Source organism: Malania oleifera, chromosome 8 (genome assembly GCF_029873635.1).
Source record: "Malania oleifera isolate guangnan ecotype guangnan chromosome 8, ASM2987363v1, whole genome shotgun sequence".
NCBI classification, from domain to species: domain Eukaryota; kingdom Viridiplantae; phylum Streptophyta; class Magnoliopsida; order Santalales; family Ximeniaceae; genus Malania; species Malania oleifera.
The window spans coordinates 74789200-74856131 of NC_080424.1; the positions used below are offsets into that span (position 1 = coordinate 74789200).

Sequence of the window (66932 nt, forward strand, 5' to 3'; positions counted from 1 at the left end):
AATAAAATTGTTTGTGAAGACACCAAAGTCATCAAATCTATCTCCTACGATTCGTTGATCTTCAACTCTTAGAATAGTTCAAACTCATATGCCGGCAAATAAATAAAGCACAAGACCGTACCAATAAAGACTATCAATTTTAATTGCACATTTTAATTTATTCTTGACTATGTATTCATTATTATAAATGAGATTTTGTTGGACTGCCACGCAGTAGCAGCTAGTATTACTAATTAAACAGTATATAAGTGTCATTGTCATAATTTTTTTTAATAGCTTAATGAATTTATTTTTACATTAAAAAAAAAAAAAAAAGGACTCATCAAGGATTTTGGATGATAAAGGCTATGGACTTATTCATGAAGACTATGTACCACGTTATTAACTTTGAAATTAAAATTATCAAATGCCATACAGCCTATTATCGAATAGACAAAAATTATCTATTTAATTTTTTAAAAAAAAAGGAAGAAGAAAGAAAAGAGTTGCGTACATGTTCTATAATTAATGGGTTTTTATGTTTAGGGTACTCCTAATAGTTTGGTCCAACAGAAGATGGATGCTACTAATGATGATTGTTAAATATAAAGATGATTAGATTGGTTTGGGAATAATATTTATATGGTTAGAAGTTTAAATTTTGGATTTGAATTTATATATAAAAATTTTATTTAAATTTATACCACTCTAAATCAAACCTTCTGAATGCTTTTTTTTTTTTTTTTTTTTTGTGGGTGAGATTTGAATTTGACAGCTTATTATTTACCCTTTAAATTTAGACTTATATAAAATTTTTAAAAATATTATCTCAAATTATATTGAAATTGTGTTTTGATAGCCTAAATTTTAGGCCTTTTGATTAAGTTGTGTATGAATTTGTATAAAAACTCAATACAAATTCACTTTTGATATTCTAAAAAATATCATATCATCATCATTTTAATTATATTTATTTTTTTACCATATATGACAATTTTACCCTTTCTATTTTCACTTTATAAGTGAAAAGAAAAAAAAAAAAAAAAAAAAGAAAGACAGACAAATTTGTCATTTCATTATATAAGAAAAATGATAGTACTTATGTTATTTTTTAAGATTGGTGCTATAATTTTTTTTATTATTATTATTATTATTTCTAAATTAAAATCAAGAACTCAATTTTGGTTCGTTCGGAAGAATCAAAGCGTACAATAAATCATTGCTTATAAATCCTAATCAGCAAAAATCGAATCCACTTGTTAAATAAGTTCAATTTGATTTAAGTTTTATGCACCCTTAAACAAGTTCAGTTGGCAAATATTATATTTTATCCAATAAGTACCAGCTAATTTGTTAAAACCTAATGCTCAAATCAATAGATAATTCCATAAATCCAATATGCCAAAATCTACTTCCACATTCCCAACCTACACTCAAACACAAGCACAAATGTCAAATCATTATAATCAAAACAAAAGCTCTAATTTGAAAAATTATATATATATATATATATATATACATATATATAATTTTATTATTAGTTATTAAATTTTTAACAATTTACTAAATTATAATATCAATTATTATATCACAAAAATATATTTGTCCATTAAATGATTAAAAAAACATTTTATAATTAAAATGAAATAACGAATATTCACCATCCATCATAAATTATTCAACCCAAATTATTATAAATTTGCCACTTAATTGAATGGATATGAATCGTAACTTTTTCATTTGATAATCCACGTTATCCATCACAAATTATTTGATCCGCTTTGCAGAATCTACTATTATAGCAAGCGGAAGAAGACTTTTTTTATGCAAGAAATTTTTAAAATAATTTTAATTTTAAATTCACAAACATCTGAAAAATTTCCCTTTTTTAAAAGAAAATAATTAAATAAATTTAGTTCTTGGATTCAAAAATATTATCACTAACTTTTATTTTAAAAGAAAAAATATAATAAATTTGCGAGAGAGAAAGCCCACGCCAACTACGAGTATAAAATTTAAAATTAATTTTCAACATAGAAATGAGCCTTACCAAGAACCATCATAAAACTAAATTTGCACTACACTCTTGGTGATGATTGGAAAAAAAGAGTGAAAACAAATAAATAAAACTTCTGGATGATCAGAGCATCTCATGAGGAGGAGGGCAAGGTGGACTATGACAGATTCCCCACTTCACGCATTGCTTCAACCGGTCGATCCATCACCTGGAACACCACTTGCATTTCACCATAGCAATATCAAAATTGTATATATATATATATATATATATATATATATATAATGGCACGGAATTTAAAATGTATAAGTTCTAATTGTAATATTTCAATCCTAGTATTCCGTGCCAAATTTAAAACCCAAATTCCATTCTCCCAAATGGGGTAAGGTTTTTTCAACTTTGATGAAATCCTTAAACAGAAACCTAAACCTAAACTGCCATCATTTATGTAAAAGTACTTTTAAAAAGAGTGCTGATTCTAAAAAGTGCTGAGAAATATAATTATTTTTTTATTTTATTTAAAATTGGTATTTGGATATTTAGTTTTATTATAGAATATTATATAATTATTTTTAAACATATTTTAAATTATAAATATTAACATTTTTAATTAAAAATTTTATTAATATTTATTTCAATTATTAATAATTCAAATTCAAATATTTTCTATTAAAAATAATATAAAATTATTATTTTCAATTAATAATGATTCTCTTATTAATGGATATTTATAACATATTACTATCATATTAAATTATGATAAAAATAACATTATTACTTAAATATAAAATTTTAATTTATTTAATGTTAATTTAAATGAATAAATAATTCATGTTCAATCCAAAATTAAATCATATTAACTAACACGTATTTTTAAATGTAATATAATAAATATATTAATATTTTTAATAAATATAAATGTTAAAAATAATTATATTAACTTTCTATTAACTAAAATAATATAATATTACTTATTAACTAACAATAATCTTATTATTAATGTATATTTATAAGATATAATTATCACATTAATTAATATTAAAAAAAAAAGTATCAATAATTAAATTAAAATTTCAATTTATTTATTGTTAATTTAAATTTATAGATAGTTCTTTCTATTCATGCTAAAATTTAATCATATTTTATTAACAATTAATAAGTTAAAATAATATATAATTAACAATTTAATTAATAATTATGTTAACCTTTATTTTTAATTAATATTCAAATATTTTTATTAAGAAAATATAATATAATATTATTTTTTGATGAACAATAATCTTGTTCATTTATAATGTATGATTATCATATTAATTTATTTTAAAATGATACTATTAATTAAATTAGTATTTTTATTTTTAATATTGATTTAAATTAATAAATATTTTCTTATTCCAGAATCAAATTATGTTTCATTAATAATGAATACATTATAATATATAACAAAATAATATATACTTATCTTTTAATATATTTTTTTAAATATAAAATAGTCACTAAATTTTCTTATATTTATAAAATTAAACCCGCCACTTAACAATTTCATAAATGATCAAAAACTTATTTTTAATTACTTCTCAAAATTCACTTAAATAATTCTCAATATTTTGCAATAAGTGTTTGCTCTAATATAAGTCAAACCTCACTTTTTTGTAAAAGTATTTATTTTAAGTAATAAGTGCTTATAAGTATTTTTTTTAAGTGCTCCCGCACAGAAAAGTTGTTACAATTTAAATTTTAGGGAGTGGAAATTATACCTGGAGAAAACAATTGCATCAACAGAAGACGAAACAGCAACACCAATTGGACATAAAAACAATATGCATCAGCATCAGCAGACATTACTGATCAACTGAAAATAACTGAGACTTGAGAGCTATTGTAAAGGCATTGACAAGAATTCCATCACTTGAGCAGAAGGCGTGTCCTACCCGTTTAATCCAGTGGAGAGCGACCATTACTCAGCGCATCTTAATACACAAGACACTGCTGAAATATTCTGCCCATGACCTATTCCTGCATTCAGACACAAGGATTTGCGATGAATGCTTCCCAAAATTGGTTCATAGAATGTCACCCGACACACCAGACATGCAGATGCGAGAGAGAGAGAGAGAGAGAGAGAGAGAGAACACCACACACACAAAACACCCAACACAACACAAAGCATGAAGCAAATTAATGTCAACAAACTATTAACTAGTGAAACCATAATCAAAGAGTTTGGCAAACTGAAAAAAAATAAATAAATAAACTGTATAGTTATTTTATATGTTGAATTAATTTCAAACCTTGAACCTCCTTGAGCGCACTGTCTCAGGACTGAATCGAGAAACTCGAGGTTGATGCCTTGGAGTTTCACTTTCATATTGTCCAACTGACATTGCTGGCATTCGACTATTATTCTCTTGTGTATGATCCCTGGCATTCCGGAAAAAGCCATTCCTATCCCAAGTTACCTCATAATCAGCCTTCAAACGTGATCCTTGCTGTTCAAAGTTATCAACGCTAGTTACAAACCAACCACAATCAATAAATTTTAATATGAAGCTACTTGAACCAGCTAAAGGTCATAGGTGGTTGCATCAAAATGTAAATGCACGGAACCAACTGATTCATGAGAGGTTGGGTATACTAGCAAATTATGTGTTCGAAATTATGTGCATCCAACTTCATTTTTTAATTTTCATCAAGTATTTTAGGCTAGAAGGGGAAAAATAAATAAAAAAGGTACAATTGACCAAATCATTGCATGGCATTACAGCTTGCTAGAAGATGAAAAGTCACTCAAATAATCCACGACAGGCTCAATACAGCCAATAATTGATAGTGGACACTGTCCCAACGTCCTAATCAAAAAAAAATTTAGGAAGAATACTTGGGTGCTGGAGAACAAGATTTTCCCCCAGTCCACTGGAGCATTGCAAACCTAATTTCCTCCACTGTACAAATGGGCAAAGAAGTTCTCAAAGCAGCCTGGTAAGACCACAAAACATTGGCTTTGTTGCCTTCTAACTCTTCCATGAGCATTAATTAACTTCAAATATCTCAAAAAGGAGGAAAAAAAGATAGCAGAGGGTCCAGTTTTCTAACGCAGAATGAGGGACTGATTTATAATGTAGTGGATTTTTATTTTATTTTATTTTGGGTTGTGGGGTGGGGGGGAGGATTCTAGGAGTTCAAAATTGTACGTGTAAAAACATTTTGGATACACGATGGCATACAGTTTGTATGTTTTACTGAGAATCATCCAATGGAAAACATCAATGCATCATTGCATGTGAGATAAGATCAAAGCACAAACTCAACTAATGACAAAATTTGAATCTGCAGTGTCAGAACTCCATAAATCCTACATTTGGGAGCTTGGACTCCAATCTTGGATTTGAATTTGCATGGATTTTGATAAAATATGAAACAAAATTGGGTTAAGTTTCACTGAAACCTCACAAATTGAAATCCAATGTCCAAATTCCAAGCTCCCAAACATGGGAAAATGTTTTTCTTCTATAAATGTGGCTCAAAGGTGAAAGATGCAAAGCCAATCCCACACAGGAGAACATAAATTTAAACAAAAATCATTGATTTGTTTTATGATATTTGTCAGGTATCACCCAACAGATAGATTATTAAGATCTTCAAAATGTCAAAAAAGTGCCTCCGAAACCAATGGTACAAACTATCCCAATCATAGAAATGATAGACAACTACTAAGTCCTGAGTGAGGTCCTGTAGCAGTTCATCATCTTGCGCACACACATGGCCATATCTGGTAATACTGATAAGGAAATTGTGGAATATCATCTAGAATCAAATTACTACAATGTTAATTACTCCCCGTAATTCAAAACAGAGGCAAGCCATAATGACATAGTGAATAATTGAACAAAAATTGAAACAAAAATAAGGCAGAGAAATCAGCTGTACCTTTTGTAGCGAGCGACCACACAACACCTTCAGGGCATTATAGAAATCCCTGTATTTTTCAAACTGAACAACAACTTTGCACTGAAGACCTGAAACTATGTCCCCATCATCCTCATCATCATTCTTACCAAGAGCATCGTCCTCAGCAACATTAAGATTCCTAATAGGTAGGTTAAAAAAGCAACAAGGATTATGTGTTACGAGGTTATGTCATACGGAAGGCACTGAACCATGAGAAACACTAAAAAATAAAATCTTGACAACTTTTAAAATAATAATTACAATTAATGGATGACACATAAGCTTCCAAAACTTCCTGTGTTGTTCCTTGGTATTAAATGGCAAATGTGAGACAAAGTGGCTTAAGCATCACAAAGAAATTCAGCAATTCTCAGACTCGAGAACAAGGCATATTATTTAAACCACAAAGCATACTTCTGTTTCTACTACTATTTTTTTTTTTTTTATCAGCAAAGAGAAATTGTATAATACAAGGCATCAAGGGGATGCCACCCAAATACAAAGAAACAACGAGAAAGAAATACCCCTTATTGAAAATGTATCAAGAAAATCAAGAATTGCAAGGGGGTCCCTTTCAACTAGACCAGAATGCCAACTAGACATCATAGCAATCCAATGGTCCATGACAGCCTGAATGTGAGAGATAATTCCTTGAAAGGCTCTTCCATTCCTTTCTCTCCACACAGCCCAGAAAATAGCAAGGGGACTAAAGGAGAGAGATCTTCTCACTTCAATACTTCTCTTTCTACTTCTTGCGGACACTATAACTTTAAGCCATTCAATATATTTTGAGGAACAAGATCAGACACTACCAACAGTTCCATGTTTTATATATCCTTCCCAAATATGATAAATGTGATTCATAGTTTCATATGGTTGCCCCGTGTATTAATTTTGATGATTCCAAAACTTATCCTAATGCTGAATTTAGATTATTATCATTGAGAAATTTTTATTCCTTGAAATTTAAATTGATATGAACATGGAATTTTATTTCCATTTTTACCAAAAAAACTTATGATTAAAAATTATTGATGTGGTGACCATATCATATTTGAACTCAGTTTATACTTGGACAAAAGAAATGCACTGCACATTGTATTCTTATTGGCTAATTTTACTTAGCGACAAAGCCTTGACCATAGTTGTCAAATTGAGATTCGAATCGTGAATCAAAATTCCAATTTTGGGAATCGAGAAGAAAAATGGTAAAGTACATTTAAAATTTGAAAATAAAAAAGCCATATTTCCTATGTATACTTTCCCTAAGCAAATGAAAACTACGAGAAAGAGTCAACAAATATTAATAAAAAAAAAGAGCTTTATGCTGTTTAAGGGAAGGAATCAAGAAAAAATAATAAAAATTGAAATTTTGGTGTTTATCAACAATTTAAAAAAAAATTATTTCATGTATATTATTTCAAAGACTAAATAGAAAAAGATCATAATAACTTAAGAAACTACCACAAAAACTAACTCTTGAACCTTAACAACACAATGAAACATGAGTACCACCTCAGCCAGGGAGTGTTCTTTCCCTTCTTAATAGCAGAACAGTATACTCCTAGAGTAAAGAATGGTTTCGTGAAGGCAATATAAGATGTGAGGTTCTATTTCTTCTTTTTTTAGCACAAAAATAACATAGACAAGGAATGGAAGGCAATAGTGTAAAAACAAAAGCAAGAAAAAGGAAAGAAATGTTTTGGGGGTTTTAAACTAGTCAGGTTTGTTAGGATATGATATGCCTAGAATCGTGTGAATCAATAGATTCGAATTGATCCATTAGATTCACAAGGTGAATCGACAGATTTGACAATGATTCAGTAGGTTTTAGATTTTCTAGTAAGATTCAAATCGATTTGGTGTGAAGTTGATATGAAATTGAATCAAGAATCGTAAGATTCTAACAACTATGGCCTTGATCCAATGGTTAGAATGTTACATTGAAACCTGCAGGACACATGTTCAAATCATAAAACAGCATCTTTGAATGTGGAGACAAGGCTGCATTATTTATTCCCTCCCAAGAAACCCGATCCCACTTTTGCAAAAGAAGATGATTTCATTAGGTAAGAGCAGAATATACTAAAAAGGAAATAAGAAATTCTCCTAAAAAAATTAGAATATAAAATAAATGAGAAAAAACAAAAGGAAAAAAACAACAATCAGACCAACAAAGCAAACCCATCCCGTTGGATGTCGGAGAATCTCACTCCTTTAAAGCAACCAGCACAAGCACACCAAAGCGATAATAAATAATGAATCTTTTCCCATAACAAAGAAATGTTCAACTTTTCCCCCATAAATATACAAGCATTATATTCCAGCCACAATCCCCAAATAACTGCAAAAGCCATACATCTCCATTAAGCAACTGTATCTCTACTTTCACCAAAACCCTCTATACTATCGGCCAACAAATCCCCCACCTTAACCCAACAAACCCAACGATAAAACAAAAAGCTTATTCCACATCTTCCAAGCAAATTCACAGTGCAAAAATAGATGAGGAGCTACTCCGGAACTGTCAGAACATAATGAGCACACACAAGTAGAAAGTGCCCTTGAAGGTCCCCTACCCTGCAACTGATTGTTAGTGTTAACTGTATTAAGAGCAACCATAAAAGCCTTAATTTTTTAAGGAACTTGGGCCTTCCAAATTATGAGTGAAAATAGATATTAGCACTAGTCAAAAGATTAAAAAAATAGTTACAAGAATGAACCCCAAAGAGGAAAGACTATCTGCTCCAAGAGAAGGATGACATTTTTCCAACGTCATCAACAATGAAGAAAACTCCACCCCCCTATCATTTAGAGATCTACAAAAGTGGTAGCCCCTAGAAGGCATATGAACCAAAAAAGTAAAAATAACATCATTATGCCCCAAACTCATGAAATAAAGATGAGGAAAAGAAACAGAAAAAGCATTATTACCCACCCAAAATCTTCCCAAATACGAACTTGGAAACCATTACCCAAAATAAACATAGTATGAGGAAAGAAAAGGGGTAGAATATGAGAGATAGACCTCCACAGACTTTCTGAAGAACATCTAAATCCTAAATTAGCATCCCAACCTTTCACAACTCCCTTCTCTACCACCCCTACTCAAGATATCTACCACTAACACACACACACAAAAGTGACAGCATATCCCCTTGGCATACACCCCTCAACACACTAAACCAAGATTTAGGTTCACCATTCACTAATAAAGAAAAGAAAAACTTGACAAGCAACCCCTCATCCAAGAATGCCACCTCTCCCAACAAAAAAAGTGATCTCAAATGCAATCTGACAAGGATCCATAATAAACTCATCCTTCCCAAAATAAAAATCAATTCCTCTAGCTCATTGTTCAATGAAACTCGTTTAACCTCCTCACACTCTAATGGCTATCATCATCTTCTTTCCTATCTAGATAATCCAAATCACCCAAAATGCTAGCCTTTCTAAACCTAATATTTCCAAAAACCTCCCCAGTCTACTTCTTAGAGGTCTCCTTAAGACACCTAATCTTCGTCATAAACCTATACCCTTCCCCAACCCTCTCCAAATCCTCACTCCAAGAATCCCTAACCAAATATGAACAAAATCATGATTCAGCCACAAATTTCTAAAAAAGAAAGGAGAAAGTACCCAATTAACCTTGCTAGATTCCAACAAGGCAGGGAAGTGATTAGACATATGTTAAAATATCAACCCCGAATATCTTTGTAAATAAAATACAAATTAGGAAAGTGGGTAATTATGGGAGATTTGATATTATTCAATAGGAAATTGTTTCCTTGTTTAGAATAGGTAATTGTATTATATATTGGATTGTATGTAAGAACAAAATAATGAAGAAATATTTTTTTCCAATCGCTTCTTCTTTCATGGTATCAAAGCTAGGGTTTCTTAAACCCAGCTAAATGATGGCTGACAGCAGAGGCTCTACCTCCTTTGCAAACATCGCTGGCTATTCAGAGGTTACGTCCGGCGGGGGTATGAACGATAACACAGTCTTTCCACTCTCATTGGAAAAACTAAACGGAAAAAATTTCCGTGAATGGGCTCAGTCCATGAAATTGGTGATTGAGGGAAAAGGAAAGCTCAAATTACCTTACCGGTGAGCGAAGGAAACCAGATCCTTCCAACGCTGTAGCCTTGCAAAGAAGGAGGTCCGAAAAATCCATGGTCACGGCTTGGCTCGTCAATTCGATGCAACCATCAATCGGAAAAATTTATTTGTTTTTGCCGACAGCGAAGGAGGTCTGGGAAGCAGTACATGAGACGTACTCCGATGTCGAAAGTTACTCACAAATCTTTAACATCAAGACCCGATTGTGGCAGATGCGTCAAGGCGAGAGAGGTGTTACTGAGTATTTCATGGAAATGAGTCATCTCTGGCAGGAGCTTGATCTAAGCATCGACAAGGAGTGGGAGTGCTCCGGCGATAGCACGCGATACCGAAGGAGGCTCGAAAACGAGAGGGTCTTCGAGTTTCTTGCCGGCCTGAATCGAGAACTCGACGACGTAAGGGGACGGATCCTTGGCCGGCGACCTCTCCCTTCAACCCGGGAAGTCTTCGCAGAGGTCAGGAGGGGAAGAGAATAGGAGGCGGGTGATGTTACGGCCTCAAAATGGATCTGCTGGGCTGGACCCGGCTGTACCTGTATCCACCCAAAAATTAGATGGGCTACACGCTGGGCCGGATGCCTCAGCTATTGCATTAAAAGGCCCAGGAGGACCTAGTCAACGACCACAAAGAAGAAAAATATGGTGCGAACATTGCCGAAAAACAGGTCATTCAAAAAATACCTGCTAGGAGATTCATGGGAATATGGCAAACTGGAAAACGAGACAATACCAAAAAAATCGTGGGTACCAGGCCAGCACTGGCGGATCAACTGAAAGATCACAAGGAGAGAACAACGATACCCCGTCCAGTAGTGCATTCAGTCCTGAATAGTTGGATCAGTTATATAAGATGATTTCATCAATGCAAACATCGGGTTAGTCTTCCTCTGGTTCTCTAGCTCATCGAGGTAATCATCTGTCAGCTTTAAAAACCACATCTTGTTACAAATGTCCTTGGATAATTGACTCGGGTGTATCCGATCATATGACTGGGTCGTATCAATTTTTTTCATCCTAGTTACCATATGCCGGGAATTTGAGGGTAAAAATTGCAGATGGATCTCTCTCACCAGTTGCTGGAAAAGGAAGTATTCGCATATCTGATTCCTTAACTTTACAATCAATCTTACATGTCCCCAAGTTATCGTGCAATCTATTATCTATCAGTCAGTTAACAAAAGACTCGAATTGTTCTGCTAAATTTGTTTCCTCCCATTGTGTTTTTCAGGACATATCATCAGGGAAGACGATTGGCACTGCTAAAGCGTACGAGAGACTCTACTACTTTGAGGAGGCAAGTTTGAGTGAACTATGTAATACTGCAATTTGTGATTCTGCATCTACTTCTAAAAATAGTGAACTTTTGTTATGGCATTCACGGATGGGTCATCCCAGTTTTCAATATTTAAAACGTTTGTTTCCTTCTCTTTGTTCAACTAAAATGGCTTCTGAGTTTCAATGTGAAGTATGTGAGCTTGCTAAACATCGTCGTACTTCTTTTCCATCATCCATATACAAACCATCTCGCCCATTTGCTATGTTTCACAATGATGTATGGGGTCCCTCACGTTCCCTAAATCACACCAATACAAAATGGTTTGTGACCTTTATCGATGACCATACTCGTCTTTGTTGGGTCTACCTACTGAAAGACAAAATTGAAGTCCGCTCCACTTTCATCAATTTTCATACCATGATTCATACACAGCTTCAGACTTATATTCAAATCCTACGTACTGAAAATGGTACAGAATATTTCAATACCATCCTGGGAACTTATCTTCAAGATCATGGGATTGTTCATCAAAGTTCTTGCGTAGATACCCCTCAACAAAATGGGGTTGCTGAACGAAAAAATAGACATATACTTGAAGTAGCCCGGGCTTTAATGTTTACTACCCACATGAAACATTATTTTTGGGGCGATGCGATCTTAACAACCACACATCTCATTAATCGAATGCCAAGTCGAGCACTCTCATTTGTCACCGCTCTTCAGAAATTTCAGGAAAACTTTCCTACCTCTCGACTCCCTTCTAGTCTCCCACTGAAAATTTTTGGTTGTACTGCTTTTGTTCATATCCATGCACACCATCGTGATAAATTGGATCCTCGTGCCATTAAATGTGTCTTCATTGGTTATTCACCTACCCAAAAAGGCTACAAATGCTATGATCCGATCTCAAGACAACTGTTCATTAGTCTTAATGTCACTTTTTTTGAAACCACTCCTTATTTCCCAAAGCCCTCTCTTCAGGGGGAGAAATGGAGTGAAGATCGGTTTTTTGATCCTTTTACTACTGAATCTACGGTTACTCCAGTTACTTCATTCCCTGACCCATCTATTGAGTCTTCCATTACATTACTTCCCGACTTGCCAAACACAACTGAACACTTATCCTCAGGGGGAGATGCAAGAGAGCAAAACAACGCAGACATACTGGTTTACTCAAGAAAGCCAAAAACAAAGGAGAGGGAGAATCTTATACCTGAGGCACCAAGAGCGTTGGAACCGGTGATGGCTCCGAATAATCATGAGCCCTTGACTTATCCTGATCTAGTAATTGAGTCTTCCTCTGATAATTCTGCACCTGATGATATCAATCTACCTATTGCAATCAGAAAACAAACCAGGTCATGTACTCAATATCCTTGGTCGAAATACATGTCTTATAAAAGCTTGTCTACAGGATATCGTGCATTTGTCTCTAATCTTGACAGGATGAAAGTACCAAAAAACATTCAGGAAGCTCTAGAAATTGCAAAATGGAGAGAGGCAGTCATGGAAGAAATGCGACCCCTAGAAAAAAATGGAATTTGGAAGTTAACAGATCTACTGAAAGGGAAGAAGCCAGTAGGTTGTAAATGGATTTTCACAATGAAATGTAAATTTGATGGAACAGTTGAAAGATATAAAGCCAGACTTGTTGCAAAAGTCTTTACACAGACCTATGGCATTGACTATACTGAGACATTTGCACCAATGGCAAACTTAAATACAGTTCGGGTTCTCTTGTCTTTGGCAGCCAATTTAGATTGGCCACTACAACAACTTGATATTAAAAATGCTTTCTTAAAATGGAGAATTAGAAGAGGAAGTTTACATGACTATACCACCAGGATTCAGTAGAACAGGTGAAGAAAACAGAGTGTGTAAACTAAAGAAATCGTTATATGGCCTCAAACAATCTCCGAGAGCGTGGTTTGACAGATTCACAAAGGTACTTATCAAGGGTATCGACAAGGGCAATCAGACCATACACTATTCTTCCAACAGTCAGAAGGAGGTAAGAAAACAATTCTAATAGTGTATGTTGATGATATAATCCTTACTGGTGATGATACTGTAGAAATGGAGAGATTGAAGAAGGTTCTGGCTACTGAATTTGAAGTTAAAGACTTGGGACAGATGCGATATTTTTTGGGCATGGAAGTGGCAAGAACGAAGAAGGGGATTAGTGTTTCTCAGCGAAAGTATGTTACCAACCTCTTAGTTGAAACTGGCATGCTAGGGTGCAAACCCAGCGAAACCCCGATAGAAACAGTAAAGAGGGTTGAAGAATGTGGAAAACCAGTAGAAAATGAGAGGTATCAGAGATTGGTTGGCAAACTGATCTACCTATCACATACTAGACCAGATATTGCATTTGCAGTCAGTGTAGTAAGTCAACACATGCATTCACCAAAGGAAGTTCACTTCAATGCTATATACAAGATCCTTAGATATCTCAAGGGATCCCTGGGAAGAGGACTCTTCTTTAAGAAATGTGAAAGCAAGGAAGTAGAGATCTTTACAGATGCAGATTGGGCAGGATCAGTGGAAGATAGAAGGTCCACCACAGGATATTGTACATTCGTCTGGGAAATCTCGTGACTTGGAGAAGCAAAAAACAAAATGTGGTGGCTCGTAGTAGTGTTGAAGCTGAATTCAGGGCAGTCGCTCAAGGGATTTGTGAAGGATTGTGGTTACGAAAACTATTGGAGGAATTACGAGTACCGGTGAACCCTCTTATCAAACACTACAGTGACAATAAGGCAGCTATTAGCATCTCTCTTAATCCAGTCCAACATGACAGGACTAAACATGTGGAGGTAGACAGACACTTCATCAAAGAAAAAATTGAAGAAGGTTATATGTATGACTTATGTACCAACCAACGAACAAACTGCAGATATCCTCACTAAAGGCTTGGGATGACAGAACTTTGATGATCTTATTAGCAAGTTGGAGATGATTAATATTTATGATCCAACTTGAGGGGGAGTGTTAAAATATCAACCTCGAATATCTTTGTAAATAAAATACAAATTAGGAAAGTGGGTAATTATGGGAGATTTGATATTATTCAATAGGAAATTGTTTCCTTATTTAGAATAGGTAATTGTATTATATATTGGATTGTATGTAAGAACAAAATAATGAAGAAATATTTTTTTCCAATCGCTTCTTCTTTCAACATAGGTGTAGACAAAACCAAGAAAGGTTAAAAAATTCATCCTCCAGGCTGCCACTCACTACAAAACAAAAACATGTCTAAACAACTGGCAACAGCCCTCTACCTCCCAAAGACCAAGAGAACAATGTGTTACCCAAGGGGTCCCTCAAATCAAAACCTCAAATAAAAGGATCAAATTTTTGCATGCTTGAAGTAACCCTCCCACCCCCTTTTTCTCCTCAGGAAACCTTCTACATTAAAGTCACCACCTACAATCCACCTAAAACAACTCTCCAAAAAGAAAACCAAAAATTGGGTGTAGAAGGACCATAAGAAGTGACTAGAGATGTAAGTAAGAGGATTCAGAGCAGGAGGGGGCATACTCTAATCCACCCTGCCAAGAACAATGTACCCTGCCTACCACCCCAAATCCATCTCAGAGCATTATTTGTAACCACATCTCCGCCTCAAGGATCCGCCTTCCACCAAAGATTTGAATCCACCCTACCAACTATAAAAAACCTACAAAATTTTGAAGGGTAAAAAACATTTATGTCTTTATATTATTAAAATAAAATAGCTTATCTTATTTTGATATAATTATATTGTTGATATAACATAATCTTTCTAGTAGAATAACACAAATAAAGGAAAATAATTCATTTAGAAGCTATGAACAATGAATGAAAATATTATATTTACACATCCTTATATGTACATACGATATTATGAACAATTGAATGGAAATACTATATTTATACATACACATGCACCCTTATATCTACATGCATGCATATATTTGTTTGTTTATTTATTGATATTCGAGGCAAATTCTAGTTATGTGTAGTGGTATTCAGGGTAGGGGCGGATTTGGGGCGGGAAAATACATTTCTCACTTACTACTCCAAATCCGCCTCAAATCGCAAGATTCATCCCAACTACTATCTATAATCTGTTTAAAAGCTACCAAATCTGCCCCTGGGTGAATTACGGGATATCCACCGATCCAAATCCATCTACATCCCTAGAAATGACCCACCATTGACCCCTACCTTTCACATCTACCAAGGCTAAGAAGAAGAAAACCCCAACTAACCTATCAACTGGAATGGAGTGAGTATCCCAAATAATAAGAATGATCTAGCCAAACCCTAAAAAGAGAGAACCTCCCACTCCTTAGACCTACCCTCCCAAATACTCCTTTACCAGGCCCCTCCACACACCACCAAAAAATTAAATAAAACAGGAGTACTCTCAAGATTTGTTTCTTGAAATAACAATGATCTTCTTATTTTAAATATTTTCCCACCTTCCCTACACCCTTAGCCCCCAATCCCAAAAAAGTAATTGATAGATAAAGCTAAATTTTTAAGTTCTTTTCTAACCTTTTTTTCCCCCTCTCATAGATTTTAGGACTAATCCCACCTTCACCTCTAGCCCTAAAGGACTCACTAACTTTAAGCCCATCTCCTCTGAGTTTTTGTACTCTCTCTCTCACCCCCCCCCCCCCAAATAACTAAATGCAAAGGCATCTCCCTCATTAAAATACTCCCTTTGGCATACAACATTAATTGTAAAATTAAAATTTGTTTCAACTTAAAAACTCTCAGAACCTCCAATAGAAGTTCTTTTACATCATCACCCGTCCCCCTCCCACTCCATCCTCCCACCACACAAAAAAATAAAAGGTCGGAATGTACTAACAATGGCTAGAGATCTCTTCCCAATCAAGTCCTTTTCCTGATATTAATGTTCTTCAAATGGTGAACACCAATCTGAGCATCTTCAAAATCTTCTTAGGCAAAATCCTTACTCACCCTCCCTCCATTTGCTTCCACTCCCCTACTGTTAAAAAAGCCATAATCGACGCATTGAAATCCAAAATCATTGGTCTCCAACAAACCATCTCATCTTTAACAATTGTTATATCCTTCAAAGCAAGGAGGAAAAATAGCCATTCTGAAACTTCTACGCCTTCAGTCAAACAAACAACTTGAGACCTCTCTTCATCTTTGAACTTCTCCAATCTAGAGACAAGTAATGACCCCTTCCGTTCGACAAGAGTTTCAAGCTAATAGCTCCTTCAATTCCTCAGAAGACATTGCCTCCAGAAACCTTCATGGACTCTCCTCCTTCAGACTAATAAATCATTCAACCTTGGGAACCATAGAAACTCATTTCTCAACAATAGAATCAGCATATGCCTCCTTTCAAATTCCGATAAATGAATAAATGCATTTTCCAATCAAAGTTAAACACTTTCTAATCAGCTTTAAAAGTATAATGGACACCCATAAAGAAAACTATAAAACAATAGCTAAGAAATTCCATTGTTGGAATCAATAGTGGCTTTGAGCTCGTCATCCATCCTAGAATATATTTTAATTAAAATTTCCAGCTCCTCCATCTAACAAGAAACTAAATATAGAACATCTTTTAAATAATATAGCACAAAATAACCATAGTGCATAGTAGGTACTAGGTAGGTTTGGATCTTATAGAACTAGAAACCAATTATTTCACCATCTCATTCTTCAATGAAACAATTATTTCAAAAGCTTTGGAGCTTTTTCTAGATCTTCAAAACTGAATTCTAAAACCAGAGATTTTGAATGAAATTTCAATTTTATAAACCATTCAGTTCATGGACATGACAGAGTTTCATAGAACAAATATAGCCAAGTTCAGAAAGTGAATTTGGCATAAAAGGCCTATAAAATCCTAGCTAGTTTGGTCAAATTGTCTAAGTTCTAGACAATTATATTGCCTGCAAGTATCATGAAGTACAAGGAATCTAAACAAGTTAATCCACATTAAAACAAGAGATTATATGCACAAATCAAATAGAAGAAAATCAAGGAAAATAAAAGATAACAGTCGTGAGATCTAATCATATAATTACTAGAAGAAAAGGAGGGATACAAGAAAGTGTAATTGAACTATGTACACACCTTATCTTCCCAAATGTTGAAAAAATGGTGTGTGTAACTAACAGGGAAGGCTTAGATGAAACTCGAGGTTCTGCAAACCATCGTGATGGAACACCTCTCAGTACAATTGTATCAGGCTGTTGCCTCCCACCCCTTGAATACCCTGCCAAACAAGTTGGAAATACAAACCCTTCAAACAACAAACAAGACCACACCTAAACTCCTCAAAACACACTATCAACACACTATAACCAGCACCTTTTCAGCTGGTATGAATGTTGTGAGATTCAATAAAAATATGGTGATCAAGCTTATCCATCTGATAAAGCATTTTGTTTTACAAACACTAACCTCGATTACCGAATGCATAGAACTCCTCCCATTCCTTCCTCGTTCCATCAAAATCGTCGAACGACGGCACAACAACGCTGAGTCTGAACTTAACGCCTTCGAGATTCAGCCCCATCCCATCCATCTTATCAACAAGTGATCTCCTCCAATCGAAGAACTTCTTCTCCAAAACCTTAACATCAACTTCCCCGCCATTCTTCCCATCTTTCGCATTGCTCGCAGAGAGAAACCCTAGATCGCGAATGAAGAGAACGCCGTGAGCGACGGGGTCGTCGCGCTTGCGCTTCTTGAGGTCTTTGAAGCGTTTGATACGGAGGTCATCCTCGGGGACGGAGATGGGGAAGGAGAAGGAGGTCTTAAGGAAGTCAATCAAGGAGCGCTTGAGCTGCCACTCGTCTGTGGGTTTGACGGAGGGATCAGCCCGGAAGATGGTGAGGAGGAGCTTCAGGCGAGGCACTAGAGAGAGGCTGTTCTCTATTTCCAGAATATCTACAGGAGAGAGAGAGTCTAGTGGTCGAATGCTCATCGTTATTCTTCTTCTTCTTCTTCTTCTTCTCCTCTCGAAGACGCTCGCCTTTCTCCCTGTCTTGAACACTGTGTCCGTGCAGTCAAGAGGACTGAAGACTCTGAAGTCAGAACTTCCCTTCACCGGCGGCGAGGACGGGAATCGGAGACTGTCCGAGACGCCCAGTGAAAGGAGCTAGTTAGTTTGATTCGTTCATTTAAAAGCTCAAACTAATTAAGTTCAATTTTCGTTAAAATAAGCTGGGTGTCACGGACCCCCAAAATGGGACTCAAGTAAGGACCGTGTGGCACTCGTTGAGAGCTCTCCCTCGACAAGTCAGCCAACTCTCACACGTTCAAGCCTGCAAGCACGAGCACCAGGTGAGTCTCAATACTCAAGGAAAACAAGGAACAATAGGATTTCACATGAACAATATATTCTTATACACCGAATAAGACTATAACAATCAGAGACATCATAATCCAAGGCAACAGAACACCACAATGAAAAGAACTACTTGTATTATTCATCCACAAGAGAATCACCATACAAGCGATAACACAGATATTCATATATTCATTCTAAATCCCTGAAGAATACAATTATAGCAATATCTCACTCCCCCATTTTCCCCATTACATTGTCACACCCTAACATCCTCCCCCACTCAATTTATCGACGTCCTCGTCGATGTGTTATAGACGGCTTTCTCACTCTTCTGATGTCGATGTAGACGTCGTTGACTACGAATTTCTGAAATCTTCAATCTTCTGTATAGCATGCTGAAGGTTGTCTGCTGTTTCCCAACTATTCTCTTCTTCCCCCAGTCCTAACCACTGAACCAGAAATTGTTGTTGTTGACGACCGTCTAGATTGACGACTCTGTCTGCAATGATCTCCTGGACTTCTTTGGTGACAGGATGCCTTCTGGAAATTGTTGATCTCCGTAATTTTTGTCGGTGCGGATCTGCTTCATCTGTGTGGAATGGCTTTAAATTGCTTACATGAAACACGGGATGAACTGGACGTCTGTGGCTTTTCATCCACTCGGGTTGCTCAAGCCGATAAGATGCATGTCCCACCTTTTCGATTACTCTGATTGGACCTTCGTAACGACGTAACAGCCTTTTATCCTTGCCACGAAGAAAGCGAAATGTCTCCGGCGGCACTTTTACAAGAACCAGATCTCCAGCTTCAAATTGTTGTGGTCGTCTCCCTTTGTCAGCCCATTTCTTCATGCGCTTGGATGCTTTTTCTAACTGAGCTCGGGTGACTTCAATGTTTTGCAACCAATTTTTCGTGAATTGGTAGGCTTTTGGGCAATTTCCTTTGTATGGACCATCCAGAGTGTGTGGAAGAGTCGGTTGTTGACCTGTCACAATCTCAAAAGGGCTTTTATTAGTTGCAGAAGATTTCATAGAGTTAAAACAGAATTGTGCCGTGTCTAGTAAAGTAACCCAATTCTTCTGATTGGAGTGAACAAAATGTCGCAAGTATTCTTCCAGCATCCCATTAAAACGTTCAGTTTGACCATCTGTCTGTGGGTGATAGCTCGTGGAAAGATTAAGGTTTGAACCCATCAAGCGAAAGAGTTCACCCCAAAATCCCCCAGTGAATCTAACATCCCTATCACTAATTAAGCTTTCTGGAACACCCCAATATTTCACCACATGCTTGAAGAATAACTGAACTGTCTTCTCTGCTGAACACGGCTTCGAGACTGGTACGAAAGTTGCATACTTTGAGAACCGGTCAATCACCACCAAAATTGTGTCAAACTCCTCTACTTTTGGCAACGAGGAAATGAAATCCAAAGAGACACTCTCCCATGGCCTAGCAGGAACTAGCAATGGCTCCAATAAACCTTAGGTCTTCTTTCTTTCTACCTTGTCTTGTTGACAGATCAAGCACGTTTTAGTATAACTCATCACATCATCTTGCATATTTGGCCAATAGTACCCCTGTGTAATCAAAGCATGAGTTCTTCGCCATCCCGGATGACCAGCCCACAACGTATCATGACACTCTTTCAGTAAGGTTTTCCTCAAGTTTCCAGCCTTAGGCACATAGACTCTCCTGCCTTTAGTCATTATCAGTCCATCTTCTACCCAGAATTGTCGTGTCTTCCCTTCGTCTATTAGTTTGCTTAGTGACTGCGCCTGCTGGTCTGTACTTAAATGTTCCTTGATAAGATTCTTCAAAGGTAGCGCCACCCTACTAGTTGATAGATGACTGATGATTTTCAATGCTGCCAATTCAGTTTTTCTACTTAAAGCGTCAGCCACTTCATTCGTCTTCCCCACTTTATATTCAAAAGCAAAATCAAATTCAGCTAGCTTCTCCTGCCAACGGGCTTGTTTTGACGTTAGTCCAGGTTGTGACAAAAAATGAGTAACTGCTACATTATCGGTTTTTACCACAAATTTGGACCCCAAGAGATAGTGCCTCCACACCCGAAGACAGTGTACCACTGCGAGAAGCTCCTTTTCTTGTGCTGTGTAGTTCCGTTCGGCACCCGACAATTTTCTACTTTCAAAAGCAACTGGATGCCCTTCCTGCAAGAGAACTCCCCCTAATGCAAAGTCTGAGGCATCTACTTGCACTTCAAACGGTTTTGTCACATCAGGAAAGATTAGCACAGGATCTCCTACAATCTTTTCCTTTAATTCAACAAATGCTGATTGGCACTCTTCTGACCACCCCCATGGTACCCCCTTCCTCAATAAATTCGTTAACAATACAACTCTTCTAGAGTACCCCTCTATAAACTTTCGGTAGTAGTTGGCTAGACCCAAGAAAGATCGCAGTTCTCTAACGGATGTAGGTGCTCGCCACTCCTTGATAGTTTTTACTTTAGCTGAATCCATCCGAATCTGGCCCTCCTCAATGATATGCCCCAAGAATTTAATACGCTTTTGAGCGAAAGCACACTTCTCCCCTTTTACATATAACTGATTTTCTTTGAGTTTTTGAAAAACCTTTCGAAGATGATCTTTATGTTCTTCTAAGGATGCGTTGAAAACCAGTATGTCATCAAGGTAAACAACCACAAATTGATCAAGGTAGTCCCGAAAAACCTGATTCATTAGAGAACAAAAGGTAGCGGGTGCATTTGTTAGCCCAAAAGGCATGACAAGGAATTCAAATGCTCCATACCGTGTGACACAAGTGGTCTTCGGTTCATCTCCCTCAACAATGCGCACTTGATGATATCCCGACCTCAAGTCCAGTTTCGTGAAATATCTAACTGTACTTAACTGGTCAAAAATATCAGCAATCAGTGGAATAGGATACTTGTTGCGCACGGTCACCTTATTAAGAGCCCGATAATCTATACACAAGCGCAAACTACCATCTTGTTTCTTCTGAAATAACACTGGGGCTCCAAAAGGTGCTTTTGAAGGCCGGATGAACCCTGCTGCAATAAGATCATTCAGTTGCCTTCTAAGTTCAGCTAACTCAGGCGGCGCCATTCGATAAGGGGCACGTGCTGGCGGCTTTACTCCTGGCAAAAGTTCAATTTCGTGGTCAATCTGTCGTCGAGGTGGTAAAACCCTGGGTAGTTGTTCTGGGATCGCCTCCTTGAACTCTTCTAAAACTTCCTTAATCTCAAGTGGATATTCCCCTACTTCTGCATCTTCTGAGACTATTGGTAGAACCACGAAAGAAGATTCTCCCCTTTTTACTCCCTTTTTGAATTGGAGGGCTGAAAGCAACTTCCTCTTATCGAAACTGTTGTAAACTGCGGGGACCGCACAAGGTGCACTTCCCATTATCACAAGACAATCCGCAGCTGGGATCGGCATTGAGCGTGTCACTTTAAGAAAATCCATCCCTAATACCACATCAAAGTCGTCAAGGGGTGCCACAGTGAAATCAACTGTTCCAGACCATGATCCCATTTGGCATGCCACTTTAGGTACCACCCCCACCGTGGTTAATGCTGGAGAATTCACTGCTTTTATCTTGCCCACATCTTTATCTACTCGCAATTCTAACCGTTGAGCTTCAGAATCAGCAATGAAATTATGGGTGGCCCCTGTATCAATCATGGCCCTGATTTTCTTTCCATTCAAAAGTAAATCCACATACATTAGTCCCTTCTCCTGAGACTTGTTGTTAATTACTTGACGCTCTAATGCCCCCAAAAATCTCAAGGCTCCCACCATATTTGGTTGTTCTTCTGGAATTACTGTCGAGGTTTCGGTTTCCCCTCGAAGGGCCTTCATAGCATTCAAAGCCTTACGATCGGGGCACTCCGCCACTCGATGTGGTCCACTGCAAAGAAAACAAGAGATCGGTCGACGCTCTCCACCCCCTGTTCGTCCGCCCCTCCACTCCCTATTCATGGGCGCTCTTTTATCTTTCCAAGAACTATTTGTCTCCTTATCCCTTCCCCCATTTGTGGGCTTGTACACTTTGTTGGGACGGGAATCATTATTGGCGGATGTAGGGAAATTTCGCTTCCCAGAAGTATCTGAAAAATCATCCAACCGTTCAGCAGCAGCGAGGGCAGAAGAGAGATCACCAGCACCTTGCCGACGTATTTCATTTCTTGGCCATATCTTCAAACCCCGAAGAAAATGAATCAGTTTATCCGATTCAGTCATGTCTACAATGTCCAACATCAAGGCTTGGTATTCCCTTACATAACTCCTTAACGAGCTCGTCTGTTGCAATTCCATTACTTTGCACTTTGCTATATACTCCACATTTTCTGGATAGAATTGGGCCTTCAACGCCTGTTTCAACCCCTCCCATGTGTTAATGACACATCTATTGTGCTGAATATCATTCCATTTAGTTCTCCACCACAATTTTGCATCCCCAACCAGGTATACCGTTGCCATATTGACACGATCCACTTCTAAATCCACTCGGGAGCATGTGAAGTAGTGTTCCATATCAAAGAAGAAATTGTCTAGCTCCTTTGCATCTCGTGTACCCCCAAAACTTTTAGGTTCCGGTACCTTCCATCGAGAACTCTCATTTGGATGTGCAACTGGCCATCGGGCTAACTGTGCCACTGCATTCACTTTCGCAGTGATCTCTTGTAAATCCCTCTGGACTTGGACCACCGCACTTTGGACATTGCCCATCTCCTTCAAATCTCCCTTCAAAGCAGTAATGGACACTTTAACATCTTCTGTAAGGAAATCAAGATTATCCGTTAGCTCCCGTAAGGAGGCCTCAAGCTCTATTGGCTCTCCCCGTTGGGACGAAAGAGATGGCAATATGCCCTCAATATGTTGTAGCCTACTCTCAAAGGCTTCCAACTGCTCGATACTCTTCTGGAAGGCCTCAAGCTCTTTTGGCCGTTTCTCCAGGGATTTCACACTTGGAATGAATTTTTCAAGTTCCTCAAGTCTCTCCACGACTTTTGATACCCCATAGAGATTTTCTCTAGGGTTTTCTTCGGCGGCCTCAAGCTCTGTTGACTCGCCTTTCTCTTTTATCAATGTTGCCACCAACCCTTGGAGGTCACCGCACGTTGTCTCCAGGGTTGCAAGTTTTGTCTCAAGCGCCTCAATGCGCTTCACTCTTCCTGACTTATTTCTCCTAATCCCACGCATGGCGCTCACACACACTGTGCTCTGATACCAACTGTCACGGACCCCCAAAATGGGACTCAAGTAAGGACCGTGTGGCACTCGTTGAGAGCTCTCCCTCGACAAGTCAGCCAACTCTCACACGTTCAAGCCTGCAAGCACGAGCACCAGGTGAGTCTCAATACTCAAGGAAAACAAGGAACAATAGGATTTCACATGAACAATATATTCTTATACACCGAATAAGACTATAACAATCAGAGACATCATAATCCAAGGCAACAGAACACCACAATGAAAAGAACTACTTGTATTATTCATCCACAAGAGAATCACCATACAAGCGATAACACAGATATTCATATATTCATTCTAAATCCCTGAAGAATACAATTATAGCAATATCTCACTCCCCCATTTTCCCCATTACATTGTCACACCCTAACATCGGGCAGTACATAAGAGAGTCATGCTGGTGTTGGATTTATTATTCGACACTTATCTATCTAGTGGTTTATTATGTTCGTCATTTTTTATCACCAGAAAATATAGTTTTAATATTAAAATTTTTTTTCTCTAAGAGAATTTGAATGCTCTTCAAATGTTTGTACTTCAATTGTATTGTGATATGTATTTTTAAGGTTATGGTGTCTTTATACTTCTATCGTGTTATTGTTTTGTGTTCCTCTTTATATTTCATAAATAAACTCTTACTTAATCTTGGGCTGAGCGATTGTTCAGTGCTGACGTTGATTGAGCAATACCAGTCCACCCGAGCATGGGCCGACAATCATGCGAAGCCCTTATACTGTCGAGGGGGGACATAGTTCTTTGAGCACTTATTCGATGCAAACAACCACATTATTGCATGGATTCGCACAACGGGATTCTATGGCATTTATTGCATTGGTCTTATTCAGTTGGATTGGCATTTAGTAACGACCTTTGTGGAGCAATGGAAGCCAAAGACACATACGTTCCACCTATCACATGGTAAGGCGACAATCACGTTACAGGATGTCGCGTTCTTCTTAGGCATGCTCATTAACAAAAGGCCCGTCACTGGTTATACATGTGGACCATCAAACAATGATACCAACTGCCACAGACGAGTGCCATTGCGTCATATATGCTACCAGTTGTTAGGGGTTGTGCCTCCTGACACCGCAATGCATGGTTCCCACATCCGCATATGCTTTCTATAGGAGTAGCTTAGTCATTTACTGACAAATGCGGATGATCAGACCGTAGTCTTCTTTGCACGAGCCTATATTTTGCAGTTGATATATGGGATATTATTTTTCGATCTGTCAGGCAGTTACGCCCATCTGATGTTTCTGCTACTGCTAGAGAACCTTATGCAGATTAGCTCGTATAGTTGGGGATCTATGACTTTAGCATGGTTGTACAGAGAGATGTGTCATGTCACACACCCCTCGAGGAGAGAGATCTCCAGTCCTCTACATTTGCTTCTGATCTGGGCATGGGAGATATGCCCCTCCCTAGCTCCTTCGCACTTGGGTGTGCTGCAGATTGCGAGGGACATAGATGGTCGTCCAGTTGAGCGATTACCACTAGCATACCAGTTAGTAATAATATTTGTTACAATAAGTTGTACTTTAAGTACTATGAAGTAGTACTTACTGCTTGGTTTACATTCTAATATTTAAGTTTTCATTTTGTATAGGTAAAGGGACAACATGAGGGCTTCATTAGTTGCGCAGCATACATTACTCTAGTATAGGATTGAGTTGGGCATGCACGGGGAGAATGAGGTATTTAACTTTAAAAAATCATAGTTTTTTCTATTGGAGATATGTATAGTTCGCTTAACATTTTTTTTTTTTTTTTTTACTGTTTATGTGTAGTTCATATGGAGGTCGTACCTCGATGAGGTTATGGTCGACTTACCAGCCAATTATCACGTCAGGAGTGATTTGTGGTTAATCCAAGTGCCACTCATATGCTTTCATATTGTGGAGTGGTATCTCCCTAACTGAGTTCTGCGTTAGTTTGGCTATGGCAGGGCATTACCGACCCCTTCTTGACATCAGGGGTACATCTTCATGGGTACGACCTCCATGCAGTTGATGGACGCGGTCGAGGGGTGACCAGCTGGATGACTTTCCACAAGATGTGTGTGGATGTATGGCAACATCGAAGAGAGCATATCATCCTAGTGGACCCAGAGGACAGTCCTTTGCATCCGGATGACCTATACTTCAGGTGGTATAGGTCCATCACACGACGCTTCGTGTAAAGGACCACTGTTGTATATATGAGCCTCATAAGTACAAATTAACTCACACATTGTACTTTTGTTATATGGATTTTATGATGTAAATGTATTAACTAAATGTTGTTCTATACTGCAGGGTGACATACTGCAAGAGGTAGATCTGATCTCTCCAGATCTTGCAATATAGGAATTGGTGAGGTTTGGATTGAGGATTGTCCACGAGGATGGATGACAGAGATATGTACCTCGACTTGACCCACTTACACGAGGAGGTTGAGGAACTCCGGTACAAGGAGGACATGCTCCGCGTGCGGATAGTGGTTCATGGAGCTGCTCTAGTGAGCCGCCTGTTGCACAGACTGAGTACGTGTTTGGCCCGTCAGCACGCTATGCATGTTTGACGGGAGGTGATATTACAAAGCCGTCCAGCAACAGACTGTATGCTGGAGATGCTCCTTCATCCTTCAGGCCGTTAGGTTTGAGTACCTCGTCCGAATCTCCTACCACCCCATCTACATCATTCCTATTGGACGACGGTCTAGATGTTGAGGATGTAGATCCACCAGTTATGCCACCTCGTTCTCGTCCAACATCATTATATGAGTTATATCTCCATTCGCTTCATGTAGATGATGATGCAGTAGCTCAGGGCAGAGATGATAGACCTACAGGACAATGACAGGGCAGAAGACCGGATGGAGTTGACTAGTAAGTTGAGGGCGAATGTAGACGGCAGTCACCCCGACATCGGAGACCACTTGCGTGTGACACTTGAGTAGTTATTCGTTGTATATGTACTTTACGACCTATATTGTGTTGTACATTAGTCTGATTCTTATGTTTTCATGTGTATAGACTCACTGCATTATTTCTTTATAATTTGGGATGTTTATTGGTTGTTCCCTAATGTGTATGTGTAATTGGAAACTACTGTTTGCATAGTCTCAATGTCTACAGTTGTGTATGAAAGTTGTGAAAATACTATTATTGATTATCAAAATTTTTATAGTAATTCGATGTAGTGTGAACATCAACAATTATGTATGAAAGTTGTGAAAATACTAGTATCGATTATCGAAGAAAATTATTTTCGTTGAACAGGTGCAACCATTAATGGATATACTCGATTTTAAAAGGAGACTCTACCGAAAATTTTACAGTTTTTCGATGTTGTGTGGTAAACAGTTGTGCATGAAAGTTGTAAAAATACTATTATTGATTGCCGATGAAAATTGTTTTTTTTTTTAACAAGTGCAAGCATGAATGAATATACTTGATTTTAAGAAGAGATTCTGTCGAAATTTTTACAGTAATTTGATGTACTGTGAATGTATACTTTGTCAAAATTTGTAGATCTATTTTCTTTTTATCTTTGTTGCTATTATTCTAAATCGTATGATCTCTTTGTATTTGTATATTTATGTTACCTAACTAGATTATCTTGAATTATGCATACATTGCGTTGAGCTAAACTAAATAAAAGACTACTTAAAAAAAAAAAAAAAAAGTCAATGATGACCCTCCATAGATTTGCATAAGCCACGACAAAAATTGTAAAAATAAGAGTTTGAATACCGCTTGTAAATAATCCAAGGAACATAACGGGTATAAGAACCACTAAAGGTATTAAAGAAATAAGAACAACAACTACTAGTTCATCGATTAAAATATTCTCGAAAAGTTAAAAACTAAGTGATAAAAATTTTTATTAAAAATTTATTTTGATCAATTGTTGAATTAAATGAAATAAATTGAAATGGAAATCCTATAGATCCAAATAATTTTAATAAAAAAAATTTAAAGCTTCATGTTGTATGGGCCGTGCAAAAAATGTTACCCTATTAAGAGTTTTTAATTCAAAAGACGCTGAGTAGTCCATCATTTTTTGACTATCACGAGTCAAACAACGGGTGGCTCTTTAAGGCTAAAAGATGCGGGATGGTCCAGCATATTTTGTTTAAAATGCTGAACAATCCAATATTTTTTTGTTGCCACGTGTCAATCAACGATAAGCTCTCTTGGATTAAAGGCATTGGACCATTCAGTGTCTTTTGTTTTCTAATGTTTTTTAGGAAGCATGAAAGTGAAAAATAAAGTTGGCACTCGTTTATTAAATATTTTTATATAAAATAAAACTAAAAAAAGGAAAAAAAAAACTCTGTAGAAACAACCCGGAGGCTATTTATACGACGTGGCGCGGTACAATTGTATCACAATGGCTGCACATCTGTGCTCCCAACCGATATTTATAAAAACTTGAGTGCATGAAAGTCAAAGAAAACCAGAACAGATTCGGGAAGGGAGGAGGGGCAGAAACGGAGAGATGGGGTTTTGTTGTGATTGCTTCGGTGGAGGAAGCAAGCAGCAGGCGCTCGAGGAAGACAGGTTGGCCTCTTCAGAAGCTCGAGCTAAAGCTGCCGAAGCCGCTCAAAGGAGGTAAATTCTCTCAATCTTCTTGTAAGGTGATGCGCAATTCCTTTCTGTAGTTTGATTGACCATAATTTTGCTCAGTCTCAATGCTTGTTGTTACTTTAATCGATCGTTAAGGTTTACAAAAATATGGCAATAAGTTGGTGCTAGAGGTAAAATTTATTGATATATATATATATTTTTTATGTTCGTGCTCAATCCCTTGCTGTAGTTTGATGAGTCATGAATTGCCCAATCTTAATGTTTATCGTTACTTCGATATAATCTTTATGGTTTACTGAATCATGACAATAATTTATTATTAGAGGCGTGCGGCTGATGGTTGTGCTAGTTTGGAATATGGAAAATTTAGGATCCGCCCTGCCGACTCTGTTTTGTAGTTTGGACTCGCCTGGAAATGGAAATGCTTGGGGTTTTTTAACGAGTACATTTTGCATTGCTTTGTTGTTTCACATTCGTTTCCAGATTTATGAAATGATTTATCTATCATTCACTTCACATTGAAACATTTTTAGGGTTTTATGAAATGATTTTATCTACCATTTTCTATTAATTGATGTTATGAAGCCTTCCACCACCCCCCCTCCCCTTTTTTTGGGGAGGGGGGTGGGGGAGGGTGTTGGGAATCTTCAACTTGAATAGATGAGTGAAAAATTTTACAAGTATCTACTATGTTAGCTGGAAGTGCAAACTTGTTATAGTGGTTGTGGACTCTCATGTTAAGGTCTAAAGCTCAATGATCCTGCCCTTATGGATTTATGAATTAATGTCTTTCTTTTTACTAAGAAGTAGTTCTATGTAAAGAGTTAATCTAGAGACCCACAACATAAAGTAATTGATGGACTTTGAATGTCTCTTTTGAATCCTTAGAATTGAAAGAGGGTTTGTAAGCCGTGTAAATGAATAGTTGGCATGCTTTATGAACCCCTCATCCACCCACTCACAAAGGAAAGTAGCTAAATTAAAAATTTATGGCATTTTAATTTGGCACACAATGCTACACAATTAGGGTTGCAAACTAATTAAGTCTTTCATGAGTGACATGGAAGATCAGATCAGTAAGAGCTCGTTCATGCTCATTCATTATTGAAACGAGTGATTCCTGAGGCCAATTTTGCGGCTCATTTAATAAACAAGTCAAACCTAAACATGAATGGCCTCGGCTCATGAGTGGCTTGATTAGAGGTTTGATTTGGGCTCATTTAATAGGCTTCAGTTAGGATCATTTATGGGCTAGTTTAATAAGGTCGAATTAGGCTTGATAAATTGTAGTGGGCTTAAATGTAGGGACTGTTGTGCATAGGATTATTTAGCTCAAATTTCATAACTTGAATTTAGTGATAGTGCTAATGTTCAAGGCCAATAGGCTAACTTAGTGGGGCAAAAAAACTCTTTAAGGCAGCATTCGTAAAAGCCCCTTTTCCCCTTTTGGTTTAACAAAACCTTTTTTTTTTTATCAAAATGAGAGATTCCAAAATAACCAAATCGTTAGTAAACATCTTGGTAGCTCAACTCGGTAAGGGCTGATGAGCTCATTTATTTGCATAATAAACCAGTTTGAGCAAGTATTCTCATCTGAGCTCGGTCAAAAAATTTGATGAACAAGCTTCAGCATGGCAAAGCTTGGCTTGGCTCGGATCATTTGCAGCACTATGTACATTATGCGTTCTTAGGAGAAGGCATATGCCAAAAATCATCATGATTGAACATTTAATTTGGATAGGCCTTCATTTTGTTTTGAAAAAAGATTCCTCAATCCAAATGATCCCAAAAGCAATGGTTCAAAATTCTAACAAATATTTTGGCGTGAACAGATTTCTGAATAAATAGATTCAAGAATGCCTATTGATGCAACTGGGTGTTCTTTTTGCCGTGATCTTCAATATTAAATGTAAGATCCTGTCACATGCTAAAGTGATTTACGGTGAATGTGAACACCATGCGTGTACCAATGCTGGTGCATCTCATTGCACATGCTAGTTGTTTACGTGGCTACCCTTTGTATTTACCATAATTTAGGCCTGCATTCATAAGCAGCATCTGTTCACCGTTAGGGTGATCTGACATAGTTTTAAATGACTGAACATTTTTATTATGATCATAAATGTAGAAAAGAGCAATTTGAACAGTCTGCTGCTGGAAGAGCTGCACGTGCACAGATAGCAGCAACTGCCAAGCAATCTGCACACTCTAATAAAGGCGAGCCAGTTCTTAAGGTACTGCTGGTGGAATTGCTGAATGTTGCTTGTCTGCTTGTAGTATATGGTGCGGATGTTATTAAGCTATAAAGTAATTTCAATATATATATTTTTATGGGCTTCAATCCATATGGCTGAGCGTCTATGATGTGACATATTTATTCCATCATTGGCCTCTTTTTCTCGATAAATAACTAGTATTTCATTGAAAAAATGACATACTGAAGAGGGGTACAGAAAATAAAACAACACACCCTCCCAACAACTTACAAAAACTCACTTCAATCGAAATAAACACTAAAAACAGAAAAGAGCAGATTTATCAAAGACCTACACAACAGCCTTTGAGTAAAATTTTGCAGATCATGATGACAAAACAAAATATTCTTTTGTATAAACTTCTTAACTAGAAAGCTGCTACAAGCCTTCTACTAAGTACAAACCTCCCAACTCAGTGAAGCATCTGTTGTGGCAAGACAAAATCCATATTCAACTAGTAACTTTGCAATATTTGAAACTCTAAATTTCAGAAACAATAGCCCATTCATATGACTGCTTTAACAAATCAACCTTCAATTGATGTGTTGTCTATTACTTCTTCAAGAATTTTCCTATTCTCCTATTCCTCTACATTTTCCTGTGATGATACTTTAAATTTAAATCTTTATATGGATTGTTGAAAGTGTTGCACAAGTTGAAGATTACTGAGAAGTGATGCTGATTTTGACCTTTTGTGTACATAATTTTGTGGATACAGTGGCAGATGGGATGACTTTTAACTTTTCATCTTCAACTACAAGTTTATATTGTGAGTCCATAGATCCCTACACTTTATATTTCACTTGATCTTTAGATCTATTTTATGCACTATTGCTTTGCCATTCTTGTTTTGGCAGATAAAAGACTTTTCTAACTTGATGTGTCAAAGAATTTAATGATTTGGATTTATACATGATTTGCTTGGTTGCTTGTGTTTGCCATTTAAACTGACTATTAAAAATTGATAAAAAGGAAAAACAACAGGAGTAGGAGAACATCTTGTTATCCTATTTCTGGTGAAGCAAGCAACAACAACAACAACAACAACAATTAGCCATTGTGTCACAGGTTGAACACTTCACTTAGCAATCACCTTGCACTCGTGCAGCACTAGTCGTGGCATGCAAGCTTTAACTAATCACCCACAAGTTAACTGTTTGTATCATAACATGAACACATTCACAAGCATTGGATGTATGATGTGACTCATTTCATTTCACATTCATAGGCAACAGTGTCTTGCAAGGTAGGAGAGTAGGCTAAACATGAATTAAGTGTTAGTGATTTATGAAAATTTGATGACACTCACCCTCCCTAAAGAGCTTTTCTAGGCTATTCTCACTTGTCACAGGAATATATTTGTATGTCCGAACTCTGAAGAGCCATACTTCACTTATTTGCCAAAAAGGCTCCATAGTTACCAGCATACGATAACACCCTAGTGAACCACGTATTGGCATGAATATTCCAAAATGTCGAACATTTTCGGTCCAAAATGCTAAATTTAATGATTCAAAGTTTTAACTCAATATTTTTCACATAACATAACTCTTTATTAGTCAGGAGTGGGAATCATCACATTTTAATTCTTCCATCTTTTTTAATCTATTTCTCAACAGAAAATCGCTTCTACATTTAGAAACACTCAACATCCTTTCCAATATACAAATGTCATTACACTTTCTTCACCAATATATCTATTTATGTATGATACCAACGTTCCACATTTTAGGGAATGTGCCATACTGCGATCCCGTTCTCGTTCTGCAAACCAAAATGTTCCACGTTCTAGGTAATATTGGCCACCCCACTCAAAACACAAATGCTGCACTACTATTTACATGATGGATGCAATGTGAATAGCCGCAAGATAAGTGGCCATGGGCAAATGGCTGGGACCAACTTTGCTCTTGATACATTCGTGCATGTCCATCGGGTGTTATAGAGAAATCGTTATAGAAACTTTGAGGAGGAAGGTTATATAAGTTGGTAAATGAAAATTTAAAATTGATAGTGGGTGGTTATGGAAGTGTAATGTCTATTGGAAGTTAAGAGAATTCAATTACCTTCTTTCCCATTGCACAAGTAGTATTATGGATATTTATTTTTTACTATAGGAATATGGTTGTTAAAGGAAAAAAAGGAGACCAAAATGGGAATCCAGTTAATAATAATATGGGTAAATTAAACCATTAGGGATTAAACTTTAACCCCATTCATATTGTGGGGACTATCATTTATTTTTCCTATTGGGGGGAATAAATTTTGAAAATCTGCAATACTGAGTCTGCCATCATACAAGTAATTGAGAACTAACAATATTATGATGCGTTGCACGAAGCAATTACAGTAATGGAGATCTAAACTTTTACTTCGTTCCTATTTAAGGACTGAACTTTTGCTTTTCTCATCTTAGGTTGTCATGGCAAATCATTGGAGAAAATTCAATTGCTTAGGGTCCATATGGAGTTAGGATTTTGTTTGGGGAAAGGAAATGAAAAGAGAATAAGAAGAAAGCTCATTTTCTAGAAGTAAGCTCATTTTCTACTTTATTTTTTCTCTATAATGAAATATTATTAAAAAAAATAATTTTTTTTCAAATATGATTGAAAATTAAGAAAAAATCAAATGTTCATGATGTGTAAATCAAATTTTTGTTCATTGATATAGTATATTTTTATTTTCTTTCTCACTATTTTGACAACCTAACATAAAACCCAATTGTTTTCCGAGTTCCAAAGGGGCCATAATACGAATACTGGGCAAAAAATTAGTTGCTGAAATGAAAACAGGATATAATAACTTCTTGTTAATTTGTCATCCACATCAGATTTTTGTTAGATCTCTGTTACTTACATGACAGCAATGCCTAAAATTGCAAAAAATTTTAATGGTTAATCACTATAGTAGGAAAAATAAAAGATAGGTCCCAATATCAGTGTAATTTACTCTAATAATGAACAAGAAAATCATTCAAAAAAGTGAAACTGAAGAAGAAAAATGATAATATAATTCAGGCGAAAAAACCCTAGCCAAAGAAAAAGACTAACATGTTTCACAGATCAATTGAAATCCCCATATAATGAAGGAATTGCTATTCATATGGTACCTTGTATAAAAGTTCATTGGTTGAAATTGATGTTTAGGATGCATCTTGCACTCTTCTATTTTGCATAAAATAAAAGAAAATATTATAGCACACTTTATAACCTCAAATATTTACTTTGTAAAAGGTAAATGGGTAGTGGGGAGGTTTGAATGTTTATTGTCAAATGACTCAACTTATCATATGGAGTAAAAATGAATATAATTGGTGTGTTTTGGGGTTTTTGATGCACCAAATCTTACATGACATAGCGAGTCTATGCAGTGGATTATTACTGATTCATCATTGAAGATTTACTTATAAATTTTATGCCCTTTCTTTTCATTTCGTCTCCCCTCCTTTTAAGTTTTCAATACTATGGCGGTTTCCTCCACTTGTTCTACCTTAATGCTGTGTCAGGAAATAGCTAACAAGACTAAAAGGAGATAACTCTATCCAAATTCTTGGGCAGGATCAGCATTTGCAATATCTTATGATCTAAATTGTGATACAGACAATTTTACATACATAACAATGACTAATTTGAGTTGACTATGAATTCTTAGTAGAATATGCCACCTCCAGCATCTATGGTGCAATAAGAAGAGAAAGAGTGGACTATACAAGTGGAAGAGGAAAGACAGTTATGGGAATAATTGTTCCCCTTGTTAATTTAAAATATGCCTCAGCTAGGAGAATCAATCATAATAGTAACTTTAGTAATCATATGATGGAGATAAAGCTCTTTTATTTTCTTGCTTTAGTCCTTTTCTTTCGGAAATATTATTTGAATTTGAATGTACTATGAAAGCAACAAATTTATTAATGCAAAGAGTTAGTAGACATAAATAATAAAGAAACCAAAAAACAACATGCAGAAACAAACAGTTGGATATAACAAATACAATCAAGGTGGTCTAGTAGGATGCCAAAGATGATGCTCCTGGTTTGCAGCCAGATTTGCTCAGTGTTGAGATGCATGGGTTGGAAAGTGTGGTCCTGCTTGAATAGTACTGACAGTAAATAGTCCACATATATGTTGTTGTTCCCTTGCAGGCAGACACATCAGGAGATAAAGCTTCTTATTATTTAATAACTTACAAAACTTAGCATTTGGCAAGGAGATATGTGTAGTGGTAAAATCTATTCGACATCGATGGGCATAAGCATGTAAAATTATAGTATGTAGTGTACGAATATGTGAAAGAACCTTGATGCCAGTAGTAGTTTGAGCAATTGCCACCACTGGAAACAACCCTTTCTAAGTTCTAAAAGCAATGTGGATTAATAGAGTATGTGAGTCGATATGTATTTGAGACTGCTGATGGAGGGAACTCTTTTGGTGAGACAGAAGCAGCTGATTAGGTCTAGTAGCCAAAGATGCTGACATGACCATAGTCGTGTCAGTTGGGGCTAAAACAACCATGGGATTAGGCAGGCATGCCGAAAACAGCGGGCATTATGGTGCTTCCAGATATGCCAGTGAATAGTGACAACCCAAAAGTAAACCTTACTCTGATTTGTGGATTCCATATGAAGAGGCATAATCTGAATTACAGTTCTGAGTGACAAAGTAGATTTAAACCAGATGACCCTTGCATGTTCACAATGCTAAAACAAGTGTTCTGCAGCAGTGGTTGCTGCCAAAGATGGGTCTAGCATAGGGATAGAGTAAGATGATGAATATGGCTGTAAATTAGTAGGATAATAATATTTGTACCGTTCTGTAGTGTAAAAGTGCCATCCATACTAGGCGTCTGGATGAGATTGTGACGTTGTGAAGGTGTGGGAATTTCAGCCTGAAGCCACCTATCTGCAACTTCTGCCAGAAAAGGAGAACAAGTGCAGCATCCAAGTGCCAGTACCAGTGGAAGTATCTAATGTAGGAAAGCAGAAGTTCATATGTTGGCAGTGCAGGTGGCTTAAGTTGAAACCCAAAACCTGGGAACAAAATGTATCAGTACTATTAGAATTATCATTAGATGTTCTGATAAGATTCAAACCATCACTAATGCTCTTCCAACCCCTAGAGGTACTTCCAGATGGAGGACAGGATAAAGCATTAAGCATATCATTAACTCGACAATATTTCAGTTTGAGCACTTGAGAAGCTAGTGAGGCTTCGTCTGTGTCCAGCCACTACACTTGCTTAGTGAGTAGTACTTAGCTGAAAAGCTGCATATCTCGCGCGGCCTGATTATTCAGGTGAGATGAGCACAGAAAAATTATGCTACTGTAATTTCCATTTCTAATCATAGATGCCCACCAAAACCTCACACGAACTTGGTGAACACACTTGCAAAAAGATGCTGGAACCTTAAAAGAGGACATAAAATAAACCGGTAATGATTAAAGTGCAGATAGTCAGAACTTCTGTCCTGTCAAAAGAGAGAGAATGTGACTTCCAACCTTGCAGGTGATGATTAATACAAGAAAGCACCCTCTCCAAATTCTGCCGCTTATTTGAATGCCACATCATACGTAGATCAAGGTAATTTTTTGGCTGTTTTCCACCTTTTTAATTTTAAATTGATGCTGAAATAAGTGCTGAGACCAAATACGGGTGATTGAGCTAAAGAATAGGGCTGTGGCACAGCTATCAAAATTTAATTGGAAAAAGCCGCTACTCCTCCTCTTGGACCATAACTGTTTTCCCACTCAGAATAGCAACTCGCCATTGGACGACTTGGATCAACAGTAAGGTTGCTTCTCTCCTTTGTGACCGGCTGGTCATGGGTTCAAGTATAAGGAAACAGCCTTTCTGCATAAAAGCAGGAGTAAACAGCCTTTCTGCATAAAAGCAGGAGTAAGGCTGCATACACTGTGACAATCCTCCCCCTACCCTCGCAAAGCGGGGAGCCTTGTGGCCAGGGAACGCCCTTTTTTCACATCAGCAAATGTAAGATGATTGGCAGGGGTAATATGGTGGTCAATGGATATACCTTGGAAATTACAACTCATTAGTTCGTTCCAATTAGAGTGGAAGGGTGTTGGCCTAAAGTTTGAGTAAATAGGCGATATAGACTCTCGTTGTTGAAGACCGCTCTGAGGCTAAAACTGTGTATTGGTGAACCATTGAATAGCACTTGATAAGACACTTATGACACATTGCAAGTCCTCCATGGCTCTGGCTTACAGACTCTCTCCAACACCCAATGGGGAAATTTCCAACGCTTTGCTCATGTCCATCTATAGCCAAACGAGATAACCTGACCACCTTCTCTTTTCTGATGGTGTTTTGTGCAATTAAAATATTATCAGAAATAACCTGGCCTGACAATTATTTTGGGAATAACTTTATAAAGACATTACAAAGGCTGATAGGACAGAAGTCAGGGACTGTTGTTGGATGCTCATTCTTTGGAATAGAGATATATTGAGCTCTTTTGAAATGAAAACCTGACCGGACGAAGCGCTTCACGATTTGTGTAGCTATTGACATTGCTGATGTTTTTTCTTTTTCCTGGTGGGAGTTGGGGAAGATGGAGAGAGCCAGCGGGGTCGGTGTGGAAGTGAGAGGGAGAGGCATATTAAATATTGCTTTCTGTTTGGAAGTTACAGGATGAAATATTGTAGACCTGGCTTCAGTCTTGAGGACTACAACATGCATGTTTGACCCTTAAGCATTACCTCAGCATTATAAGTGCTGAGCAAGAATCATCAGCTATTTGTATTGAGCAATGTTATCTAGAACATAGAACTTCCTGGTACATGGAATGGGGATGGGATTGCGCTCTAAAATATGGAACTTTAGGGGTATACTTAACTAGGTATGTGAGTGAAAAAAGTGTAATGTCAAATGTATATTTTGGAGAGGATGTTGAGGTGTTTGTAAATACAAAAGAGCTTCTATTGTGGAATTGATTAATAATTATAGAAATAGACTTAATATGTGATGATTCCCCACTTTATTTATGTTATGTGAAAGACATTGAATTAAAACTTTGGATCGTTAGATTTTGTGTTCCTGAACAAAAATGTACCACGTTTTGGAACGTTCATACCAATGCATGGTTCGCTAGGTTTTAGTGTTTTTGGTTACTAGGTACTAAATGGAATGCTGCTATTGATACAAGCTAAGTTGTCGAACATTTCAAGGAAAATGCTGAAGAGGCTTGAAATGCGTACAACCAAAATATTGTAGTTCCTCAGTGAGCATAATTTTCTAATTGTAGCTGAAAATGTATTCTGGGAAATCTCATTGTTTTGCCTCTTCTGCAAAGCTTTTCCAGTAAAGCATGGAAATCTACATGTGATATTTTCTTTTAGTTTGATTTAGGGCTCCCTAAGGCTACATTGGGATCAAAGATTTTGCTTGAATAATATAGAAAAAAGAAAGGAAAATAAGTAGGAAATTTGTTTTTTTATTATATGTATTTTTTTCTTATCAAATAATATTAAGAATCAAAGTTTGTTTAACTATGATTAAAAATTTATAAAAAACCAAATGTTAATACTGTATGTTTATTGATTTGCTATATAATTTATTTTACTTCTGTACTTTTTTTTGGTAAAAAAGTGAATTTCATCATATTTTCATTTCTTTTCCTAATGTTTTCTAAATCCCCGAAATGTTACTGAAGCTTTCTGAAAGAATAGTTTTAGAATGGACGATTTTAGTCGAGCATAGTTGTGCCAAGCATATCTGTATTCTGCCTTGGCAGTAACAAATTCATGAAAGGTTGAATTGTTTGATAGGGAAACAATTTAACGAGTCATTTGCATGCAACAATTTAACAATTCTTCTCAGATAAGCAATTGCTTTCCTTTGTTAGTTTTTTTGTTTAACTTAGTTTTTCTGTTCGATGTGTTTGTGATGGAATTACTGCTCAGCTAGTCTCTGCTGTTCTGGAAGCAAAGAGTAGAGTTCTCCAGTGCTCTTCATCAGTTGGAACTTGCTCTGTGAGCTCAGTTATCATATAAATAAAACTGAAAAATATGTTTCTAGTGTAGCTATATACATGCTTGTTAATAAATTTCTTCTTTTATTATTATTATTTTTTTAAAATGTAGCTATATGTTTGTTCCTTCTCTAGTGTTTAATGAAGCTGATTTCTCTTCCTCAGTTTGCACATCATTTTTTTTTCTTTCTTTGGTTTATCGGGAGGCCGTATGAAAATGGTTTTAGAGAATGTGATCTTATTTTTTATCCCACTAATTAAAATCGCTACCAAAATCATTTTTAAAATTTAGTTGTTAAATATAGTATTAAATATACAGATGACCGCACCACCATCGGGACAATCTAAGACTTAATTTATTTTATTTTAATAGATGGCACTTAAAAAGTACTCACAAGAACACATTAGAAAAAAAAAAAAAAAAAAACAACAAATAACATGTGCCAATTACACAGAGCAGCTACCTTAAAAAATAAAACATTGTTTATAAGCTTTTAACACTTTGGTCAAATAATAATATCTACATTTGAATAATAAACTTATTGAAGCAGAGAAAAATGGAAGTTTTCCATTAGCCCCTCTTCCACCTAGTTCTTAGCGTATATGTGAAGTAGAGCACTCTTCTTTTTGCCCTTTCCTAAATTTCTTTTTGCTGCGACGCCCGTCTCTAACTCTGTCACTGGAATCAACACCAATCATTTATTCTCGAATAAAATTGAATGATATAATCCTTTAAGAATTGAGTTGAGACAACATTATAAAACATTTAAAATCGAAAATTGAACACACAGAATAATCTAAGAAATCGAGACTATAAATACATTCTAATAAATTGAGACTATTCCGAATGTGCTTGTCACTTCATTCACTTTAAATGATAAGCTAAGCACTTACCAAAACACATTTTATCCCTAGGATTATAGCGCGCACACACAACAAAGATAAAATTAATAGAGGGAAAATAAATACGAATTTACATGGTTAGGTAATGTGCCAGTGTCCACGAATTTTTCAGACAATTTTCACTATCAAACGAAAACTGTCTTAGGGTTTTGACCTTCCTACAGTATGTTTAGATAACTCATGAAAATCCCAAAATACCCTCATATGATAATAAAATTACATTGCAACCTGACTCAAACATACTGTATCGCATCATGGAGGCACGCCAACTTAACTTTTTTTAAGTAGATGTGACAACTTGAAAAATTTTGTTTAAAATTTCTTTGATACCACCTGAACGACCTAAATATTTCATACAGTGGAAGACCTTCATAATAATTTCCAAAATACCAAATTATCCCAATACAATAACGATATCATTTCCAACATCATAATTTACATATCCCTAAAAGAATAGTCTAAATACATCAAAAACATAATTTAATTAAATATCTATTCTAAATAGAATCTTCTATCCCACCCATGCTTTCACTACGCTACTCTGACTTCGGCTAATCTTCTCATGGCATCTGAAAAATGTTATATAATCATGGGGTGAGACACCTCTCAGTACGAAGGAATATATTATTATCAGTGTGTGATAACATGAGTTTTTAATATATCATAAACATATCCTTTATACAACTAACTTTCTACTGATAAATCAAGTAAAATTGAACTCACACACACACACACACACACACACACACATATATATATATATATATATATATATATATATATATATATATAAATCTGAGGAAACATAATTTTCTCAAACATTCTTTGGTTCAATAATTTCTCTGTGTACATAAATCATCATAAATATATATATACATACATGGAAACTTCCCTTGGGACATTCATACATCTCGTCATGTAATAACCCCTCATGATCGGGTTTTTCGGACCGAAGGCAGGACTTAGTCATAGTTGGCCTACCACCAGGTTAAGTCAAATTTAACGTGTCTGTAGTATGATTTGCCTACCGTAGCCTGGTCTGGACCCATGAGCGGTCAACATCTCTTCGCAGGCCAAATCAACTTCCATTACCAACACTTCGCAGTACAGTGTGGTTGCACTAACACATCATACTAGTAACGGTACTGTGTTCTCAATATGAACCAGTCCATCAGGGTTCTACTACCATATATTACATTTCATATAGTCAAACTGTAACATTATCACATTTTCATAAATTTGTACAAAATATGTCATTTCATAACTCTTTATAAAACCATTATTTCATAACTCGGCACACAGTCATCTATAATCGGCACACAACCATCTATAAGCGGCACACAGTCATCTGTAATCGACACACAGTCATCTGTACTCATATCATAATTGTAAGAACCCGACCCGAGATATGTAGATTGAATAAATAACAAAATGGTAAAAAGGTAAATTTTATAGGCTTCGTCGACGAAGCCATTGTTCTCGTCGACGAAGGCCTTCGTACTCTTCGTCGCCAAAATTTAGAGTCTCGTCGACGAAGAGATACTAAATATGTTGTAAAATATCGAAATAGGGTTCGTTGCCGAAGAAGCCGATTCGTCAACGAAATGTATGGATGATTCATTGACGAAGGTGCCGTCTCGTCGACGAGGTTGGCCGGGTCAAAGAGGCTATAAATATCTTATTTCGTTGCTTAGGTGCTAAGAAACCTCAAATTCTCTCTCTCTCTCTCTCTCTCTCTAGAACCAACAAAATCTCTTTCTCTTCAATTCTTCGCTGTTTGTCTCCTGATTCAACAATCCAACATTATTGCGTGGATCAAGGGAGGAATCTCTACGTTTTTAGCGGATCGGAAAATCATTTCAAGGATTTTCAGGTTTTGACCCCAAAATCAAGGTAAGGGTTCAATTTCAGTTTCGTTTCGGTTTATATGTAGTAGTAAGAATTATAGTGAAGTATAGTTCTTGGATGTTTATGTTTTGGTGTCTTGGTTCGTAATTTAGGAGCCGTAAAGTTCATATTTTGGTATTCAGGAAAAGGTAAAGGGATTCTGTTTATATCAGTTATTTTTGAAATCGGGATCAGTAAACTTGTAGTTTACAATCGTATGTATGATTTGATTACTTATTTGGGAAAATCTATAGAGTAAAAATGCGAGATTTTCAGGCTACAGTTTTTGGGAAAATTTGGGGGTTTCGGGTATCATCTTTGTTTTGTTGGAGAAACCGTATGTTGTATTAAAACTGTAACATTTAGATGACCGTACCCATATTTGTATTAAACTGTATTCTTGAACTGAAAATGATAGGATTTGCTGTATACCAAATAAGTATGGAATGAACTGTTATATGTAAAATGTTCCAAGGTTTTGTAAAAACAGTTAGGGGCGGTACGCTGATGAGTATAGAGACATGAGTTCTCAATTAGAAGCGGCTAATTACCGTACGCTAAATTAGTTAGGGGTGGTTAATTACCGTACATTAACACCATGACTCGGCTAATTGTCGTGGGCGAGAGTGTCCGGCTATATATCTAAGGGTGTGAAATATCACCTGTTCTTTCCAGCTGGTCACCGATAGGTGTGAGTTACACCGTACTGGCAATGATATTGCTGTGAGGCTTCGGTGTTTGCAGGGTATTGAGTGCTTGAGTGTGACAACACTGACCGTATGTTTGGTATCATATGTATAGGAATGGATTTGTGAAAAATACTAGAACTTTATTAAACTGTATTGTACTGTATTGTATTGTGTTATGTTTTGCACTGAAATAACACTTGTATGCCACATATTGATATAACATGCTTTCTTCCTTACTGAGAGGTGTCTCACCCCGAATATACAAATGTTTTTCAGATCTTTCGGGTAGCCGAAACTAGCATCCTAGCATCTGGAAGTGGGGGTGTCGTTTAGATACGTTTAGTACCTGTGTAGGTATGAGTTTTGTAACCGGGTTGTCAGTGTTGGGTTTTGTAGACACTCGAAGTATGTATTGCATTTTGGGATGTATATATTTCCAGTTATGTATAGACTCTGGTATGATATGATGTATGTATAGAAAGAACATTTTCGCTATGTATTTGATGAATATAGATATGTATGTGAATATGTATAGGGTGTACGTTTACCCCATGGGGTTAGACCCTCATTCAGTGTAGTATCATGTATGTTTTAATAGATACAGAAACAAGTTAGGTTACTAAAATCACACTTGGGACCCCTCTGCAGATTCGGGGCGTGATAGCTTGGTATCAGAGGTAAACCAGGTTGTTAGGTCTTGTAAATTTGGTTAGGTGTATATTTGTGTACATACCAGAGTATAGGATATAAGAAATGGGTAGAATAGGTCGATGGTTGTTTTTTTGCTAGACCGAGACTCGTTAGTGGTGTTCTGAGTTTTTCCTAAAATGACGATTTTAGTAATATCATAGCAAACCACTGATGGATTCGTGTTGGTGTGATAGGATAGATCTGGACCTGTGAGAGTAGTAGTTGACATGATTAGTTTTCAATGATTGTGTTAACTATGTACGATATAGGAATTCTAACCAATTCCTACCTTATTTTCAGAATGGAGCCCAAGGATAACAACTAGGAAAGTAGGTTCGAGAGGACTGTGAGTGATGGGTCTCCTTATGTGCCTCAAGGTTTGACGAGGCAGGTTATGCAGGAGATTGGGCTGAGTGTTAAGAGATGTGAACGCTCTCCTACTATTACGGGTTGTACCATAGATAGGTTTACCCGCATGCACCCTCCGACGTTTATGGGAGGACCCGATCCGATAGTGGCAGAGAACTGAGTGTAAAAGACTGAGAAGATATTGGAAGTTCTGCATTGCACTGACTAGAAGAAGGTTCTCTATTCTACCTTCCAGCTGGCAGGAGAAGCGGAAAGATGGTGGATGGCTGTGAGCCTGCTTGAGAAGTAGAGAGCTGGTCCATCTGGTATGACGTGGAGCCGCTTCAAGGAGGTATTCTTTGAGAGATACTTCCCAACATCCACTCTTGACACGAAGGTTGATGAGTTCTCGAGCCTGACTCAGGGAACCCTGACGGTGCAGAGATATGCTGCCAAATTTATCGAGCTATCTCGTTTCGCGCCGTATTTGGTCTCGAACGAGTATGAGAAGGCTCGGAGGTTCGAGAAGGGTCTGAGGAAGAAAATCCGTAGGCTTGTGGGAATGCTACAAATTTGAGAGTTTTCGGTTCTGGTGGATAAAGCCACCATAGCTGAGACTGACCTCCAGGGGGATGAGGTAGTACATGAGTAGAGGAAGAGACCAGTATCTTCTAGTTCATAGACTGGTCCTCGATAGGGACAATGGAAGAAGAAGAAGAACTATAGTTCGGGTTATCGTCAAAATACCAAACGACAAAGTTCTCAGGGGGATCCATCATCTGCACCATGCACCAGATGCTGTAAATGGCATGACAGTGAATGCCAGCCTTTTTGGGGTAATTATTACAATTGTGGCAAACCGGGCCATATATCCCGAAACTGTTAGGCACAGAGGAGTGATATGCCTGCACAAAATCATAATCGTGGGAGTAATCATCAGCCAAACATGGCTTCGGCGAGGGTTTACTCCCTTACTCCAGCAGATGCGGAACACGCTAGGAACGTGGTGACAGGTATAATGTTAGTGCTTTCGAATAGAACTGTGGTTTTATTTGATTCGGGAGCAACCCATTCTTTTATATCTGTTAGTTTTGTGAAACTGTGTGGGGTTGAAACCCAAGTAATAGATGAGTGGTTGTCTGTGGCTACACCGACTGAGAGTGTAACGATCTGTAGTAAGATGTTGGGAAACTGCCCAATGGTTATTCAGGGAAGATTGCTACTGGGGGACGTAGTAGTGTACGACATGTGTGAATTTGACGTTATACTAGGGATGGATTGGTTATTCTCTAATTATGCGGTCATTGATTGTCGTAGGAAGGTAGTAGTGTTCAAACCTCCTAGGGAGTAGGGGTATGAGTTCGTGGGATCGTATTATTTTTTTTGAAAAAATAAAAATAATAAAATAATATATATTTTCTTTTTAAAAAAAAGGGGAGGTGGCACTATGCCAAAGCCACATTACCATTGCTACTGAAGGTGACATGAGGGATGGGAGAGCTCACAGGTGGCAGGGGAGGAAGCGTATGGCAAGGAGAAAGAAGGGGAGAGAGAGAGAGAGAGAGTGGGGTCTACACTAGTAAAAATGGTGAAGCCCTGCCGAAGAACACTGGCACGTGCAAGAGGGGAAGGAGGAAGAAAAGGGGGCAAAACAAACCCAAAACGACATTGTTTTGGCGATTCAAAATGGTTTCGTTCAACTAAAACGAGGTAGGCATGTGCATACACCCACTTGTGCATAGGCAACATGTGCGGGCGCATGTGCCTATTTTAATCTTCTTTTTTTTAATTTCATTTTTCATAAAATCAAAACAACATCATTTTTTGGGCCACGTGCGCATGCCTGCACGTGCCTGTGTGGTCCCCCATGCACTGGCTCATGCGATCACGCGCCAGCCTTGAATTATTTAATTTTTTATTTTAAAAAAAAAACATTTTAATTTTTAATTTTTTATTTCAAAATACTTTAATATCAAAATATTTAATTATTTTTCAAAAAATTATTATATTTAAAAAAGAAAAAGGTATGTGGAGCCCACCAAAAATGGTCAAAATTTTTAGAAGTGTCCTAAAATATTAGAAAATCACATAAAACCAGAATTTTGTCTTGATTTTCATACAAAAGCCAAAATTACATTTTGATCCCTCCTTGCCATTTTGGGCTGCTGTGAATCATCTAATACAATCAAATTTGGGAAAAAGATAGTCGAAAAGCCAGAAATGATTTGACTTCCACCTTAATTTTCGTTCCAAAGGACAAAATTACTATGACACACTACTTTATCATTTCAGAAATTACTATGGCACACTGCTTTATCATTTTAGACTACTGTAGATCACTCGGTGCAGTCAGATAGAAAAGACTAGAAAATCCAAAAATGATAGAGTTTTGCCTCAATTCGCATATCCAAAGTTAAAATCGCTATCAAACCTTCTTTTTTATCATTTTGAACTACTGCGAATCACCTGACATAGTCAGATTTGGCAAAAAGAAGGCAAAAAAGCCTAAAAGAATAGGAATTTTGCTCGATTTGCGTGTCCAAAGTCAAAATCATTGTCGAACTTCTCTTTATTAATTCAAACTACTCCAAATCACCAGATGTAGTCAGATTTGGTAGAAAGAGGGCATAAAAGCCCGAAATGACAGGGAATTTGCCTCGATTTGCATGCCCAAAGTCAAAATAATAGTCATACCTCTTCTTACTATTTCAGACTACTTCAAATTACTCAGTACAACCATAATTGATAGAAAGAGGGTAGAAATGCTCCAAATGACAGAAGTTTTGTCTTTGTTCGTGTGCACGAGGTCAAAATTGATGTTGAACTCCACCTAATCATTTTGGACCATCCCAAATCATCTGGTAAGGTCAAAAATGACAAAAACAAAGCGAAAAAGACAAGAACAAAAAGTAAAATGTAGGAAAATGCAAAAGGGCTTATCAATCTCCATTTTAAGCATTTGATTAATATGACCATCAACAATTATACACTAATAATTTATCCTACCTAAGATCATTTGGTAAATTTAAGTGTTAAGTACTAAACATTGAGTTCAAATTTGATTTTATGAACTAGTTTTGAATTAAAATTAAACTGATCAATGAATCTAAAATCTAAATTATTTTAGTTATTTGTTATCTAATATCTAAATATGTATCACTTCCCAATTTTTACTTTCTTTATGCTTTGGAGCATAAATATTTAATAAAATTAATAAGCAATTAATAAGATAAAGTTTTTATTTAACATAATTAATATTTTTCTTGTCATATATTTTAATTAATAACTATAAATAAAAATGATATAATTTACTGTTGTACAAAAAAATTTATTATTTTGATTTTAATCATTTGAAAATTGAGTTTTTTGTCATTTTTATTTTTTTAGAAGTGATAAAATTAGGGAAGTGGGGAACAATTGAATCCAAATTGTCTAGTACTATCAAAAGAATTTTAATAAAATTTAAAACTATCATCAAACACTCTAATGTCTACTAATTCACTACATTAGTAAATTATTTCGGACATCCTAGGCTATTAAGATGAAATCAATCTCCCTTTATCCCACATTTCATTTAAAAAAATAAAAAAGACTATCATTCATCAACACCACTCAAAAATGTTTCCTTCTTTGATTTTTGGTTGAATATATAGTGAATACGTTGGGCAGTAATGTCAGTCTGCTTTAACCCACTGTGACTAATTAAATACTATTGTGTTTTTCTCACCCGTAGGCTATAGCCCTTTGCAGCAAGGAGGTGTGGCCCCTCCATTTGTAGTCCTCTGAGGACCCCTGCGTCATTGCAGGCTCCAACCATTATGCCAACCTCATTCTTATTTACTTCACACCTTTATGTTTAATGAAACGAATCTAAGTTGAATTTGAGTAGGACTTAGTCATATGTTTATCTAAGTGAACCTCTAGTCTCAACCATAATTCACAAATACAACTTAGGTCATGAAAATAATTTCAATTATGTAATATTATAGGGCTTGCTTACAACATCATGCTTGATTTTTCTTTTCAAAAAAAAATAATTTTCCTTTTAAATTTAATATATGTAATTTACTTGTAATTTTATTCAAAATTCAAATTCTCTAAAGACTAACACCTAAAACCCTATGGCTTATGCCTCCCCTGGTAAGGTTAAAATATCTCACTCACGCCTTCGCCTTTTAAAATAAGAATAATAATAAGTAATAAAAAACATAAATTTGTCACACTGATTCATTCTGAAACCCCTGGAAAAAAAATGGATACACAAATTTAACTTTTCAACAAAGGACTGCCTTGTGATTTCAAATTTTCAATGAAAGTGGACAGCTTCTGAACCCTAGTGAGTGAAATGAGCACTGGTTACTCAGCCTTCTGTTTCCGCCAAAGGCACTTTTCCTTTCTTTCGATTTTTCACCTTAGAAGTTGTTTGCTTGAAATGATTGGAAAATGGCTTTCACACAAAGTTTTGAACAGGAGCTGACCCCATGAGCTCATATGCAGCTTGGAAGCAGTCCGCAGCCTGTTCCATTGAGCCCTCCATCTTTGAAACCAATCCAAGGGTCAACCATGCTTCGTGGTTTGTCGGCTCTAATCGTAATGCATTCATTAGATAACTTCTTGCAATCGAAAGTGAATCACTTCCAAGCTTCATTAGCACTACTGCAGTTGAGACAATGCTTGGAACATAATCGGGTTCTATCGACAGGGACACTGAAAAGGAAACAAGGGCTTCCTTGTATAAAGATCGAGCTTCAAACAACATACCTGAAAATGTGTCATTACTTGGGAATTTCAGCAGTAGAAGTCACAATTTATACTAAAGGCCAACAAAAATGGGTTTTTATTTCATTTCACATACAATTTAACCATTTACCCGTTTTTCATGTTCATAAAACTACAAAGCACGGAAGCAGCATTCCTACCTGTACAATGCCAACTTCTAGGGGAATAAAACTGAATCGACTTTGCTTTGTCCACACAAGATTCTGCATTACGCCACGATTCAAGTTTTGTATAAATGTTAGACAAATCCTGCCAGGCTTCAACTGTCAAATTTCTTTTTGATAATTCCTGTCAAGAGAAAAGAGTAACTTCAGAAAAAAAAAATGCAAAATTTACCATGGGGTGTTGGTTAATTATTTAACCATGGAGCAGTGTGCATCCAAGAATACAAGCAACACAATAATTAACTCAAGGTTAACTGCATACTTTCAAGCATCATCGAAGGAAGAATGAATTCCATTTCACCATTGTTTTAGGAGGACTTTTGAGTCTCTGCAGGCATGTATCCGCATTCAGATCAAAACACAAAAACAGGGTTACATGGCATACAGCATGATCAGGGTGGTGTGGGTAGGTTCCATACTCGGAACCTCAAATTTTCCTGTGGAGTCTGGTTTGCAAATAGTAATCTGAAACTTACACTGTGATAGCTAGAACCAAGAATCATGTTGGTGTCCGGTTCTGCCCTGCAACTAATCTGAATTTATTGGTTCCAGGTTCTGGATTTACAGATTACAAGGCAGGTGCCTGTCTTAGATATTGGAACTTGTCAAGAAAAAAAAGAACCTGCAAAATTATTATAATTATTTTTATATATTTCCTTTTAAAATAATTTTAGAACCTGTACTTTCTTACTGCCGGTGAACCCCGACTCCATGATAAGAGTGTTACATCCAAACTTGAAAGTCAAAAGTTCAAATCACGGAAATAGTCTCTCCAGGCATAGAGATAAGACTATGTAGCCATCCTTTGGTTGCAATGGCATGGGAGCCTTATGCACTAGGTGTTAGATTTTTTTTTTTTTAAGGCAAACTTTTTCCGGGTTTTTTTGATACAATGTTAAAGAGTAGGATCAAAGTGGGTTGGCACCGAAATTCTAGAGCCTTCCCAGTGATGAACCTATTCTGTTAGGCCTTCAAACTACATAGGGTCTCCAGCAGATTTCAGAGTCTACCTGGACCCAATGTTCATCCCTAGATTCTAGAGAGGAAAACTACAATTCCCATCAAGTACTTTTTAACCTTCATAATAGCCCTTTCAACTTGTACCGTGGAAAAAAGTGGCACGCACAGATGCACTTCTTTTCAAAGAACTTTTTCCAGTGTAAAATTGTTTTGAAGTTATCAATCTCTAGAAATTCAGCATTACAAGTTCACATAAAGTTTGTATATGTAAGCATATCATTCTATCTTGAAGCTACTGCTAGCTCATCTCTAGGCTTGTGCTTTTCTTTTTTTCTTTTTTCTTTTTTCTTTTTTTTTAGTTGGTATGCTCATGGCCCAAGCGAGGCAATGTATAAGGACCCTAATAGCAAGCTACTGTTTTGGGGCCTTCCTAAATGAACTTAGTATCATGGTTAACTCGCCCATGCACCAGATTTAATGAGATCTTACATATACAAACATTTGAAATAAGTAAGCGGGTTTACCATACGCACCTCAGAGTCAAAGTTCTCAGCCAGGATTTCCCTTTGTGCTTCAATCAGAGCCAGCAAGATTCTGTATGTTTCCATTGCTTGCTTGGGTTGTTCCCGAGCAATTTGTAGCACAGCTTTCAACTGAAGAAGTTCTAACTGATCCATCTTCCCAGCCTCGTCCAAAGCAAGATCAACTATGGTTTCAGCATCTTTAAATCGCTGCTCTGCTGATATTATAAGAGCTAAGAGTTTCCAACCTTTTATTGAGCTTCCAGCCACCATATCAGAGTACAACATCACATTGTCAAAAGCTGCATACAGATTCCTCTGCATGGCATTTTCCAACCCAAGGCTAAACATTATTTCTGGGTCCTCTTTCCCAATAACAGAAGCATGGTTTAGAGAGTTCAAAGACTCTTTCTGAAAAAAGACTCTTTCAGAATCTAATACAGATATTCGTGCTGCAGTCCCATAGCAAATACCAAGCAATCTATGGGCCTGATCCATAAAATGCTCACCCTGATTATTGGCTGAATCAATTACCTTACGTGCAAAATTTACACCTTCATGGGCATGCTTTGGATCTATTGAACACAATTTTGCTCCTAATAAAAAAGAAGGGAGATGGGGCTTGTTCTTTGTTTTGGAACAACTGGAAACCTTCTTTAGAAGGTTCAAGGCTGCTTCATTCTGACCTGCTGCACTGTAACAAAGAGCAAGAAAGTACCACCTCTCAGCTCGGTTATAGATACCTGGAAGGGCCTGTTCAACGTAGTTTCCCAATAATTCAAACTGCCCAGATATAGCAAGTGCATAAGTCAAATGATCCATAATTTCTGGATCCCAAGCCATTTCCCAAGTTACCAGATTTCTCATGAGTATAAACAACAGAAGGATTGCTTCTTCTATATTATTTCTTGGGGTAATTGCACCCCATCCTTGCAACTGATTCAGAAGGCTTGCTTCAACACCACCATAGAGTAAAGTTGAAGCCAATTTTTTTTGTACATCGGCCAACCTCTGATGATCCAAATTCCAGGGCCTGACTAGAACTCGGCGATATGCAGCAATAGCTTCTTCAAGAAAACCTGCTTGTGTCCACAGCTGAGGAAGCAACTCCAGTGCTTTATGAAATATCTCCTCCAGCTTGCAGTCTTCAACAATACCCTCCTGCATTCCATTGGGAAGTGCCAACTCAACTGTATCCAGAATTATTTTGCACTCCCTTGCAGCCTCTGATGAATTTCAAATTGTCTAGTATCAGAACCATTTAAACTCAAAAACACAAGATACTGTCTATATTTGCAAAACCCATCCTCAAAACCAGTTCAATTGATACTGTTAATCAAAAAATAAATATTAAAGATTCTAGGCTTATTTCTTAAATTAAAATGCTTAGCAAATGCAGGAATGCAATTTACAGATTTCAAATCACGACAGTGATCCGGCAAATATCTGTCATAAAATGGAAGAGAGGAAATACCTTTTGTTTTCCCAAGCTCTTCCAATGATTTTGCTTTAAGTAAGATTGCTTCGAGAAGTAGGCTCACAGAATGCATTGACATTACATTGGCTGGCACATTATCACCTTTGGAACGTGGTTTTCGTCTCCGAGTTCTCTCAGCTATGGCCTTGGTCATTCTTGGAGTCAAGCTTCTAATGTCAATCCCCTGGAACACCTGAAGGGCAGCTTCAAAATTCCCCCTTTGGTATTCAAGCCTTCCGAGCAATGCCCTTGCTTCCTGCAACTCACAAAAACAAAAGTAAATCAAAGCTCATAACTAAAAGAATAGACAAAATAAAGAAGGTGGACAAAGGAAAGGCTTCATAGACCAATAGAAGAGTTGAATTTGTGATCTTAAAAGTCTTAAATATAGAAGTACCCACCTCGTAATTTAAGGAGAGAGCTTCCTTGAGAGTAGATTCAGCTTCATCCACCTGGGTATCTTCAAACTTAGATTCCCAATCCCCAGTCCTTGACGAAAGCCCACTTGCCGAGAAATCCCTGGTCGCCAGCGACTCCGGTGACTGCGGTGCATCCTCGAACTTGAATTGTTCTCCCGAGCAAGCACACAACATGCTAACCAAAACAGCTTTGAAGCTTTGGTCCTGCTTTGGTAAAACTATATCTAAAGACACACCTGGGATGAATTGAAAACCCGTTCAAAGAAACTCGTAAGTACCCATTTTAGCTTTACCATTACCATCATACTAACAAAAAGAAATGACACATTCAAGCATTTCTATAAGCATTTTCAACATGGCAGTCAAAGAAACCGTAAATATTTCCATTTGAACATACTATTTGAGACAAATACGTGTACATTCCTTTGAGCAACCGCAGTTCAGATCAGAGAACAACAATGGAGATTTTCGAGGTTGCAGAGATCAATCCAAACAATAAAACCCAAAACAAAAGTATATAACAGTAACCCAAGTAGAAGAAATCTCAAAACCGAACTGAACTTTTGAGAATACCAAATTGAAGCAAATTGAAGCGATTTGGGGACAAATGTAGAGTCGAAACCGAAAGAAACGAACAATAAGGGGAGACAATGAGGTTGAACAGAATAAAACAAAATGTAGAAGATGAAAAGGGCAAGACAAACGAGAGAACAGAGAGCCTTTGGACTTACCCTAGACTAAAATTAAATCAGAAGACGTTGCTTGTTTTGCATGGTGACGGAAGCAGCCATGAAAGAAACTTATTATCAGAAAGGCTCTCTATCTCTTGGCTTTTGGATTTTCTCTACATTTGATCATGTTTGGTTCAAATGTTCAACTAAACTCCGAGATGATGAGCCATCGTTAAACGGAAACTTAGAGCCGAGTCTGAAAAAGCCATTTCGCCTTCTTTCTTTTCTTCTCTGATTTGGTAGAGAGAGCTCGGTTAGGGCATTGGCGGGCATGGACCAAAGGTGGTTGCAGGCTCGCAGGGGTTACAGATTCTCTGTTCCCTGTTTTTGTTTTTGTTTTTGTTTGAGTTTTGTTGTTTCTGTTTCCGCATTCAATTCAAAAGAAGGGTAATTTGTTTTTGGGCGCTACAGCAGGACCAGCACTCGCTTCTGCTTACCGCACGCCTGATTGAGATGGCGCAGGTGAAATGCCTAAACTGCCCTTTGAACATGAATTCCCTCCCCTCCCCCCTCTCCCTCCCTCTCTCTCTCTCTCTCTCTCTCTCTCGTTTTACTGTCTCGCTACATGAAAAAATCATTGTGTATTGTGCTTTTAAAAAATTGCACAAGCCTTTCTTATACTCTCTTTTTTGCCTCGCTTAATATTATAAAAAAAAATTGTATCTTTTTACCAAATTTTAAGAGTTCATTTGGATCAAAAATTTTACTTAGGAAAAAGAAAGAAAAGAAAATTATTAAAAATTTATTGAGATCAAAGATTTTACTTGGACAAAGAAAGAAAAGGAAAAGAAGTAAGAAACTTATTTTCTATCATATTTTCTTTTTGTGTTAAATAATATTGAAAATGAATGTTTATTTTAATATGATTGAAAATATATTAAAAAATCATAGTAGAATTAAAATTTTGTTCATAGATTTGATTTTTTAAAATTTTCTTTTAACTTTTCTCGATTACCAAATAAGAAAATGTGAATTCCTTTATATTTTCCTTTCATTTCCTTGCCTTAATGTTTTACGAGTTCCAAACATAACCCGTAGGATATCTATAGATTTTTAATATATATTTTTTTACCAAACCTAAATGCAAGCAACTTTACGAAAATTTTGAGACTTAAAAATCGTTAGCGCCCCTCTAACCAAAGCCGAAGAGGAGATTAATATATATATAATTTTTACCTTTTAGAATGAGAATGAAAAATCAGCAAATAGCATTTATCAAAATTAGGGGTGCCCAAGTCACCACCCTCAAAGCTTTAAAAAAAAAAAAATCCACCCACTAAGTTTGACATCAAATTTAAAAAGGGAGTGGGAGGCTATAGTTGGCTTGCACTCCCACCTTATAACCTAATTTCACATTTTAAATGCTTATTATTGCAACCCATTGCCCATCAACTCACAATCCTTCTAATAATTAACTCTCTTTTTTTGGGTGGAAATTAGTTGTAGTGTTGACATTTTTCATCCTTACCTAACAATCTCACTTGGCTCTTTCCTTCTTCATTTACTTTGATCTATTAAAATCTTATTAGGCTTTAACTATATGACAAGACACAACTCATAACCTATTGCATGTCCCTCAAACACATAAAAAGTTTCAAATCACAAAGTTCTATTTGGATCTAGGATTTGTTTGATAAAATGAAAAGATCCAAAAGGAAAGCAATAATAATATTTATTTTTATTGTTTTTTCTGTCTCTATCAACTGCCGTTAAAAATAATATTATGTTTTCATACGATTAAAAATTAATAAAAATCAAATGCTAATAATTTGCGAAATAAAATTATTGGTTCATTTATTTCTTGTATATTTTATTTTATTTTTCATTTTCTTTGATAACTGAACATGAGAAGGTAGATTCTTTAATATATATATTTTTTCCTAATGCTTTTTAAGTTTCAAAGAGGCTCTAAATGTTACCCACAATTTAAGAAAGTCTTGAAAGTAGTGAAAAGCCTACTTTGTGTGTATTTGGAAGAAACATGATATAAATTTTATACTACATATATTTTCTCTAATTTCGCACAATTTCAAATTCAAGATCAGTGGAAGTTAGTATAGATTTTAAGTATTCAATTTGGATTATGTGAATTTGCAACGAAACTCAATATATTTTATAGCACAAATTTATCTAAATTTAGACAAATCCAAAGTTAAAATCTAAATTTCAAACTTCCAAGTGTAGGTTCAATTCATTTCCTAATTCCTAAAATTAGTGGGTTTTTCTTTCCTTTTCTTCCCCCTATTGGAGCTAGATGCAAAATAGAACTTTAAATATTGTTTTCCATTATGCATAGATTGTTTGATTTTTTTTTTTTTCCTTGATCCATTAAGCCTAGAATAGGGTTATGGTTTGGTTAACTAATCCATATCTCTCGGACGGTTAAAGAAATCAAAGTTTTGATTTTTCAAAAAAATATTATCTTAGTTCTAATTTGAGAATTTCATACTTATTGATAGGATGCTCTTTGAACGATTCATAGTGACTCTTATGGAAATGATAAAAGTTATCACTTGGTCAAAATAATGTGATGTCTAATAAAACATGGTGTCACCAAAAATGTCATGACATATGCAACATGAAAAACCTAAAAGAGAATAGGACACACCCACGAAAGTAGAGGAAAAAATATCTTAGATTTGAAAATATAAGTTTGATACACTCTTGAGCTCTCCTTATCGATCGAGTTAACATAATTTGAAACTTAGAAGTGGTTACTTCAAAGATCACATTTATGACACAAAATTCTTAATTCAAATGGATTCTTAAAATTCTATATGAATGAAGAATGTACGGAAATCTTGTGCTCCTCCACAAAAATCTTGTCATATAAATTTGTTTAAGGTCATACTAATTACCCGACACAATTTTAGTAAATGGGTTCATAGCCTTATGACATGCAAGTATTCCTCTTGGCAAACAATTGAGAAAAATATATTAATATTTGAATTTTCCAAATAAAGTGAGATGGGTGTTTGAAGGAATTTACATGCATAGCCTTTTTGATGAATGGTTGAATGTCATATTTCTATATATGTATTAAGTAGTAGTGTAATTAAATCAATATTTAGATTTTTTTTAATGTATATAATTGAAAATTTATTAATAATTTTATATATATAAAAAGCAAATACAAATAAAGGTGAAAATTATGTGACAAGTTTGGTGATTAGCAATCCAAACTTTATGTGTTGATCTTCTTATACTTGATTAGGACAAACCTGCATGTGCCATGACTCTCATAGGAATACGTTATCTAAATATCCAAATTCTAACTCGTATATATATATATATATATATATATATATATATATATATATATATAATTTAGATTTGTATTAAGGTGAATTTAGATAATTTTCAATATAATTTTATATTAATTCTTATGCAAATTCAAATTTAAGGCATATCAAAAAATAGGGATAACATATTTGAATTTTGTTAAGCTTTTTGAGGATTTTTGTACCTTGAAAATTTATGTGAAAGAAATAAGGTATAAACCCTATTTTGTAGGATTTAATGATTTACATAAGAGGATTCTATTTTCCATGTCTTCTTTAGAAATAATTCAAAATACAATTATAAAAAAGAATTATTAATGGGCATTTGGTATCATGATAAAAAATTATAAAAATAAAAAACCGAAAATATAAATTAAAAACCCAAAATTGGCACCCGATTTGGTTCATATTGATAGAATTTAAACAAATTTAAATTTGATTAAAAGTGCTCATGTTCGTCTTTAAATCAGATAATATTATAAAACTATGAATAAAATAATAAAATTACAAAATAATACATATTAAGAAATACTCTAATAAAAGTAAAATATATTATAATTATTTTACTTAATTGTTATGCTTTCAAATTTTACTTTACGATAAAAATTTATTGAAAAAAATAACAAAAATAATTTCTAATTGGCTTTATTATTATCTTCTAAAAATTATGTATATTTTAACTTTAAATTTAAAAATATATTTTTAAATATTAAAATTTCTAGTAACATATTATAAAAATAACTGAAAATCATAAAATTTGGTTTTAAATTTTTCTCATGTACCTAAAAATTGACAACATAAATAAACATACTTTTATATCTGTTTTCTCATTATGAAGAAATAGAAATAAAAAATAATAACAATATTAATAAACCTATAAGTGATCACTCATCGCAAACTTGTATTTATATTAATATCACAGCAAAAAATGAAGAAATGATATATATATATATATATAAAATTAAAATAAGCAACTTTTGAATGAATCCACATCTAATTAATGAATAATTGGCACTCACCGCAGGGCGGGGGGGTAATTGTGTAGAGCGAGTGAAAAGGGTCACTTGGGGGAGAAGCTTTTTTGACTAATGTGCATTTGATTTGTTGTGAAGAGTAAAAGAAGAGGAGGAGGAGGAAGAAGAATTGCTTTGGGGTTTTGGGTTTGCAGTGTAAAAGGGCGTGGAAGTGCGGGAGGCATGCACGGTGCTCGAGTGGAGTTTTTGACAGATGACCTAATATCAATACTTCACCACGTGATTGCCGCAGCTATCTCTGCTTAGCTTAGCTTTCAGTGAAAGCCTTTAATCAATTGCCCGGCAAAAAAGAAAACAGAACAGGAAGCCTTTAAACTATTTATTACGTACTATATTAATTACACTTACAACTATGTGAATCATTATAGACGAAATCTTAATATAACTATCTTTTAAATGTGAAACAGAAACATGTAGGCTAGGGATGAACATTCGATCGGTTCAATAAATTTAATTAATTAATCAAATTAATAAAAAAAATTCAATAAAAAAAAATCCTTAATCAAACCGACAAGAATTTCATATTTAACCAAACTCCAAACCGATTGAACTAAATTTCGATTAAATTAGTTAACTGATGATAATTGATTTAATATTTTGATATATATATATATATATATATATAATATAAATAGTATATATAAAATTTTAATATATATAATTATTTATTATTAATTTATACCAAAAAATCAAAATTCAATGAAAATAAAAATCGAACCAAACTGAATAAATTTTTAACTAAACCGAACCGACCGAATTTACTCGGTTATTTCGATTTTAACCGAATTATGCTCACCCCTATATGTAGTAAGTAAAACGAGGCAAACCTCTTATTTGGTTATTTTCTACTCTAATTTCTTTTTTAAAATTAAAACTTGAATATAAATAATTAACTTTTTCAATTTTTAAAATTAAATTTTAACCTTTTTAGGAAGTTTTTAAAAGTTATAAATTTGAAATGTTAACGTGTACTAGGCTTTGCGCTGAAGCCCGACCCTTATTTACTTGTACTCCACTCTTATTACTTGTACTGCACTCCTATTTGCTTGTTCAACACTCCTTGCCTCCTATATAAATAGGCACCCATGTATACTCTTATATACAAGAAATACAATAGTACTTGTTCAGTATTTCTAACATGGTATCAGAGTCATTGTTTAGACCTTTTTCTTAGCAGTCTTGTTTTCTTGGTGTTGCTCCTTCCTTATCACGCTTCAGCTGCCGTCAAGGAACCACACCACAAACCACTGCATCCTCTATCGTCATCGTGCTCATCACTCCGATTAAACTTCTGCAGGTACCATCAAGATCGTCGTTCGCCAATCTACTCATCGGTGGAAACCAGGACGTCATCGTAGCTCGCCTATGTCCTCTATAGATGCTTATGATCCTTCTATAGACTTCTCTGTCCAACCACTATATACTTTTGATTCCTTTCCCAATTCACCCTTTCATGAACAAGTTGACGACGGGCTACCCAACCCTGAGCTTGGGACCCCTGCTCCTGCTCTGCTTGAAGATCTTATAGAAGACATTTCACCTCGTCACTTAACTCGAGTAAGATCCATTCCTGCTCACTTACTTGACTATCATTGTTACATTGTCTTTGCTAAACTACACAAGCCTCACACCTATCATGAGGCCTCCACTGATCCTTTATGGTAGATTGCAATGAAAGAGGAACTTGATGCATTATCTAAGAACCATACTTAGGATTTGGTTACTCTCCCTCCTAGATAGTCTATTGTTGATTGTAAGTAGATCTACAATATCAAGACTCGCTCTGATGGGTCCATTGAGTGCTATAAGGCTCACCTTGTTGCAAAAGGTTTTACACAGGAGTACGAGATTGATTATGAGGAGACCTTTGCTCTAGTTGCTCGTATCTCATCTGTTTGTGCCCTCTTAGTTGTTGCTACTACTAGTAAGTGGGACCTTTCTTAGATGGATGTCAAAAATGTCTTCCTTAATGGGGAGTTAAGTGAAGAAGTTTATATGCAACCTCTACCTAGTCTCTTTGTTGAACCAAACAAGGTTTGTCACCTTCGATGTACACTTTATGGTCTTAAACAAGCTCCATGAGCTTGGTTTACCAAGTTCAACTCCACCATCTTTCGCTTAGGTTACACTACCAATCCTTATGATTCTGCCTTATTTCTTTGTCGCACAGACAAAGACACCATTTTGCTTCTCCTATATGTGGATAATATGATCATAACTGGTGATGGCCTTAGTGGCATTCAAGAACTCAAAGATTTTCTCAATCAACAGTTTGAGATGAAAGATCTTGGTCACCTTAGCTACTTCTTGGGTCTTGAAGACACTCATTCCACAGATGGTCTTTACATTTATCAGGCCAAGTATGCATCTAAACTATTGTCTCGAGTTGGACTCATTGATTGCAAGACTGTTGACACTCCAGTTGAACTTAATGTGCATCTGACTCCCTTAGGGGGGGAAACCATTGTCTAATCCCTCTCTTTGCAGACACTTGGTTGGTAGCCTAGTTTATCTCACTGTCACTCATTTAGACATCTCCTATGCTGTTCACCAAGTGAACCAGTATCTGTCTGCTCCATGATTACGTGTCTAAATTGCATAATTAGGTGTTTAAAATCATGCATTAAAGATTATATTTTTAATTAAATGCTTAATTATGTTCAATAATTTAACAATGAGCTCAAATTACAATATTTGGATCATAACTCGATAATTTACGAATTTTTGGTAATTTATTATTGTAGGATAATTTTTGGATATTAAAACCAAGATTAAAAATATACGTGCGTGTATGAGAGTTAGAGTTCAAATCAAATTCATGTGCATGAAGCCAAATATCGAAGACAGGACCATGAGCCACATGCCTGCAAATGACGAGCCATGCACGCAGTTGTTTGAAGCCTTGTGCGTGTGTAAAAATTGAAGAATTCGTGCTATGCAATGTGATAATTTTTGAAATTAAAGGAGACATAAAAGAGAACCAGGTGCCGTGTGAGAAGACTTTGTGGGCTTCATGCACATGAATCCGTGTCATGCAATGAAAAATGGACAACAATCTAAGTCTAAAATTAGCTAAGAGACAGCCTAAACGTATTTTAGTATTTTAATCATAACTCTTTCATTTGACATCAGATTGGTGTGATTCAAGTGGCATTGGAAATATTACTAATATATCTACAATTCATTTTGAAATAACATTTTGCTAATTCGAACGTTTATAGGGTCAAAATTGGGTTTCAAAGTGAAATTATTATGTTGGGCCGTGTGCAGTGCTTAAGAAAAAAAAGAGTCCTGGGCCACCAAAAAATAGGCTCATACGCCTATCTCAAGAGGAGACACGGTTAGAGCAAAATATTAGAGGGGGAATATGATATTTTATGATGTTCCTACTAATGCCGATGTGAAGGTATGCTCAGTATGGAAATTGTGTTGTGATGTTCCTACTAATGTGGAGGTATGCTCAGTATGGAAATTGTGTTGTAATGTTCCTGCTGATGCCGATGGGGAGGTATGCTCAATGTGGAAATTGTGTTGTATGTTTCTGTTGATGCCGATGGGAAGGTATGCTCAGTATGGAAATTGTGCTATGTTGTTACTATTGATGCAGATGGGGAGGTATGTTTAGTATAGAAGTAAGTATGGGTTGAAAATTGAAAGTATGTGATCAGTTGTATTATGTAAAATATCTATAAGTGGATTTAAGTACACGTGGTTACACATTGAGTTAGAGCATGTTCTAGGGAAATAAATGCTTTTGAAAATATATTTACATTTACACATATTTGTATTTACTTATGCAGGGATACTTATTTCATTGAAAGCATGATTTGAAAGAAAGACATGTATTTTAAAAAAAATATTTTTTTGAGCATGTGTATGATTCCATATAAGTTCATTGAGTAAGAAAAAGACAAACTATAAAAGAATATTTGAAACACTAAAACTCACGTTGCCATACACTATCAATAATTTATTTCGACTTACTAAGAGGTGTCTCACCCCATAAATATTCTAACATTTTTCAGATGCCCTGTGGAGTATGACAATAATCAAAGTAGCGCAGTGGAAACATGGGTGAGACTACATAGAAAGGTTTAGATTAAAGGTTTATTTTGTTATCCTGGTTTATCTTGAAATTCCTAAGGATGTATTAAATTAATACTGGAGATATTATTGATATTTTATTTATTTTTTTGATAAGTTCAAAACTTCATTGTGAAACTAGGATGGATTTATTGTTATATTGGATGTTTTAGTTACTTTTTTTTTTTTTTGATTGGTAAAAATAAATATATTGATCAAAATATTTTGTACAAGGTGCTCTGGGCATACCTAGGAGAGATATACACAAGTCACTATCCAATTGCCTATGGTGTAGACACAATAAAAGATCATCTTTACAGAGCAACAAAAATTTCAAGACAAATAGCATAATACTGAAGGCATATTTAAACATTATGCATGTTAAATTTATCATAAACTACTCTAAATGTGTACCTTTGAATCATTTGAAGTAGTTTCCTTGGAGATATCTTTTTTCCTTCGAACATGCAGCTATTCCGAGTGTGCCAAATGAAGTAGACCGTGGTTGCCAAGCATACTTTCTTTCCTACAGCCTATATTCTTGTGCCTTTGGCTTCCTCATGTAGCCATTTAAGAGAAGCTTTTAGTGTAGTCATAAATCTTGTAATACCCAGCCATTCTCTAATCTGATCCCACACTTCTTTAATAAATTTACATTTGAAAAGCAGGTGCTCATTTGTTTCATTTTTAGAGTTACAGAGTACACACTGCAGGTTCACTCCTTCTGCTACGGTTCTATCCTTTGTCATTAGCTTCCCCTTAATTCCCATCCACAGAGTAAACACATGTTTGGGGAGACTTCCACATTTCCATACCTCCTTATACTAGTCCACCGGGCTCCCTTTATTCCTCCAGTCATTATAAGCCTGCTTTGTAGATAATTGACCCTCTACCAACCATGTGTTTAATAAGTTTTCAGCTTCCCTATAGTTCCCATAGCTCTGAATGAGATGATTTTTCAACTCCATCATTTTTTTGAAAAGTGGAGAGTCATCATGCTTTAAGAATGCCCCCCACAAATTTGTTTCTCTAATGTAAATTTGATGTATCTACTTCGACCATAGTGAATCTTTTTTGCTTTGAATATTCCACAAGGCCTGGGTGAGTAAGGCTTTGTTCCATGCATTTAAATCAAAGATTCCCAGCCCTCCTTCATGTTTAGGAAGACATATTTCCTTCCAAGCAACTGGGGGTTTCTTCTTCCCTCCCCAAAGAAAGGTTCTACGTAGCCTCACAACATGACCAATAACAGATTTGGGTATAGGAAATATGGCCAACCAAAAGCACTCCACCCCCTGGATGACAAAATTTGTAACAGATTTACTTACTCTGGTAATTTGCTTGGAGATTTTCTACTGTTTAATTATTTGGTATCAAAGCAATTTAAGTGAAATCTCTCGGGTCGTTTCAGTTGGTATCAGAGTTTAGGATACATGTCCTATAAACTCTAGGGATGATTATTACCAGAGTATAGGTATGAAGTAGGATGAGGATAGGAATGGGTAGGCTAGGTGGTGTAGGAGCGATCGGATATAAGATACATAGCAGAGTAAAGTATAATAAGCAAATCGGAATTTTGGAGTTTGTCTTGTAGCTGAAAGTAGAAATCCATCGAGGGTTTTCGATGATTTTTCTAGAACAGCTGACAGTTCCGAAAAAGTCACAGCAAACCATTAACGTTTTTCTTCTGAAATGCTGCACTATGATCTTGTTTTGTGTAAATAGTCACTGCAAGGAATGAGCTACCATTTGCAATACTGAAATATTTGAAATAGAATTTTGTGCACTTTTGGAATGTGTACCCCTTTGCACATTAGAATATACTCCTAGCTTTCTATGGTTCCTTTATGGTTTAGTGTGTGTGTGGATATGAGAGCAATAAAAAAAAAAATGTTAGTGGTTACCCTTGGATTTAGATGCTTAGAAATCCCAAAGGGTTCTTTCATGGTGAAGTTGTTGGGGATACTAGTTATCCTAAGATTTCATGAAAAGTTATAGTTCTTTGGTGTCTGTTATTCTCTCTCGCGTTTCTTGTGCTTAAAGGAAATATTCAATCTTTCCATATTTCTATAAGTCAGCCATAGGTCTTCGGGCCACTTTTTAAGGAGAGTATAGGGTCAGAATTTAGTTCCAATCTGCAAATAAAATATTAAGGAAGTAAATTTAAATTTTGTTCAATCAAAGGAGGAATAGAAGATATCTTTATAGCCCATGAATCAAGTATCCAGTGAATTTAAAAGTAAATTTTTTCTGTAACAAAATATTTTATTACATTGGTGTCCTTAATTTTTTTCAAATATTACAAAACTATCGAAACATTAATTATATTTCCTAAAAATACATAACCTTTTTAGTCATTTTAAGTACTTTTACTCTTACAATTTTTTTACCAAATACTTGAAACCAATTTTTCCTTTCAGGAGGGGCAAAATATTTTTAAAATAATATCAATAAACACATTTTCATTAGCTACTTTTTAAAAGGTTCTTTTAAAAATCATAGGAAGGTCAAAGTATTCTTTAAGTCTAACTCCTTATATGTTCAATGCTAATAAATATGAAAGTCATTGTCACATGTTTTGCATCCAAAAAATAGACACGTGGGCACTCGAAGGGGTAGGTTCCTTATATGATCTCTTGTGAAAAAGTAGTGATAAGAGAATTAGATGTTGAGTTTGCTCAAAATGTCATCGTGTACAAATTTAAGAGGATCTTACACAAAACTTTAATTTATAAATTTCTTCTGGTATTCAATGGCAGTTCTTATATACTTTTATTTTTCAAATACATAAATCATTAGAAAAATAATAATAATTTAATTTATTTGTAGGCATACTTAGACATATGCATATAATTCATAGAAAACGATAATAACGAACTTATGAGAGTTTCAATCAATTCATCAAACTAGCCGGTATCCGTGCTCCAATAGGTTTTTTAAGATTCACTATCTTTTTTATTGGAATTGTCATCATTAGATGGATCCTAACTACCCATCACAATATTAGAATATTATTTATTTATTGTTTCACAACAATGGGCTCAATGTCTTAGGTTAAAAATAAAAAATAAAAAAAATCAAAGACATTGCACAAGAAGAGTTGACAAACATGGATTTAGTGAATCATTGTAAATCTACTCGATTTCAAGGAAGATTCTTTGACAATTCACATTGGGATTGTCCTCATTGGAGCTCTCCCGCTTGCTCGTCTTATAGGTTAAAAGAATAACACATTATCATATATGATGAAGAGTATAAAGTCTAGTTATAACACATTAATTTTTGATAATTCTCTCTAACCCTTTCTTAGTATTCCATGGAGATGAGGAATAGAAAAGTCCATTGGGAGATGTACAACAAACTGAATATAGCAAAAGCGCCCAAAATAGGGGATACATGTGATAGATCAATTAAACATGCATGTGGGGGGTCTTCTTGAGCTCTTTGTGGAAGAAAAAAATTTCATGTAGTTTTCTAAGTATCTCTATTTTATTTTATTTTTCATATTTTTAACTTTTTTACTTAAAAAAACTATAAAAATAAATAAACAAAAATCTTTCGGTTGAGGATTTCAAATTGGGACGAAGCACTATCCTTGACATGGATAGGTGTCAAATTATTGGTAAATAGAAACCTCTAGGTATGTGTGTAGGGATTGTTCGACCATCTATAGCCAACAATTATATTTTCAAAAAGAAAGACCAGTTGACTGCCTAGTATGGTCGGTCAACTACTTCACCACAAAAATTCTCTTTTTAGGGACGAAAGTATTAGTGACGAACTTAAAACTATCACTAATACTGCATTTATAGTGATGAAAAATAAATTCCTCACTAACAGTTTTAGTATATATTAGTGACGAAAAAGTATTTCATCACCGATGAAGGCACAATAGTGACAAATCTGTATTCGTCACTAATAGCTTCATTACCAATAGAGTTGTTTTTTGGTTTAAGCATGGCGCCAATGTATTTCAGAGAATTGTGACAAATTTGGTCTATCACTATTCACTTTTAGTGGTGAACAAATGTTGGTCACTATTCATATTTTTAGTAACGATCGTTTTCTTACTGTCACTAAAACTATCTATAGAAAATCTTAGTGATGATTTTTCTTCCATCACTACTATGTATTTTTAGTAACAGTTTTCTTCCGTCACTATTAATTAACTTTATTTATTTTTTTAAAAGTTATAGTTAAAATGTATCAATGAATGACGGTTTTTAAATCGTGACTAAAAACCTTCCCCAAACATACTCGTTCTTCGAGTTTTTTCCTGTTTAATTATTAAAAAGAAATAGAATATTAAATAATACTCTTATTGGGAAAAAATTCCCCAAACTGATGCTCAAGTAATCTCGCAGCACCAAGTTACGAGATTTAAAAGTCCAGGGAGTGAGAAGCTGACGCGTGGCACGGTGGCAGAGAAAATCTCGTAGCATGAAGCTGCGAGATTTAAAAGCTCAGCCTAACAGGGTGGTGACGCGTGGCACTGAGAAAATCTCGCAGGACTAACCTACGATATTCACCGGCTATATATATATATATATATATATATATACATATATATAAATTAAAATTTAAAATGCTTATAACCAATTCAAAAATCAGAATATTTTAATTCGAAGTTAATAAAGCAAAATGTGTTTTAATTGTAAAAAAATTATAAAATATTTTTTCCAATGAAGGCTTTTGAATGTACTCAATTTTTTCTACAATTGAATTAATAATTATTTGAAAAAAAATTCAAAATTTTAAAAATAAATATACTAAAAATACTTATAATAGATAAAATTGTTTTTAAATAAATATTTTTCTAGATAAGTATTTTTTGTAAAAAATTCTTTTCATTAGAGCATAAATTATTTAAATCTCAATGAGTTAAAATTTTAAAATAGTCCTATTTAATTTAGAAAATTTATATTTTTAGAATTATTTATTCATAATGACAAACCATTATCGTAAAATTGGAGTATTAATCAAAAGAACGTGATATTGTCAAACATTTTTAAAAAAGAAATTAGAAGATATTGATAGATAATCACGAATCTAATTTTACTTACTAAATTGACTCTAGTTAAATAAAAAAGAGAAAAAAAAAATTTCAATAAGTTAGACCTATGCTACGAGTTGTTTCATGCCATAAATAAACTCGAACACTTAAGAAGTCTGTTGGATAGACGAATTCACATCTTTTACAACCGACACAGTCCTCTGTTCTCGGAGCGGAAGCAATTTGCTTAATTTTACACCTATCCCACGGTATCATTTCTAATACATCTGTGGAGCAGGCTCGGACACATTGAGTACACCCTATACATGTATCTTAAATTTTGACTGATTGTAACATTGGATTTATAAAGTCATAAATAAATTTTCTATCTAGTCTAGTACTATATGAATCATATATTTAAACACTAGACAAATTAATGATTTATCAATGATTTTCCAAAAAAAAAAATTTTATTTTTATTTAACTAGGGCCAATTTAGTAAGTAAAGTTAGATTCGTGATTATCTATCAATATTTTCTAATTTATTTTTTTAAAATGTTTGAAAATATCGTTCTTTTGATTAATATTCCAATTTTATGATAATAGTTTGTCATTATGAATAAATAATTTTAAAAATTTAAATTTTCTAAATTAAATAGGACTATTTTAAAATTTTAAATCCTTGAGACTTAAATAATTTATGCTCCAATGAAAAGAATTTTTTACAAAAAATACTTATCTAGAAAAATATTTATCTAAAAATAATTTTATCTATTATAAGTATTTTTAGTATATTTATTTAAAAAAAATACTTATTTTTTTGAATTTTTTTTCAAATAATTATTAATTCAATTGTCGAAAAAATTGAGTACATTCAAAAGCCTTCCTTGGAAAAAATATTTTATAATTAAAACACATTTTGCTTTATTAACTTTGAATTAAAATATTCTATTTTTTTTAATTTTAATTTATATATATAACTGATAAATCTCGCATGTTAGTCTTGCGAGATTTGTTCAGTGCCACACGTCACCACCCTGTTGGGCTGAGCTTTTAAATCTTGCAGCTTCATGCTGCGAGATTTTCTTTGCCACCGTGCCACGCGTCAGCTTTCTCACTCACTGGACCTTTAAATCTCGTAGTTTGGTGCTACTGTTACTGATACGTGAGCATTAGTTTAGGAAATTTTTTTTCATATTATTTAATATTTTATTTCTTTTTAATAATAGAACGGGAAAAAACTC

General features: G+C 35.5%; 3 protein-coding genes across 12 annotated transcripts; 1 reads left to right on the plus strand and 2 right to left on the minus strand.

The window, feature by feature from the left end:
- Positions 1-1898: 1898 nt before the first annotated feature.
- LOC131162414 (uncharacterized) lies at positions 1899-18515 on the minus strand. Of its 5 annotated transcripts, none has more exons than XR_009138777.1 (6): positions 17784-18515; positions 17454-17595; positions 5924-6083; positions 4288-4485; positions 3928-4012; positions 1899-2204 (listed from the first exon to the last, which is right to left on the minus strand). XR_009138777.1 is itself a non-coding variant. In XM_058118862.1 (5 exons), exons 1-5 carry the CDS (start codon positions 18307-18309, stop codon positions 4007-4009), a joined length of 1032 nt encoding a protein of 343 aa, XP_057974845.1. In that variant the 5' UTR covers positions 18310-18491; the 3' UTR covers positions 3658-4006. The 5 variants fall into 5 exon arrangements, 1 of the variants encoding a protein (XP_057974845.1); XR_009138778.1 differs by having other exon boundaries at positions 3754-4012; XR_009138780.1 differs by lacking the exon at positions 4288-4485 and having other exon boundaries at positions 3754-4012.
- A 9711-nt stretch (positions 18516-28226) lies between these two features.
- Positions 28227-38889, plus strand: LOC131162329 (uncharacterized). 5 transcript variants are annotated; one of them, XM_058118682.1, is made up of 4 exons: positions 28227-28512; positions 30617-30722; positions 31462-31512; positions 38662-38889. In XM_058118682.1, exons 1-3 carry the CDS (start codon positions 28400-28402, stop codon positions 31474-31476), a joined length of 234 nt encoding a protein of 77 aa, XP_057974665.1. In that variant the 5' UTR covers positions 28227-28399; the 3' UTR covers positions 31477-31512; positions 38662-38889. The 5 variants fall into 5 exon arrangements, with proteins under 5 accessions (XP_057974665.1, XP_057974662.1, XP_057974666.1 ...); XM_058118683.1 differs by having other exon boundaries at positions 28270-28512; positions 38666-38889; XM_058118679.1 differs by lacking the exon at positions 30617-30722 and having other exon boundaries at positions 38666-38889.
- An 8530-nt stretch (positions 38890-47419) lies between these two features.
- On the minus strand, positions 47420-52677 carry LOC131162466 (protein NPGR1). Of its 2 annotated transcripts, none has more exons than XM_058118972.1 (6): positions 52298-52677; positions 51549-51802; positions 51145-51403; positions 49683-50896; positions 48166-48313; positions 47420-48007 (listed from the first exon to the last, which is right to left on the minus strand). In XM_058118972.1, exons 2-6 carry the CDS (start codon positions 51738-51740, stop codon positions 47697-47699), a joined length of 2124 nt encoding a protein of 707 aa, XP_057974955.1. In that variant the 5' UTR covers positions 51741-51802; positions 52298-52677; the 3' UTR covers positions 47420-47696. The 2 variants fall into 2 exon arrangements, with proteins under 2 accessions (XP_057974955.1, XP_057974954.1); XM_058118971.1 differs by having other exon boundaries at positions 51964-52677.
- Between the last annotated feature and the right edge of the window lie 14255 nt (positions 52678-66932).

Excerpts from the sequence above, each read along its gene's own strand:
- LOC131162414 (XM_058118862.1), bottom strand. The coding sequence starts at position 18,309 with ATGAGCATTCGACCACTAGACTCTCTCTCTCCTGTAGATATTCTGGAA. Across the intron at positions 17,596-17,783 it reads CTATGCATTCGGTAATCGAG|GGTATTCAAGGGGTGGGAGG; the intron begins GTTAGTGTTTGT and ends CTTGTTTGGCAG. Across the intron at positions 4,486-5,923 it reads GTGGTCGCTCGCTACAAAAG|CAAGGATCACGTTTGAAGGC; the intron begins GTACAGCTGATT and ends AACTTTGAACAG.
- LOC131162466 (XM_058118972.1), bottom strand. The coding sequence starts at position 51,740 with ATGTTGTGTGCTTGCTCGGGAGAACAATTCAAGTTCGAGGATGCACCG. Across the intron at positions 50,897-51,144 it reads AGAGCTTGGGAAAACAAAAG|AGGCTGCAAGGGAGTGCAAA; the intron begins GTATTTCCTCTC and ends GAAATTCATCAG. Across the intron at positions 48,008-48,165 it reads TAGAAGTTGGCATTGTACAG|GTATGTTGTTTGAAGCTCGA; the intron begins GTAGGAATGCTG and ends ACACATTTTCAG.
- LOC131162329 (XM_058118679.1), top strand. The coding sequence starts at position 28,341 with ATGAAAGTCAAAGAAAACCAGAACAGATTCGGGAAGGGAGGAGGGGCA. Across the intron at positions 28,513-31,461 it reads GCCGAAGCCGCTCAAAGGAG|TGGCAGATGGGATGACTTTT; the intron begins GTAAATTCTCTC and ends TTGTGGATACAG. Across the intron at positions 31,513-38,665 it reads TTCAACTACAAGTTTATATT|TCTCTGCTGTTCTGGAAGCA; the intron begins GTGAGTCCATAG and ends CTGCTCAGCTAG.